The sequence below is a fragment of the Oncorhynchus tshawytscha genome, unplaced genomic scaffold (genome assembly GCF_018296145.1).
Source record: "Oncorhynchus tshawytscha isolate Ot180627B unplaced genomic scaffold, Otsh_v2.0 Un_contig_5567_pilon_pilon, whole genome shotgun sequence".
NCBI classification, from domain to species: Eukaryota; Metazoa; Chordata; class Actinopteri; order Salmoniformes; family Salmonidae; genus Oncorhynchus; species Oncorhynchus tshawytscha.
The window spans coordinates 43286-107418 of NW_024609095.1; the positions used below are offsets into that span (position 1 = coordinate 43286).

The window sequence follows — 64133 nt, forward strand, 5'->3', positions numbered from 1 at the left end:
TTCAGTTTTGCCCAAACTAGATCGAGGCACAGACACTGTCTCAATGGCGATAGTTGAGCTGAGTACACTGACTCTGCTAGTGGCAGACTCCACTAAGTTTGCAGGCTGGCCATCTCATTGTGAGCTAGGGGAGTTAGAGCCCTGTCTATGTTCGTAGGTAAGATGAGAGCACCCCTCCAGCTAAGATGGAGACTGTCACTCCTCAGCAGGCCAGGCTTGGTCCTGTTTGTGTGTGAGTCCCAGGAAGAGTGACAATTATGTACAAATGCTATCTTTTGGGAGGGGCAGAAAACAGTTTTCCAACAGCGATTGAGTTGTGAGACTCTGCTGTAGAGCTCATCACTCCCCCTAACTGGGAGGGGGCCCAGAGACAATTACTCGATGCCGACACATCTCTCTAGCTGATTTACATGCTGACGCTATGTTGCCCTCTGACTTTTTCATCCTAACATCGTTGGTGCCGACGTGGATAACAATATGCCTATGCTCTCTACACTCGCCAGTTTTAGCTTTAGCCAGCATCATCTTCAGATTAGCCTTAACGTCGCTAGCCCTGCCCCCTGGTAAACAGTGTATGATCGCTGGATGATTCGTTTTAAGTCTTATATTGTGGGTAATGGAGTCACCAATGACTAGTGTTTTCAATTTGTCAGAGCTAATGGTGGGAGGCTTCGGCGTCTCAGACAGGAGGAGGAGAGACCAGAGAAGGCTTGGCCTCTGACTCCAACTGTCATGAATTTTATGAATAATGACTAAATGATGTATACATTTAACGTAGAACTATAACTAACAGAATACTACCCTGTCACTGTATGATTGTATGAAACTTATTAGAATCGTAAAACTAAATCTGATGTGTGTAGTTTTAGTCAAGAATTAGAACAAGGACTTTCTGTTCCTTTTTAGTATGTAAGCAGGGTGTAAGTATGAAACAAATTGAGCTATCGTCAGACAAGCTGTACTACTGTGTTCTTTACAGGACATGCTGTCCCCACTCAGGGAGGTTAGAGACCTGGGCTTGTAGTAGATTGTCTGCCACCTGTTATGCAATGTATGCCCTTCCTCCAGTCCACTTACAGATGTCTGAACAAGAGAGCCTCATTGAAATTGCAACAAGCGGTACTGTGAAAATTTAATTTAATCAGAAGCCACTACCAGATTTCTGGATTGGGCTCCACTCAGAGTATCCTGCCTTTTCAAATTGAGCTGTTAAGACAGTGATGCCCTTTGCAACCACGTACCTATGTGAGAGTGGATTCTCGGCCCTCAATAATATGAAACCTAAATACATGCACAGACTGTGTGTGGAAAATGATTTAAGACTGAGACTCTCTCTAATACAACCAAACATTGCAGAGTTATGTGCATCCTTTCAAGCACACCCTTCTCATTAACCTGTGGAGATGAACAAATAAGGTTTTATATGTAAGATGGCTAAATAAAGAGCTAAATGTTTTATTATTGTATTATTATTGGTGCCCTGGTCCTATAAGAGCTCTTTGTCACTTACCATGAGCTAGATTGTGACAAAGACTCACACTCATTCGTATTAATAAATGTATCGTATACTGTGTGTTTGGCACGCTACAATGATGAGTGTGCTAACCCTGGTGATAGAGGGGGTATGCAGCAGGGGGTGGAATGTTTGAAGGGTTACGGACCTATAAAAGTTTGGGAACCACTGCTCGACACTATTTCTTGTCACATAAACTGAAATTAGGTGAACTATTACAGCTATTTCTGCATATTGCACTTTAAACATATTTACACATACCTTCACATACTGTTGTCAAAACAGAAATTAGTATGACATCCAGGCATGTAGAGTATACTCTAATTTCCTAAATGTTGTATACTATAAAAGAAAAAATATTGCATACTCGAATGGCAAACTATACTGAACAAAAATATAAATGCAACATGCAGCAATTTCTACGATTTTACTGAGTTACAGTTCATAGAAGGAAATCAGTCAATTGAAATATGAATTTGGCCCTAATCTATGGATTTCACATGACTGGGCAGGGGTACAGCCATGGGTGGGCCTGGGCCCACCCACTTGGGAGCCAGTCCCAGCCAATTGGAATGAGTTTTTCCCCACAAAGGGCTTTATTACAGACAGAAATAGTCCTCAGCACCCCCCCTCCACCTCATCAGACGATCCCGCAGGTGAATAAGCCGGATGTGGAGGTCCTGGGCTGCCGTGGTTACATGTGCTCTGCGGCTGTGAGGCTGGTAGGATGTACTGCCAAATTCTGTTGGAGGCAGCTTATGGTAGAGAAATCAACATTCAGTTCTCTGGCAACAGCTCTGTTGGACATTTCTGCAGTCAGCATGCCAATTGCATGCTCCCTCAAATCTTTAGACATCTGTGGCATTGTGTTGTGTGACAAAACTGCACATTTTAGAATGGTCATTTATTGTCCCCAGCAGAAGGTGCACCTGTGTAATTATTATGCAATTGAAACAGCTTCTTGATATGACATACCTGTCAGGTGGATGGATTATCTTGGCAAAGGAGAACTGCTCACCAACAGGGAGGTAAACACATTTGTGCTCAGAATTTGACCAGGGACTGTAGTGATGCCTCTTGCACTTAGATGCAGAGCCCTAGACAGATGCGCTACTCGGGAGCCCAGGGATGTAAACACATTTGTGCTCAGATTGAGAAAAATAAGCGTATGGAACATTTCCGGCAACTTTTACTTCAGCTCATGAAACATGGGACCAACACTTCACATGTTGCATTTATATTTTTGTTCAGTATATTTAGGATGCAAGTATGGGTATTCAGACATGTTCTATTATTTTTTATTTTGGGGAGGGGGGGCAAACTCCAACCTTGAGGGGGGGTGTCCACAGAAACTACTTGACATGTTCTATAGATACTGATATTGACAACCTGAAGTCAGTTTACTTTTAAGGTAGAAGAACACAAGTCATGTTTAGTGGATAAACTGTGTCAGAGGTCTTTTCTGTCAACAAACATTTATTTGTAAAACTGTAGCAAACGGAACACTATGTACTTGGAGCTTGAGTCATGACGTCCATTAGCCAACTAAAAGCAGGCATAATGTGCTGAAATCCATTCTATAATTTTACTTACTGAATGTTTGAAAACTGAAAACCATAGCCAGATAAAACAATCTTACAAATCACATCAACAACCTAGGACTGGGTGGTATGGCCAAAATATATATTATCATTTATTATTATAATAAAAGTTCTACATTTGCTGTATGAGTTGTGCATTACCCTAGGGTGGCCACATACATTCTAATTGATTTCAGTGGGGCTTTTCCATTTGGATTAATTGTATACTGTTTATAGTTCAACCAGAAGTTGAACTCATTTGAGATCATTTCCACACTGCCACATAGTGCTGCACGATACAGGCAAAAAATCTAGGCCTTATTTTTTCCAAAATATTGCAACTGTGATTTGACTTGCAATGTAGATCAAAACACTTGGTTGAACTGTTGGAATCATGGAAATATAATACATGTTCTAATTCTATAGTTAGAATGTGATAGTGGGCAAAAAGCCAAGAGGTGTTCAAAGAATTAGAATACTAACAGGATATCTATGGAGGAAGTACACTATATATTCAAAAGTATGTGGACACCACTTCCAATTAGTGGTCTCGTCTCTTTCAGCCACATCCACTGCTGACAGGTGTATAAAATCAAGCACACCACCATGCAATCTCCATAGACAAACATTGGCAGTAGAATGGCCTTACTGAAGAGCTCAGTAACTTACAATGTGGACCGTAATAGGATGCCACCTTTCTAAAAGTAAATTTGTCAAATTTCTGCTAGAGCTACCCTGGTCAACTGTAAGTGCTGTTATTGTGAAGTAGAAATGTCTAGGAACAACAACAGCTCAGCCTCGAAGTGGTAAACCACATGGGACTGCCGAGTGCTGAAGCGTAAAAATCGGTTGCAGCACTTACTACCGAGTTCCAAACTGCCTCTGGAAGCAACTTCAGCACATTAACTGTTTGTTGGGAGCTTCATGAAATGGGTTTCCATGGCCGAGCAGATGCACACAAGCCTAAGAGTACCATGGTGTAAAGCTTGCCGCCATTGGAGTCTGGAGCAGTGGAAACGTGTTCTCTGGAGTGATGAATCACGCTTCACCATCTGGCAGACCGACGGACGAATCTGGGTTTGGCGGATGCCAGTAGAACGCTACCTGCCCGAATCCATGGTGCCAACTGTGCATTTTGGTGGAGGAGGAATAACGGTCTGGGGCTGTTTTTCATGGTTTGGGCTAGGTCCCTTAGTTCCAGTGAAGGGAAATCTTAACGCTACAGCACACAATGACATTCGAGACGGTTTTGTGCTTCCAACTTTGTGGCAACCATTTGGGGAAGGCCCTTTCCTGTTTCATGACAATACCTCATTGCACAGATGCAGAAGAGTAGGGAGGTAAGGCAATAAATAGGCCATAGAGGCGAAATAATTACAATTTAGCGTTAACACTGGAGTGATAGATGTGCAGATGATGATGTGCAAGTAGAGATACTGGGGTGCCAAAGAGCAAATGGATGAGTAACAATATGGGGATGAGGTAGTGGGGTGTGCTGTTTACAGATTGGCTGTGTTCAGGTACAGTGATCGGTAAAGGAAGTGTTGGCTTTGGGGATGACCAGTGAAATATACCTGCTGGAGAGCTTGCTACCGGTGGGTGTTGCATACACACCCACACACAGGTCCAGAGGAAGAGAGACAGAGAGAGCCTGAGATTTCATTAAAGGTAAATTACATTTTAAAACCCTTCATTTCATCAAAAATGTTACTACCAGCATTTAAACATATTACCATTATTAAAAGTTACTATTCAATATTAAGCTACACCTCAAATGTTTTCTTACTAAACATTGATATAAATCCTACATATTACAACACAATACTACATTTTAATAGCCTTTAAATGTTTATGTATAATTGTTTTTGAACTGTATTCATATAAATAATGCCTTTGCTCCTTGATCAGGGCTTCTAAATCCACAGCTCGTAACTTGATGCAACCAGAGGGCAGAGGGCCGAGGAAGAGAGACAGAAGACCAGAGGAAGAGCTGTCAGTAGTTGAAGCTAAATACAGTACATGCTTCTTTTTAAAACCCTTTATTTTTTTCCTGCAAAATGTTACCATCCCCATTTAAACATATTACTACTATTATTATGTTGTAGGAAAGATTCTAAATGTGTTATGTTCATAGAAATAATGTTTTGAGTAAGTTTCTCTCTGCTTGTAACCTAGCACCCTGCCTATCTCACACGTGCACACACACACACACACACACACACACACACACACACACACACTTGTCATAGGACAAGTCTAACACTTAGTTATACTCGGGCAGACCTACCCGGAAAATACTTTTTCATTTTACAAGGGGTCACAAGCTCCCTCCATAAGTTAACTACAAAACTTTACCAACTGTTTCAAATGGTCAAACTCAGGCCTCCCCATTCTGTACATACATTCCCAACTGTTTCAATGTTTACACTCAGGCCTCCATTCTGTACATAAATTCCCAACTGTTTCAATGTTTACACTCAGGCCTCCCCCATTCTCTACATAAATACCCAACTGTTTCAATGTTTACACTCAGGCCTCCCCATTCTCTACATAAATACCCAACTGTTTAAATGTTTACACTCAGGCCTCCCCATTCTCTACATAAATACCCAACTGTTTCAATGTTTACACTCAGGCCTCCCCCATTCTCTACATAAATTCCCAACTGTTTCAATGCACTCAGGCCTCCATTCTCTACATAAATTCCCAACTGTTTCAATGTTTACACTCAAGCCTCCCCATTCTCTACATAAATTCCCAACTGTTTCAATGTTTACACTCAGGCCTCCATTCTCTACATAAATTCCCAACTGTTTCAATGTTTACACTTAGGCCTCCCCCATTCTCTACATAAATTCCCAACTGTTTCAATGATTACACTTAGGCATCCACATTCTCTACATAAATACCCAACTGTTTAAAATTGTCAAACTCAGGCCTCCATTCACTACATGAATTCCCAAATGTTTCAAATTTTCAAACACATTCAACAGTTCAACAAGGTCACTATACTCAATCAACAGGACATTTTTATTACAAACATATGCTTTACTTCAAAGGCACAGTTGCACGATCATGTTACATAAGCACTCACTCTATAGCATGAGAAAATCCGGACAGGATTTCCATAGCGTGAGAACATCCGGACAGGATGTCCATAAAAGGGCATAAACAAGTAACACTAAAAATAGATCATCAATCACTTTTTGACACATGCCGTCTACTATATTCTCTCTGACACCATATAACAATTAGGTCTACATATATTTCCTATAGTTGACATATCAATAGATGTCAAATTGTACACACATTTCTATAACATAAACTATACCATCAACTCTCTGGGTCAAAGCAATGGCCAAAAATGTTAGAGCACCATAGATGGATTCTGAATGAGTCGCTTTGTGTTATATGTATCTATATTTTTCACAGACCCGTCCATCCCCTCAACTCTCTCTGGGCCAAAGTAATGAGCACAATAGAATGTATGATTGAGTTAATTGCTGAATGATAGGGTAAATTAAGAAACAAACATTGGAATTGCCTGCAAAGTAGGGCATGAAGGCATCCCTCTTAACAAATCGACCTTTCTCATCCAAAAAGTGGGCGGGGTTGAAGGTGTGTGAGCTCTCCCATTCACTCCCGTCTTATAGAACAAACGTCAGTCGAGGAAACAAGCGTCCCCTTCTTGATGAAGTGGAAGATGATGCCCTGGAAGGTGAAATCTCACCTAGAGGTGTGAGGTTTTAACTGTAACCCTGTTCCTGTAGTAGAGCTACTCTCCTGTAGGTTTTAACTGTAACCCTGTTCCTGTAGTAGAGCTACTCTCCTGTAGGTTTTAACTCCAACCCTGTTCCTGTAATAGAGCTACTCTCCTGTAGGTTTTAACTGTAACACTGTCCCTGTAGTAGAGCTACTCTACTGTAGGTTTTAAATCAAATCAAATCAAATTTATTTATATAGCCCTTTGTACATCAGCTGATATCTCAAAGTGCTGTACAGAAACCCAGCCTAAAACCCCAAACAGCAAGCAATGCAGGTCTAGAAAGGCCAAAACCTAGGAAGAAACCTAGAGAGGAACCAGGCTATGTGGGGTGGCCAGTCCTCTTCTGGCTGTGCCGGGTGGAGATTATAACAGAACATGGCCAAGATGTTCAAATGTTCATAAATGACCAGCATGGTCGAAGGTTTTAACTGTATCCCTGTTCCTGTAGTAGAGCTACTCTCCTGTAGGTTTTAACTCCAACCCTGTTCCTGTAGTAGAGCTACTCTCCTGTAGGTTTTAACTCCAACCCTGTTCCTGTAGTTGAGCTACTCTCCTGTAGGTTTTAACTCCAACCCTGTTCCTGTAGTTGAGCTACTCTCCTGTAGGTTTTAACTTCAACACTGTTCCTGGAGACCTCCCTCATCTCCTTCTTGTTGTTTTCAATATTCTTTAACAAAAGCTTATTGGTTTTCAGCCAAGGTCCCAGCCATGGGAATATGTTGTACCACTATCTTCCCATAAACAAAAAGTAAAGCATAAATGTAGCCTACAACAAATTGAATATTTAGTTTATTTTAATGGTTCAGTCAAGTGTGAACAGTTTGGCATTATTCTCTAAGAGTGAGAAACAAAGTAAACATCATGTACCTGCATTGAAACAGAGCCACTAATTCTGAGGTTCTCATTGGCTTGGATCTTGGGGTCAGAGTATTCAAACCTGCTGCCATACACAATGTTGGAGATACATTGGAGACATCATAATTCATTGGCTGGGTTGTGTCAAATGCTTTACCTGTCACAAAGCCCAACAGAAAGAGAATTAGCAAAACTAAGAACATGTATATATTTGTTATCTTATTTGGGTTTTCAAAAATCGGAACTTCAAATTTTTACCCTCATGTTATTTCTAACAATTGAATTAGGTAGCGAATTTCCTCCTCACTTCCTTTCTTGCCCATGCCAAAGTCTAAGGTTCGCTACGGAAAAGCATATTGTCTCTTTCCATGAGTTTCCATTGGCAACCAGAATACCTGTAGAAAAGTCACATTGTGCGGGTGTCAGGAATTAATCATGTCAGGAGAGAATAATATCTTTGTCAAATATTTGGGTCTGGAGTTACAGCACCAACTATGCCACAGACCATTGTGTAGAATGCAACAGTTAACTGGATTACAGGTTTGGACATTACCATGTCCACTGGTGAAATCTTAGGACACAGGCGGCATTCCCCGGTCCCCAAACTCCTCTGCATGGTTGACCAGCGCCTGCTTGACCATCTTGTATCCTGCCATCTTGTACCATCTTGTATCCAACCACTTTCTTGGGTCCAAAGTGAACCGTAAAGATGGAGCCATATTTATTGGATAGCTGGAGGGATAAAGCATACAGATAAAGTCTACCTATAGATACTGGTGTACCGGACTGTAACAAATCTATTCTTTGTCTGAGGAAGAGTAGTCAAGATCAGACCAATATGCAGCGTGGTAAGTGTCCATGTTAATTTATTAGAACTGAACACACAAAACAACACCGTGAATGACAGAAACAAAACAGTCCTGTCAGGTGAAACAACACACTAAACAGAAAATAACTACCCACGAATCATAGTGGGAACACAGGCTACCTAAGTATGGTTCTCAATCAGAAACAACTATTGACAGCTGCCTCTGATTGGGAACCATACCAGGCCAAAAGCAGAAATACAAAACGTAGAACAAAAACATAGAATGCCCACCCCAACTCACGCCCTGACCAAACTAAAATAGAGACATAAAAAGGAACTAAGGTCAGGACGTGACACGGACAGCCGCACAATAAAAATCACAGTAAATTGAACTCTTACTGAAGAAAATGTAACTCTGCCACAGATAACATTTGGTCCCAGTCTAAAGAGAGTAAAACCTACTCTGGTCATTTTTTTCAGAGATGTGTATGTTCAATTTATTGTTGATATTTAACTCTGCGTCATTGCATTTCCCTCTGTACACTATTAATTGTAATATCTCTGTTACTTTTTTGTTCACTATTCTAAAGTGTATTATTTAGAGTAATGTTGACTCATATAATCACAACAGTTAATTCAACTTCTATTTTGTCAAACTCAAAACTATTTTGGGTTTATATGGTTCCATTTGAGTTGTAAAATCTAATTTATGTATTTCTTAATGTGTCGTATTATGGTGGCTTGGTTGTGAAATCCAATGTCTATTGGTATCCATTGAAGATAAATCATTTCCAGCAATTTTACATTTCCCACAATTTACATTCAGAATGCAAGTCAGCCTTCTCAGTAAAGGTTGCAATAAATCCAACCACTTACAGATTAGATTAGGAAAATGTACAGTATGTTACATATCATTGTGTAGCATAAAATTAATGTATAGTACCAGTCAAATGTTGACACACCTACTCATGCAAGTTTTAATTTAATTTGTACTATTTTCTACATTGTAGAATAACAGTGAAGACATCAATACTACCCACTATAAAATAGCACATATGGAATCATGTAGTAACCAAAAAGTTAAAAACAAAAATATATTTTATAATTTCGATTCCTCAAAGTAGCCACCCTTTGCCTTGATGACAACTTAGCACACTCTTGGCATTTTCTCAACCAGCTTCAACTGGAATGCTTTTCCAACAGTCTTGAAGGAGTTCCCACATATACTGAGCACTTGTTGGCTGTTTTTCCTTCACTCTGTGGTCGGACTCATCTCAAACCACCTCAACTGGGTTGAGGTTGGGTGACTGTGTAGGCCAGATCATCTGATGCAGCACTCCATCACTCCTTCTAGGTCAAATAGCCCGTACACAGCCTGGAGATGTGTTTTGGATCATTGTCCTGATGAAAAACAAATGATAGTGGGACTAAGCGCAAACCAGATGGGAAAGTGTATCACTGCAGAATGCTGTGGTAGCCATGCTGGTTAAGTGTGCTTTGAGTACCCCCACACCATCATACCTCTTCCTCCATGCTTCACTGTGGGAACTACACATGAGGCGATCATCCGTTCACCTACAGTACTCTCCGTCTCACAAAGACACAGCGGTTGGAACCAAAGATCTCACATTTGGACTCTTCAGACCAAAGGACAGATTTCCACCAGTCTAATTGTCCACTGCTCGTGTTTCTTGGCCCAAGCAAATCTCGTATTATTGGTTTCCTTTAGTACTGGTTTCTTTGCAGCAATTTGATCATGAAGGGCTGATTCATGCAGTCTCATCTGAACAGTTGATCTGGAGATGTATCTATTATTTGAACTCTGTGAAGCATTTATTTGGGCTGCAATTTCTGAGGCTAGTAACTCCAATGAACTTATCCTCTGCAGCAGAGGTAACTCTGGGTCTTCCTTTCCTGTGGCAGTCCTCATGAGAGCCAGTTTCATTTTAGTGCTTGATGTTTTTGCGACTGCACATGAGGAAATGTTAAAAGTTCTTGAAACATTCCAGATTGACTGATCTTCATGTCTTAAAGTAATGATGGACTGTCCATTCTCCTTGCTCAATTGAGCTGATCTTGCCATAATAAGGACTTGATCTTTTACCAAATAGGTCTTCTGTATGCCACCCCTACCTTGCCACAACACAACTGATTGGCTGAAACGCATTAATTAAGGAAAGAAATTCCACAAATGAACTTTTAACAAGGAACACCTGTTAATTGAAATGCATTCCAGGTGACAACCTCATGAAGCTGGTTGAGAGAATGCCAAGCGTGTGCAAAGCTGTCATCAAGGCAAAGGGTGGCTAATTTGAAGAATCTCAAATATAAAATATATTTTGATTTGTTTGACACGTTTATGGTTAATACATGATTCCAAGTGGTATTTCATAGTTTTGATGTCTTCACTATTATTCAACAATGTAGAAAAGTAAAGAAAAACCCTGGAATAAGTAGGTGTGTCCAAACTTTTCACTGGTACAATACATGCGAAGACACAGACATTGAAACAAACATTTCAAAGAATCTACCTGCAACAGAGCATGCTGGGAAATATGACAATAAGGCCCCTCCCACATATGTGGATACTCCATAGTTTTAACTCCCTGTCTCTGATTACTCTTAAAGACAGGAAGCAAACCAAAAAGGTGGAGCAAAATTAAATCAGACAAAATACTGTTTTTCTAGAAATCATCTTCTGAGAGCCCACTAAAGGTGTTGACCCTACACATCTCTCAAGACAACTGGAGCACTGTAACAGCCAGTCTTAAATTGCACCTTGTCCAGCACAGGTGAAATACCTTCCTTCTAAGAAGATAGCAACCAACACAGGTGTAACACATACTGACTAACGAGGTGACACCAATTGGTGCGCCCTACGTGCTGAAATCCATATATGGAAAAACCAAAACCTTTAATACCTATTTTGGGGTGGCGTGTAGGTGTGTAGGGGTTATAGTGAGTACTATATTACTGTAGTACTATATATATACTGTTTTTAAAACAAACATGTTTTAAGTGAGAAGACTGCATTGGTCTGAAACCAAAAAAGAAAGGAAATTCACAAGCACCAAAATGCCTACTCCACCCATTCTCTACCAACGTTTTCCAGCCCATAGTTTTGGTATATTGTACTATAAACCATGTGTATGCAGGTTTCTCAGGATTCAAATCTCCTCAAAAAATCAGGAAAATACACATTTTAAACTTCAGGAAAATACGTATTTTCACCTTTCATTCAAAACCTAAAATGAGCCCAACTTCAACATCTGGAATAGACGTATTTTGAACGCTTACTGCTTACTGGGTTCAGATTTCTGGGAACACACTGAAAACTAACATGACACTGTTAATCAGTCAGTGCAAATTGGGATTAAAATGGCATGAGGAAAATTGCATTGACTGAAGAGAAGAGGGTGTACTGAATTAATGCATCATAAAGATAGGGCTGGAATTGGTTCTGGATGCTCGAGCAGGAACGTGTCTGTCTCGTGTGTTTATCTAGATAATTAGGTAGCTAGCATGTGTACACTCACTGCAATGCACAGCCAATGCGCTACTTGCATGTACATTGGCTGGGTTTAGATTCAACTTTGCCAACTGTTTCTTATCAAGAAGATTTGTTTAATTATTTTCAGTTTGTGTTGTGAGAGGTTGAGGAAATGTAGACTAGCTATCAGTGTTTGTGCTGAAACTTACATCTGGCTGCACACGTAGCCATCTAGCCAATTTTGAGCTTAAATGATTTAAGCTATTAAAAACCTCTTCAGGATTGGTGGGTCCCCTGTGGGATGGTTGAGCTAAAGTAGGCTAATGCGATTAGCATGAGGTTGTAAGTAACAAGAAAATGTCCCAGGACATAGATATATCTGATATTGGCAGAAAGCTTAAATTCTTGTTAATCTAACTGTACTGTGCAATTTACAGTAGCTATTACATTGAAAGAATACCATGCTATTGTTTGAGGAGAGTGCACAGTTTTGAACATGCACAGTTATTAATGAACAAATTAGGCACATTTTGGGCAGTCTTGATACAACAAGAACAGAAATGCAATGGCTCATTGGATCAGTATAAAACGTTGCACATACACTGTTGCTATCTAGTGGCCAAAATCAAAATTGCACGTCGGCTGAAATAATACATTTTGGACTTTCTCTTGCATTTCAAAGATGGCACAAAAAAAATACAAAAAAAAGAGACTATCACAGTGCAGGTGCATTTATACGGAGACTTGATTACACACAGGTGGATTGTATTTATCATCATTAGTCATTTAGGTCAACATTGGATCATTCAGAGATCCTCACTGAACTTCTGGAGAGAGTTTGCTGCACTGAAAGTAAAGGGGCTGAATAATTTTGCACGCCCAATTTTTCAGTTTTTGATTTGTTAAAAAAGTTTGAAATATCCAATAAATGTCGTTCCACTTCATGATTGTGTCCCACTTGTTGTTGATTCTTCACAAAAAAATACAGTTTTATATCTTTATGTTTGAAGCCTGAAATGTGGCAAAAGGTCGCAAAGTTCAAGGGGGCCGAATACTTTCGCAAGGCACTGTATAGTGTATATACATTAAATCAAATAGCCTAGTACAAACACTAAAACTTTTCAAATCAAAAGGCTACTGCACAGAACAATGTGGACAGTCGGGTGCATCTCAAATTCAGTACCATTAGACAGCAAGATAATAAACTAAAGCACTGATCATCAGGAATGAGATCAGAATGAGTGCTAAGGCCTACATTTGAACACAACCGCGGAAGCTTCAGGCATTTGGTGCTCACCAACAGGGATGTAAACACATTTGTGGTGCTCACCACAGGGATGTTGTGGTGCTCACCAACAGGGATGTAAACACATTTGTGGTGCTCACCAACAGGGATGTAAACACATTTGTGGTGCTCACCAACAGGGATGTAAACACATTTGTGGTGCTCACCAACAGGGATGTAAACACATTTGTGGTGCTCACCAACAGGGATGTATTTGTGGTGCTCACATTTGTGGTGCTCACCAACAGGGATGTAAACACATTTGTGGTGCTCACCAACAGGGATGTAAACACATTTGTGGTGCTCACCAACAGGGATGTAAACACATTTGTGGTGCTCACCAACAGGGATGTAAACACATTTGTGGTGCTCACCAACAGGGATGTAAACACATTTGTGGTGCTCACCAACAGGGATGTAAACACATTTGTGGTGCTCACCAACAGGGATGTAAACACATTTGTGGTGCTCACCAACAGGGATGTAAACACATTTGTGGTGCTCACCAACAGGGATGTAAACACATTTGTGCTCAGATTTTGTGAAAAAAAGAAGCTTTTTCTGCGTATGGAACATTTCCGGGATCTTTTATTTCAGCTCATGAAACATGGGACCAACATTTTACATGTTGCGTTTATATTTTTGTTCAGTGTATTTAGGATGCAAGTATGGGTATTCAGACACGTTATATTATTTTTATTTTGGGGAGGGGGGGAAACTCCAACCTCGAGGGGGGTCCACAGAAACTACTTGACACGTTCTATAGATACTGATAAAGACAACCTGAAGTCAGTTTACTTTTGAGGTTAAAGAACACAAGTTATGTTTTGTGGATAAAATGTGTCAGAGGTCTCTTCTGTCAACAAACATTTATTTTTTAAACTGTAGCAAATGGAACACTATTAATTTGCCACTTCAACATTTATTTACAAATGCAATGCTTGAGTCATGAAGTCCTTTGGGAAGAAAACATTAGCCAGCTAAAAGCAGGGATAATGTGCTGAAGTCCATTCTAGAATTTTACTTACTGAATGTTTTCAAACCTGATGAAAATGAAAACATTTGAACAACATTAGCCAGATTGTTTAATCTTACAGATCACATCAACAACCTAGGACTGGGTGGTTTGGCCAAAATATATATTATCATTTATTATTATAATAAAAGTTCTACATTTACTGTATGAGTTGTGCATTACCCTAGGGTGGCCACATACATTCTAATTGATTTCAGTGGGGCTTTTCCATTTGGATTATTTTATACTCTTCAACTAAACTTCAACCAGAAGTTGATCTCATTTGAGATCATTCCCACTCTGCCACATAGTGCTGCACGATACAGGCGAAATATCTAGGCCTTATTTTTTACAAAATATTGCAATTGTGATTTGACTTGTGATGTAGATCAAAACACTTGGTTGAACTGTTGGAATCATGGAAATATAATACCTGTTCTAATTCTGTAGTTAGAATGTGATAGTGGGCAAAAAGCCAGGAGGTGTTCAAAGAATTAGAATACTAATAGGATCTCTATGGAGGAAGTACTGTAGATCCATTCTTGTGTTACTGTTCTATTATTCTTAAACTCTGCATCAATGAAAAGGGCTCGTAAGCAAACATTTCTCCGTAAAGTCTACACCAGCTGTATTCGGCACATATGACAAGTGCAATTTGATTTGATTTCATATTGAATGACAAACCAAGAAACTGACCCTGGGACTGTATTCTTGATTGACAAACCATAAATATGATCCTTTGTGTAGGGGGGATAACTTCATTGGATCTCTGTGGGGGTAAGGGCACATCCAATAAAGAATAAGATTCTAACATCCAAGTTTGGTCTCTCAAGTTTAGCTGGAATGTAGCCCGAAAGGATTTGAGAAATATTGGTTGATGAAAGCAACCTTTGTACATACAGTGGAGAGAACAAGTATTTGATAACCTGCAAAATCGGCAGTGTTTCCTACTTATAAAGCATGTAGAGGTCTGTCATTTTTATCATAGGTACACTTCAACTGTGAGAGACGGAATCTAAAACAAAAATCCAGAAAATCACATTGTATGATTTTTAAGTAATTCATTTGCATTTACGGGGTCAGTGTATTCAAACCTGCTGCCATAGACAATGGCCAAGATTATGTTGGAGATTGTGTAATTTAGAGGCTGGGTGGTGTCAAATGCTGTACCTGTGATAAAAAAACAAGGAAAATGAAAAAGTAAAATAATCATGAGGCCTGCTGCCTGGATTCCATAAGCCATATGATTCAAACTAGAAAAGTGGATTCTTGACCAGGCCCGGTTGAAAAATGCGCCATTTTAGCAATACAGCCCAATGATACCTGGTGATCTCATTTATAATGTTCTTATTCAAGATAGATTGGGTGACAACATACTTACTGTTTGCAGGCCTATGAAATCACATAAGTCTATGGTCAAAAGGGTTCAGTCATAGGAGCAGAACACCACCCTGCATCCCACTGCTGGCTTGCTTCTGAAGCTAAGCAGGATTGGTCCCTGGATGGGAAACCAGATGCTGCTGGAAGTGGAGTTAGAGGGCCAGTAGGGGGCACCCTTTCCTCTGGTCTAACAAAATATCCCAATGTCACAGGCCAGTGTGGACGTTGCCCTGTGTAGGGTGCAGTCTTTCAGATGGGACATTAAATGTGTGTCCTGACTCTCTGTGGTCACAAAATATCCCATGGGACCAGTGGAGGCTGGTGACTTGAAAAATTGAGGAGGATGGGAGTGAGAGGGCTACTTACATTGTTGGAATGGGATCACATCAGTGATTGAATGAGGGTATGTGGTATGTGTTCAGAGGCTTGACCAGTGCAGGACAGGATTTTACTGGGAAGAGAAAAAACAATAACACAAGACTCTACACAGTTAGACAAAAGAGCTAAGAATGAGGTAGTCCAAGGTTTGGACGAGTTTCCCTATGATGTTAAACTCAGACATCTCAAAATGCATAGAGTCAAACACAGCCTGCGCATCTCGCCCACTTGACACATCAAAGTAGCCCAAGAAACGTTCCTGAATAAAGCCCTGATCATCCACATACCTGACGGTGACAGACAACTGAAAGCAGACTGGTGGCCAGTGGTGTAGGTTTAGCCGGTGTGGTCGCACCAGGGCCTGCAATATACATGGGCCCCGTGATGGGCCCGGATCTGAATACCTCCCCACCACGCCCGAGTATTAATTGTTGACGCAGGTCCATCACGTCTAAAATTTGATGAGAAGATCTTTCTTTAATGTAGGCTATATGATAAATGATGGTTTCACCAACAATTTTCTTTTTTGCCACTACATAAGTCAGTATGATATTTTAGTGTATTGATGACAATAAATCTAATTAATTAGCTAAATAAATCATATTATTCAATAGCTTCAATACCATGTTAATTAACCTCTTGAAGCTTGGGGGCACTATTTTTATGTTTGGAAAAATAACGTTCCCAATTTAAACGGCCTATTTCTCAGGATCAGATGCTAGAATATGCATATAATTGATAGAATAGGATAGAAACACTCTAAAGTTTCCAAAACTGTCAAAATATTGTCTGTGAGTATAACAGAACTGATATTGCAGGAGAAACCCTGAGGAAAATCAGTTGTGTAACTGTAATTGTGTAACTGGGAGTCTCGTGAGTGAAAACATCCGAAGATCAAAGGTAAACGGTTAATTTGATTGCTTTTCTGATTTTTGTGACCAAGCTTCCTGATGCTAAGTGTACATAATGCTGGGCTATCGATAAACTTACACAAATGCTTGGATTGCTTTCGCTGTAAAGCATAATTTCAAAATCTGAGACGACTGGTGGATTAACAAAAGGCTAAGCTGTGTTTTGCAATATTGCACTTGTGATTTAATGAATATTAATATTTTTTAGTAATATTATTTGACTGTTGCGCTATGCTATTCAGCAGTTGTTGACAAAAATGATCCCGCGACAGTGATGGGTAGCGTCAAGATTAAGATAATGAAATGCATTCTGGGATTCATTGTGCAGATATTCTCCAAAGTGTTTCTGTCATCGTTTTAAGCAACAGTTGAGCTAGCTAACAAGAGTCCACAGCCCCAAAAAATTGAGAGAAAGTCAAGAATAGAAAATTATGGATTTAAAAATCAGCAATGCATCAACACAAAAGTGGAGCCCAAAAGAGGAAGGCCAAAAATGAGAAAGCAAAGGAGGTATCAAAATGAATTAAATTAGATATATTTTTCAAATGCAGTTCAAGTGCAGCCAATATTGGCTTTGGAGACGACCAGTGAAATATACCTATTGGAGTGCGTGCTACGGGTGGGTGTTGCTAAGGTGACCAGAGATAAGGCGGATCTTTACCTAGCAAAGACTTGTAGATGACCAGGAGCTAGTGGGTTTGTCTACAAATATGTATTGAGGACCAGCCAACGAGAGCATAAAGGTCGCAGTGGTGGGTAGTATATGGGGCTTTGGTGACAAAACGGATGGCACTGTGATAGCAAACTGGATGTAGCCTGAGTAGAATGTTGGAGGCTATTTTGTAAATGACATTGCCAATGTTAACGATCGGTAGGATAGTCAGTTTTACGAGGGTATGTTGAGCAGCATGAGTGAAGGAGGCTTTGTTGCGAAAAAGGAAGCTGATTCCAGATTTAACTTTGGATTGGAGATGCTTAAAGTGAGTCTGGAAGGAGAGTTTACAGTCTAGCCTGACACCTAGGTATTTATAGTTGTCCACATATTCTAAGTCAGAACCGTCCAGAGTGGTGATGCTGGTCGGTTGACGAGCATGCATTTCGTTTTACTAGCATGCTAGCATAAGAGCAGTTGGATGCCACGGAAGGAGTGTTGTATGGCATTGAAGCTCATTTGGAGGTTTGTTAAAAGTGTCCAAAGGGGAAACTGTATACAGAATGGTGTCGTCTGTGTAGAGGTGGATCAAAGAATCACCCGCAGCAAATAAATAGTATAATTGATGTTATAAACTGGGTGGTTCGAGCCCTGAATGCCTATTGGCTGACAGCCGTGATATATCAGACCGTATACCATGGGTATGACAAAACATTTATTTTTACTGCTCTAATTACGTTGGTAACCAGTTTATAATAGCAAGAAGGCACCTTGGGGATTTGTGGTATATGGCCAATATACCACGGTTAAGGACTGTGTCCATGCACTCCGTGATGCGTCGTGCTTAAGAACAGCCCTTAGCCATGGTATATTGGCCATATTCCACCCCCCCTCGTGCCTTATTGCTTAAATACTGTATATTACTTTAGTATGGTTACATTTAATTTGCTCTGTTTACGCAGTGTCTAGTCATTGTGCAAACACACGGCAGCTTTATATTGCTATAGAATTTTTACAAAATGCCTTACAATACGTCATTTCCAAACATTTTATGAATTTATGATCACTAAGATATGGTCATTTTCAGGTTCTCACTTGTCAGAAGATATAAACAAAAAAGGTGTCACTCTTCCTGGGGGTGTATATGAACAGATTTTAATACCGTTTCATGCTGCTAAAATACTGTAAGTTCCACTTTAAGACTTTATTAAAAGCTTTGGTGAAATCTACTAGTTGAACATTTTTCATTGCTGCACAGTGATTGGTTCCCACTGAGCACAGACAGTAATTCAAATTCTATTCTATTCCAAACCCCGACTCCAAGTTGACAAAATGGACCAAAAATTGACGAACTGGTGCCGATGTCAAGCACACTCATCAACTGTATTATTGATTAGCAATACATATGGAGCCCTCTGACACGCTACTAATTAAATAGTCAAAGGCTAATCAGAAGCCTACGTCTTAGCTTATTTATCTTTGGGGTGTAATCAAGCTTAGCAGAGTCAATCATCTACCTGTTATCAATAACAGACACTGTTAGCGTCATGTACCTTTGGTTGGCCCGTTTGAATAGGACAAGAAAGCTTAAAGGTGCAATAAGTTAGATTTTCGTGCCCAAATCTTCCAATATATTATATGTAAGTACTCACTAGTAGCTAATGTGGCTCAAGCTAACCACTAGCTAAGGTCAATGGAGAAAGAGTACCTTAAACTAGCCACCAGCTACCGAACAGTTTGTAAACACATGTGTGAGACCTTTTGGCTGCTTTTACACAGGCAGCCCAATTCTGGTCTTTTGTCCAATTGTAGGCAAAATAGCTGATCTGGTTGGTCAAAAGACTAAACAGTGGAAAACGATCCAAATTGGGTTTCCTGTGTAAATGCAGTCTTTCGTTGTTTCAAGTCTCCTTCCATTACTAGAACCGCTCATGGAGTGAAAGTAGGCAGCCGAACTTCCACTCCTGCTGGATTGTGGTTAGTCATTGTTCTAAGTATGTTTGCTAGTCACATAAAAACATGCCCACAAGGGTAGGTATAGATATGAACTACTTATAACATTAGCTAGAAAAATGATTGACTTTACTTAGCAACAGCTGTCCAGTCCCAGACAAGGCAGGACAGCAAGCAAAAACAATTGCATTCTGTACATACATAATAGCAGTGCTTTGTATCAATCAATTACATTGTTGGATTGTAGAGCAATCAAATTAAACCAAAACCATTGAGGGACTCGTCTCATCTCAGACCTGGTTCACAGCACAGCCGGTGAGGTAACCCATTTCAGCATGTTTGTCTAAAGTGGAGCATTTGTTCTAAGTCATGTATAATATACATTAGGCCCAGACTCATCTCAGACCCGGCTCACAGCACAGAGCAGGTGAGGTGAAGGGTCGAGGGTGAACCCCACGGCTGGTGTGAGGTCCAGATCATCCTCTGTTACTCCAGGAGGAGGAGAGAAATGAAAGCGCTGAAGGAGGGAGGTGAAGAAGAGGAAGAGCGCCATCCTGGCCAGACCCTCCCCCAGACACACCCTACGACCTGGAAGAAGATAAAAATGAGGTAGACAACATAACGATTAGGTTTACATAGATTCCTATAGTTCACATATAAATGTGTCAAATTGTACACACATTTTATACAATAAACTCTGTGTCAAAGCAATTCCCCAAACTCTTAATTTTAGAGTACCATAGAAGGATTCACTTACCCAGTCAGTATGGATACAGAAACAGTGGAACTCACCTGCAGAGAAGGGCATGAAGGCATCCCTCTTGGTGAATCGACCTTCCTCATCCAGAAAGTGGGCGGGGTTAAAGGTGTGTGGGCTCTCCCATTCGCTTCCGTCTTGTAGGACAGACGTCAGTAGAGGAAACACAAGCGTCCCCTTCTTGATGAAATATCCCTGGAAGGTGATGTCTCTGCTGGTGGTGTGAGGGATGGCAATGGGTAAAACGTTGGCCAGTCTCTGGGTCTCATGGATCACTGCATCAGTGTAGGGCAGGTTCTTCCTGTCCTCTGCTAAGGGCTGACGACTTCCTATGACGCTGCTGATCTCCTCCAGGACCCGGTCTGAGACAGATAGGAGGGAGGACCAAAGTTATGTCATCTTAATCTTTACCCTGGACATTTTATAATTTTTACAAGATGGCTTGATAACTGAATTAAGCTGGGAATGATACCTTAACCTACGTACCAAAACAGTTACCTTTTCTGCACAGTTCAATGTTCTCACTTAATGCAGAACACCTTTTTGTAGTCAACAGCTACACAATAAGTAAATTGTGTAAATCATGTCCAATAAAATTGTTAGTTTCTGGATTGTTTGAACACTTCCCTCAAAACAGGGATAATGCAAACAAAAAAGTGTTTGCCAAAACACCACATTTCCCAAAATGCACTAACCCGATCAAAACCTGTCACTAAATTAACTATCAAAACAGTATAATTTGTCATAGAACAAGATGGCAATCTCAACATTCATTGCATAATGTCTCAACAAATACTAACTGTAACACCAAGTCAGGTGCAGATGGTGAGTTTAATAATAACCAACATAGCGAATATAAAACAAGATCGGCATCAGGACATGAAAACAGAACCAGTACTGCCTGATGACTGGGGTGGGTGAGGACTATAAGGAGGGAGAGTAATCAGGGTGGTGATGAAGTCCAGGTGGGCTTAATGATGGGAGCAGCTATGCGCAATGTGAGTTGCCAGGACCGGTGAGAGTAGACCAGCGACGTTGATTGCAGGAAGGAGGGAGCAGGCGTGACACTATCACCATCAATAGACAATATTTTTCTATGAAAGAGTAAATGGTAGGATATGGTTATCAAACATTTACTAGAAATTAGCTGTATTCTTGTTTTCTCAATTAGCATTTAATACTAAAGCAGGAAGAATTTCACTAAACTAAATTTTATACTGTTTAGAATTGAAAAAGTGTTCGGTGGTGTATATTGTAACGCTTTACAATGCAGTAAAGATAAATCAAAGAGAAGAGATGTTGAAAGTGCAATTGTGACTGAAGTACTGTAAAACCAGTCACTGTACAAAGAGTTTACATGTTAATGGTAAAAGATATACCATTATGGGAGTACTGATTTAGTTTTGTTTTACATGCTGTACACAGATGTTTGGAAGCTGATGTCCCAGTTCTTCCATGGCCTACATACTCACCAGACATGTCACACATTGAGCATGTTTGGGTTGCTCTGGATCGACGTGTACAACAGCGTGTTCTAGTTCCTGCCAATACCTATCAACTTCGCACAGCCATTGAAGAGGATTGGGACAACATTTGACAGGCCACAATCAACAGCCTGATCAACTCTATGTGAAGTAGATGTGTCGCACTGCATGAGGGAAATGGTGGTCACACCAGATACTGCCCCTACCTTTAAGGTATCTCTGACCAACAGATGCATATCTGTATTCCCAGTCATGTGAAATCCATAGATTTTTCTCAATTGAATGATTTCCTTATATGAACTGTAGCTCAGTAAAATCGTAGAGTTCGAGTTTATTTTATTTTTACAGGAACAGTGCACATTAATAAACGTTTCAGTAAAAGTGCCAGTTCTAACCAGCCGGCTAATTTTCAACCGCAGTTGTACTATGGTGTCCCTGGGCAGGATATAACAGCCTGTAGAAATGGTTGCGTTCATATTTTTGTTCAGTGTACATTTAGAAAATGCATTTAGTGTTATGAAAAACTGCACTGTCATGTGTACACTTTTGAAAATCTAAAACATTGTTCCAAATAAAATGCTTATACATGAATGAGAAAAACTGCACATAAAATATACACCTGTCCAAGCTGGAAGGTTGGAACAAAATGGACAGTGGGGAAAGTCAAGCTAGACAGTGGGGAAAGTGCATTATCTGATCAACAGGGAAGGATGTTTTTGCAAGTGGATTTTTTTGAGAATATTTCAAATTACTTTTTGTAGACCAGTTTAAAAAATATTTTAGATTATAATTGAGTATTCTACTCCGATCACTGCTCCCTTCTGGGTTTTTGACCCACTGCTCTCCCTCAAGTTATGAACCTGTTGTCCTCTATGGCTACGGTATCCTTTATTACCATACCATAGTACAACTCCATATATATATATATATATATATATTTTTTTTTTTTTAATTTATTTTAACTTTATTTAACCAGGCAAGTCAGTTAAGAACAAATTCTTATTTTCAATGACTGCCTAGGAACGGTGGGTTAACTGCCTGTTCAGGGGAAGAACGACAGATTTGTACCTTGTCAGCTCGGGGGTTTGAACTTGCAACCTTCCAGTTACTAGTCCAACGCACTAACCACTAGGCTACCCACTAGTCTAACCTGTTGTCCTCTATGGCTACGGTTTCCTTTATTACCACACCATAGTACAACTCCAATGAATGGGGCCATGTATCGTGAGATTTTGAGTGAAAACCTCCTTCCATCAGCAAGGGCATTGAAGATGAAACGTGGCTTGGTCTTTCATCATGATAATGATCCCAAACACACCGCCCGGGCAATGAAGGAGTGGCTTCGTAAGAAGCATTTCAAGGTCCTGGAGTGGCCTAGCCAGTCTCCAGATCTCAACCCCATAGAAAATCTTTGGAGGGAGTTGAAAGTCTGTGTTGCCCAGCAACAGCCCCAAAACATCACTGCTCTAGAGGAGATCTGCATGGAGGAACGGGCCAAAATACCAGCAACAGTGTGTGAAAACCTTGTGAAGACTTACAGAAAACATTTGACCTCTGTCATTGCCAACAAAGGGTATATAACAAAGTATTGAGATACACTTTTGTTATTGACCAAATACTTATTTTCTACCATAATTTGCTAATAAATTCATTAAAAATCCTACAGTGTGATTTTCTGGATTTTTTTTCTCATTTTGTCTGTCATAGTTGAAGTGTACCTATGATGAAAATTACAGGCCTCTCTCATCTTTTTAAGTGGGAGAACTTGCACCATTGGTGGCTGACTAAATACTTTTTTGCCCCACTGTACAATAGTTATCTTTTGTTTGTATTTATTCCCATCCTTCAGCTACCTTCAACCCCACCCATCTATCTCTGAAGACCATTCAGCTTGATTTATATTTGCCATATATTTCTATCTGTGCTGTTTCACAAACGTTCTGAACCTATATATTTTATGGACACTGTATATTTTACAAGAGTTAACTTGTTTTTAATTGAGATGTTTTTAACTGTAGTGAGATTTCATACCTCCAGGGTCTGCTTTCGGACGAGGAACGAGTCCACAAAGCCTCTACACATCTGAGGGTTGAGAGTCTCCTTCAGCCCCCTCACCAGCTCCTCCATCTCCTTCTTGTTGTTCTCAATATTCTTCAACAAAAGCTTCCTGCTTTTCAGCCAAGGGCCCAGCCAGGGGAACATGTTGTACAACTATCTCCCCGTAAACATAAAGTTAACCATGAATTACCCTCTATTATTCCAGTACCCCAGTACAAATTTGAATAACTATTACATTTTCCTGGTTTAGTCAAGTGTGACCAGTTTGTTTTTCACTCTGAGAATAATGGCAAAGTAAACATCATGAGCACATAGTACAATACCTGAACTGAAACGGAGCCTGCAATTCATAGGTTCTCATTGGCTCGATCCACTGTGGCTCGGAACTTGGAGTCAGAGTATTCAAACCTGCTGCCGTACACAATGTTGGAGATTACGTTGGCGACAGCATAACTCAATGGCTGGGTTGTGTCAAATGCTTTACCTATTAAAAAGATCAAGATCAGAAATTCAATTCGAAAACCTAAGGATTTTTTAAATGTAATCCTTCTTTTGGTTTTCAAAATCAGACCTATGAATTCTTACCCTTATGTTTTTCCAACACTTCGATCAGGTAATGAATTTCCTCTAAGATTTTCTCCTCACTCCCTTTCTTGCCCATCCCAAAGTCTAAGGTTTGCCAGGGCAAAGCGCCTCATCTCTTTCCATGAGTCTCCATTGCCAAACAGAATACCTATTTAAAAGTAACATTGTGCAGGTGTCAGGAACTAATCATGTCAGGAGAGAATCATATATTTGTCACATATTTATAGCTCCAAATATGCTTGCTTGACAGAATATTGTTGAATGCAACAGTTAACCGGGATTACAAGTTTCACATACTACATTACCATGTCCATTGGTGAAATCATACAACACAGGAAGCATGCCCCTGTCCCCAAACTCCTCTGCATGGTTGACCAGCGCCTGCTTGACCGTCTTGTATCCCTGCCAGGATGACCACTTTTGTGGGTCCAAAATGAACCGTGAAAACAGACCCATATTTCTTGGACAGCTGTAGAACATAAAATAAGACTAAATGCATGGTTTATTAAAGGTCCCGGACAGTGACAATCATGTTTTTTATCAAATTCGATGATATTTGAATGTAACCAGTTCATAGCAGTTTGACCCAAGTAAGAAAAAGTACTGTTGCTGGTACATTGGAAAAGCTGATAAAGTTACTGGTCCCCCCCCTTTTTTGCGCATTTGATATTGCCTATAGGGCGCAAAATAGCTGGGACCATGGCTGGCTAATGAGCTGCTTCACATAAGCCTAAATAACATTGCGGGACTTCGGTTAGGTTTGGGACCCGTTCTTGCGGTAGCGGGTGGAAGAGCGGGAGCAGGATTTAGAAATCAGTCCTGCACAGACCTCTACTGTGCACCATGACAGTGAAGCCCGTAACTTTAGAGCCATTTATGACTGTCAGTGTGAAAAGTAGGGAACTAGCGAGGGAAACTGACAGATCAATACCGTTACATTGCCATACTGACTAATACAACTCACTGTGGTCAGAAGGTTATTTATTATTAGTATCTCATCTCGCAACTGCCAGAAAACTAGAGACTAGAGCTGACCTGGCGGTGGTAGCTACTCACTAGCGTAGCTTATTCATTCACCTCAATCGAGAGGGGATGAAACATTAGACAACGTTACATGTCAGTTACAATACTAGCCCAACACTGCGAATAAACATTAGTTCATTTTTTTCTGTAAAGTTAAACAGTTACCTTGCCAGCTATATCAGTCAACTAAAGTAGCCATTTTCTGTTCTGCTTCCTTTTACAACTCGATGAAAGAGCGGAACACATACACACTGACTGAATTGTGCTCAACTCTCCAGTGCTGGTCCAGCCAGCCTTCCAGAAGTTTTGCCTTCACACAGCCTGTTAGCACACTCTGTGGAATCCACAAGGTCCTAAATCCAGTCAGATGAACACTCCAAACAGCCTTCCCGACAACTATGAGGTGTCCGCATGGCCCTAAAGCACACAGTTGCCACAATTTGATCACATTCCAATGATAAAACTGGGGGGAACAAAAATGCAATTTCAGATACGTCCCCCCCACATTATGAAATTGCATGTTTGTCCCCCCCAGTTTTATCATTGAAATGTGATTTTAAAAAACGGGCCAACGTCCTTTAGGACCATGCAGATGCCTCAGTTGTCGGTAGGCTGTTTGGAGTGTTCATCAGACTGGATTTAGGACTGCACAAACACAACAGAGGTGCTGACAGGCTGTGTGAAGGCAAAGCTTCCCCCCCATCCTCAGTGAAAGTCCCTGTGTATAGTACTTGTAATTTACCACTGACAATCATATTCTTCTATTCCATTGTGTGGGTTGTCCTACAGTTGATGTAGCTTGTGTCATTGGGGCTAATCATAATGGTGGGGAGGTATTATTATTTCACTTTCCATCTCCTTTTGTCTTTCCACTATCATCAAGCTGTAATGAGACATTTTAGAAAATTAAACATCTACTCGGTCTGCATCGCTTCCCAGGCAACCACCGCATTAGGAATGCTGTGATACAAAAATCAGCTTTCCCAAGCAAAGGGGATATGCTGTGAAGCCTGCGAAGACAGACCCAACATACTGTAAGTCATAGTTAGGGCTGTGGTCATGAAAGAGCCGGTGATTGTCAAGCAAATAACTGCCGGTCTCACGGTAATTAACCGTTAATTAACATAAGCACATTTACCATCTCCTGGCTTCCACGCATAGACTACAAGCCACCAATACAGACCTTCGGAACATCCACATTTTAAAAAGTCTAATAAATCCATGTAATATAGCCTACACCATCACAATAAATCCATTATTTATTTTAGAAACATGATATGAAGAAAATGTAGTCTATTTCAGAAGAACAGAATAGCATACTCTGAGTTGTCCTTATGTTAGGCCCTGATCTGGCTATGCCATATGGTTGTGGGCTCACTAGTTCATTCAGCAGGCAAGATTTGCTTAGAATTCCGTGGAAATATTTTATAGTATGAAGAATGAAATTTAACATAGCTGAAAAAATAGAAAGGATATTTGCACACATGCGGCTATTCTGTGTTGAGCAGTTAAAGAAACAGGTCCTCCTACATGCTTCATTTAGAGTTATTTATGTAGCTTTGGTTGTGATACAAATGTTGGGCTAAGTGTTTTGATTTTCAATACATTCTAAGGCTGCATGATGCGACTAATGATAATTTGAAAAAAGCATGAAAGGCATGAGCTCGGCTTTGTTTTTTGCGCAGGCTGTCCACACTTCATCAGTCTGTCATTCACAATTTGACAAGCGCTTGATAATGCCTCGAAGTTCCTTGCGGCATTCCCTTTGTGTACAACCTAAAAAAAATTATCCATGCCTTTTGCAGCCAGTGGCCGTCTTGCCTTTGGGCTGAAGGGGCAGCAGGTAGGTTAGTGGTTAGAGTGTTGGGCCAGTGACCGAAAGGTTGCTGGATCAAATCCCTGAGCTGACAAGGTAAAAATCGGTCATTCTGCCACTGAATAAGGCAGTTAAACCACTGTTTCCCAGTAGGCTGTCACTGTAAATAAGAAATTGTTCTTAACTGACTTGTCTAATTAAATAAATGTTCAACTGAAAATTAAGTATAATGCCCTTCTCCTGGCTGCTTGCCAAAAGCCTCTCACTCACATGGCTCTCTGTCAGTGATTGGGTCTTTCTCACAGGCTACAAGTGAAGAGGGACATAACTGCTTGCATCCAAATTCAAGGTGCATATTGGAAGAACTGTAATTGACTTTTTGTCAGCCAACAAGATAAGTGGGCCTAACAAACAACAAAAGCACTACTCCATGTCAATCTACTATCCCACATAGTACAAAAGTTAACTAGAAATAAATATTCCAAACATAGTCTGGGATAGTTGTGGGATGCGATAGATCCCAAATGAATACAACCAATAGCATTCAAAAAAACTGTTAAGCAATGAGCCTGACACAACAGTTCAGAACGTTTAGCATAAATTGTTGATAAACGATTATGCTATTTCTTCACATAAGCGCAGCAATGTGCACATGGCAATAGGCTATACGCTTGAATGTTCCATTAGCAGGAAAACATTCTCAAAGTGACAGCAAATGTGATTCTGCATGTATTTATTTTATTATAAAAAGGTGCATTTTTATGGCAAAATGTTCTCTCCCAAACTTGAAACTCCCGCGCTTCATATGTATGCCAGTTAGGCTCTGCACCAGTTGTAACGCAAATTAATGTGCTTCATTTTAAGAGGTTATTTGGCCACTTTAGTTGTGATACAAACCTTAACATAGGCCTATGGGCTAGGCTACATGAGGTGTGCCATTATGATTATAAACCATCACTAAAAACAGGCATGGCTGCTTCTTGCTGGGCATCATTCACAAGTGATAATATATAATTCTTAAGTAATAGGCTAATTGTCACCCAGCAGACTATTCTTGATTTAATCTAGTCTTTACATATAGTAAATAAGATATATGTGTTACATTTGTTTTGATTTAGAATGGACCATTATTATGCATTTGTCTCAGACGGTGACAGGGGTAAAACATTTATGTAATTTATGTAAAGCACTTAAATAGCAAATGAAGGATGCCTTTCCCACGGTTCATTTTCATACCAGCCAGGTAGGCTATACTTCTGTTGTAAAGAGAAGCAATGTGCTTAATATTAGGAAAGCTGAACAATAAATATAGTAGGCCTAGCCTATAGAAAGCTGATGGGAACCTCCTCTATTTAATAGAGGCTTTTTCTCACGCAATTGCATAGCCTATAGAAATGTTGCGCAACATGAACTTATGAGCTCTCATGAAGTGTTTGAATAGATTTTTCGATTACATTTGCAGTGATGTCAGAGCATGTTTGGTAGGCTACTAATGACCATCAGCAGCATCAGAGCTTGGAGAAGCCAAATTACTGTGACGAAACGGTCAGGTGGAATTTGACTGTTGTCATGACTCGTGACTGCCGGTATGGCAGTAATACGGTCACCGTAACAGGCCTAGTCATAGTTATTCATTTAAAATCAATTTAACATTTCAGGTACACAAAAATAAAAAATACACACATTGAAAAGTTTCAGAAAAAGGTGCAACAATTAAATATTGCATATTTCAAATTGAGTACTTCAAAAACACATTGTCAAATGAGTAGATCACTACATCAGCTAATTGATAGTATCATAACTCAGAATAGTAAATAAAATAAAATACATTTCATGATCCATTTAAGAAAGATTTCCCTTTTCAAAAACATTACAGGTAACTCGTTTTTTCTATATTTACAACTTAGGTCAGCTATGTTGGCCTATGGAGTCCCGTGGGAAACGAAACTACCAAACCATCCAATGATGAGATTTGTAAACACATGATCTGGGCTCCCGAAAGGACTGATCTGTATAATATAAACAACTTTTGGAAAGCTCATATCTGAGCTAGCCATTAAAAAAGTATGGCCCACAGATCTAATTGAATCTGAACCACGCTTTAACTGGAACAGAAAATGGAAAAATATGACCTTGGCATCCCGTAATCCAAACCATCAAAGTATACATTTTAAGTTTGTTTTACACCAAGGAAAGATTTTACAATGAAATTGGCGCCAACGGTTCACTGTGTCCCCTGAAATAGGTAAGCACATTCATCTAATGTCGGAGTGCCCTGCAGTTAAATGCTTCAAGGGCAAAGTTAGAAAATAAATTTAGAAGTGCATGAATTTAAATATTAATTGCTTTCCATCTATTATGTTACTTAACAATGACAGCCCCTTGACAGCCTCTCTCAGAGAAAATTACTGCTGGCAGGCAGCACTGCTGTGAAATAAATGTTGACTCTGAAGATGGCAACCACCCCACTCTCACCATTTAACCAAAGGACACGGTTACTATTAGAAGTTCCATCATTAGAATTATCAACAGGGAGAATGAATGGTACTAGACAAGGAACAGTTGAGACCTGGACAAATATATTGGACTCTGTAAAGAACAATCTCAGCTAAGCCCCACGTATACAAACCAATGATACAGTATTTAAACTTTTGTTACTTTCCTTGCTTTCTGGCCCACAGTGAAGGGGGGTACGTGGACTAAGGGGGAAATGGGTCGTGGTTATCTTTATATGCATTTATTTTGGTTTTATACCTGTAACCCTCTGAAGAAAACAAATTAAACAAGTTGGTCACAACAACAAAAAATAAATGTCAAGCTACGTAGACAGGCTCCTGGATCTCCTCTTCAACGAGGTCACACTTGATCCAGCACCGTATGTGGGGAAGCTGTGTGAGCTGTCCATCCCAGGACCCCTGTCTGCCCAGTATGAGAGGCCTGACAAGTAGGAGGTCAAAGCTGGATTTGTCTCCCGCTTATATCTTGGGGTTGACTGTGGCCAAGTGGGTGACTGAAGCGGGGTACATGGTTCCCCCTCCTCTTCCGCTCCCCTCACCATCAAGCTCTGTAGTTTGTGGCATTTCCTAAAGCCTAAGTAATTCACTTTTACATGATATGATATCACATTGTTACTTTGTATAGTTTTATTTCAAGCATTCAGATGGAAGATGAGTGTTATACATTGTACGAATCAATGTGATCCTGCACACTGTAGTGAGGCCGGATGCCTACAGTATATTAGGATTATGGCTCTAAGAATCTATTTATGTCAAATGTCACCATTATTTATCATGATTGTTCATGTTGATCAATATTTCAGCTATACTGGCCTATTGTAAGTTATCAACTGAATGTCTGATCAATTAATACAATTCTGAACATATCATTTATAATGTTAATATATAAGCCAAAAATTGTTCAGTACACTTATGTATGGTGTTTTCATGTACGTTCCCTTATGTCTAAGCTTCTAAGGGGACTCAGGCTTTACTAAAGAAGAATTGTATCAGTGAACTGTATTCTGTAATTAGTCTAAAAAAAACAATAGAAATGCAATTGTGTATTGCTGTTTGTCTGAGAGCCACCAGTCCATGATCAGCTCTATTGACCATGAGAGCATTGAAGAGAAAATGGGTTGAGGCATACCCCGAGTCGATATTCACGTAATATGGAATTCCCCTGGACAACATCCACAAATTGGGGAAAATCAAACATTCTTTTCCAGTGACCCCCAGTGTAAAAGAGACAACTTTGTTGGATATATTTTTGTTATATATAAACAACAAACCATGCTGAAAACCTGCTGTGTGTTCAATGTACATGTAACCAGGTCAAAAATCACGACCTACGGTTGGCAATGCTCCCACGTAGGGAAATAGAGCCAGCAAGAAGAGCCTGTGGCTTCAGGCTATTCAGCATGGGAGAGTGGGAAATTGTGGGGAGCCGGTGTCCAAGTAGGCTAAATAAATGAATAAAAAGACATGTTGTACTCACATTGCCTGCTTGAGCATTGCAAAAAAAATGTAGAAATCTATGTTATTCAATTATTTGCTCACGAGGGTGCCTGAAATTAGCTAAATAGAACTCGCGCTGCAAGTCCTGCCTCTCCCATCTCCTCATTGGTTTATAGAAGCAGGTACCCAAGTGCCATCTCCTCATTGGTTATACCCACGCGGGTACCCAAGTGCCATCTCCTCATTGGTTATACCCACGTGGGTAAGACGAACGAGGTCAGTGGCGGTAATGCACCTAATTTATGAAAGTTGCCAATCGCAATATAAAGTCAAGAGGTGAAAAAGCCTGGAAGGAAGAGAGATGACTAGAATCGATTTGGTTGACCGTTTTATATGTGGAATAATTGTAGGAGTAGAACCTTGTGCATCTCAGTTAAAATATGTTAATAAGGTTTATATCCCAGGACAAATTACCTAGCAACAGCAAGCTAGCTAAATAGGACAAATTGGCTAGCAAGTGCAAGCGAACTAGCTAAATTGCCTTAAAAATGTTGAATGATTTCGATCTGTCCCCAAATTAATATAATTTGTTCAGAGTTTGTTTTGATATTTTAACTTGCGTGTCATGATGGCGTTTGGTGTGGGGGGACAAAATACATTTATGCACGATGGAGCACACGCGCAGCCGGTTTGGGTTCCTTGTAACACTGACTGGGAGTGTACTATTTAGGCTCATAATGACATGTGGCCCATTGTTTACCTTACCAGGCAATGACCACAAGGGTGTTTCCACGAGCTGTCTGTCAATGTTTTCCTGAGTTTTACACCAATCTTAAAGCTGCAGTCTATAATTCAAACATCAAAAATCTCCATCCCATCACTTAATTTGGTAAACAGCTGAGGAATGGGGCTGGAGAAATGCAACCACTCAAATTCACAGATGGCGCTATGGATGCAAGGACTGACCATCCATGAAAGGATCTTTTTAGGCCAGGATTCAATCCGATTGCTGATTTGGACGATGCAGAATGTAAAGGTAATATCCAATTGTGCCGACATATGCAGCTTTTACCGTGAACGTGATCTCCGTGAACGTGATCTCTGTGAACGTGGGAACATTGCCGTTAAAACGTGCATAGTGGACAAATGTGATCGGATTCAATCTAGCCCTTAACAATGTTGTGAAGCTATACAGTGTTTGTTTAGAATCACATTGTTTACAAACACTGAGTTCTAAAGAGTAAACCAGTTTAAAAGGGTCAATCTGCCATTGGTACATCCATTTTTTAAAGTTTAAATGACTAATTATAGCTATTGATTCTTGAAGAATATAACTAGAAATACCGTATGAGCTTAGCTCAACTGTCATACCCCATCAGAACCCAAAGTATGAGATTGTTAAACATAAAAATAAATACATGTAGCCTCTAAACATGATTAAAACTACAATTGTATTATTATGGATGGTCAGTCATTGCATCCATAGGTTTGTCTATCATTTCAGAGGGGTTATATTTCTCCAGCCCCATTCCTCAGCTGTTAACCTAAAACAGTAGTGGGGTGTAAGCTTTATTGTTTGAACTGCAGATTGTCCCTTAAACTAAGCTCTCAAAGCATCTAGAAGTTATTCCAAATAAATTAACCAAACAGACTGTGGAGATCAGTGTGTGACTTAAAACAATGCAGGTGTTACGAAACGCCCTGTGAAGTAAACAATGCATGAAATGTAAATATAAAAACCTGAGCTAAAGGTTGTTGGAAGCAGTTCTGTAACAAATAAAGTATAATTCTATGTGGACACATATCTTCAGGAGTGATATTGTTGCAATATAAGTTGGATTGAAGTATGTGTGAGCTATTTTGGTGAGTTGTTTGGTCTGTGGCAAGAAAACTATTAAGATAGGGGTAAAAACACACAAAACGATCCCTTTTAGCATTTATGACAGATACGATTTTCAAGCCAAATGCCTCTATTATGTGAGTGAATGCACAGTGGTCATCATTTCACAACACTTGGCATTTAAAAAACCTGAAATGGAACATTAACGGAGGAACATTCTCTGAAAACATTCAGAAACTCAGAGCGAGAGTGGAAAGTAGGGCCACATCAAAATAAAAACATTTTAGAGGGCTCCTGTGTTGACAAAAACTATTGCTAACTGGTTGAAACCCCATGTACTCAACATATTGCTTTGACAATACATGCCTATTGAAACTAACTGGAAGTTTTATACCTGCTAAAATACCAACATTTTGAAAATATTTAGCCAGATAAAACAATGTCACAGATCATATCAACAACCATAACATAGTTTAATATCAGGACTTTCTCTCACCTCACAGAGGCTGCGGTAGGGCCTCTTGAGATCCAGCTGGAGCATGTTACCAAGCAGGGGCAGAGGCCTGGGTCCTGGAGGCTGCTTCCCCTGTTCCTCAGAGTTGGAACCAGAGGAGAGGCGGTAAAGGGCCAGCAGAAACAGCAGAGTCCCCAGCAGTGTCACTGTGCTCGATGTCTGGAGAAGACATTCTAAAAGAGACATCTTCAAAGAGCTCTAACAGATCTAAAAATAGTGACTACTTTGCTCATTGATCTAACTGCCAATGGAGGCTCACCTTTTATAGAGCTTGGAACAGCCTCAGGGGAGGGGCTAAACATTCTGAAAAAAATGTGCTCTTATCTATGCGAAGGTCCTATGAGGATTTCCCATAGTTTATTAGACCTTGATCAACACTAGATACAATTGAAGGCAAGTGTGAAAATAAACATTTACAGACCTTTGAGGTTTGACTCTGTTAACCACCATCTTTTGAATGTAATTTAGCAACTATTAGATACATATTTCCAACCTTTTTTCACAAATGCACACATTTTGGGGAGTCTTTCACATTTGACACTTTAGTGGGGTGTAGAAATATAAATGACGTGGAAACAACGTTGATTCAACCAGTGTGTGCCCAGTGGATTGATAGATCACAGTGTTGTGCCGAGGTGTATTCTATACAAACATTCTGAGTGCTCTTTTGGTGAACGACTCCAGGATTTTTGGAGTCGACTCCAATTCCGACTCGTTGGAATTGAATATCCAGACTCCAACTGCAATTTGACAAAAAAAAGCTGCCGATGTCAAGTATACTGATTGATGAACAATTTATATGGAGCAGTCTGACTCACTGCTAACCAAGGCTAATCAGACGTCTACGTCTTGTCTTATTTATCTTAGGGGTGTATCCAAGCTTAGAGAAGTCAGTCATCTAACTGTTATAAGTAACTGACATTGTGAGTGTTATGTACCTTTGGTTGGCCTGTTTGAATAGGACAAGAAAGCTTAAAGTTGCAACAAGTTGGATTTTCTTGCCCAAATTTACCCAAATGGTTTATATGTAAAATGTAATTAGTAGCTAATGTGGCTAATGCTAACCACGAGCTAACGTCATTGGACTTGGATTAGGTTAGACTAGCCACCAGCTAGGTAGCGAACAGTTTGTAAACAACTTTACTTTAAGTGAGACTTTTTGGCTGCGTTTACACAGGCATCCCAATTCTGGTATTTTGCCCAAAGAGCTGATATGATTGGTAAAAATACCAATTAGTGGAAAAATATCAGAATCGGGCTGCCTATGTAAATGCAGTCTTTGTTTCAAGTCTCCTTTCCTAACTGGTACCTCTCATGGAGGGAAAGTAGCCAGCAGAACTTCCACTCCTGCTGGAGCTAGCTAGCTGATTAGTTAGAGGTTAGTGTTAACCATATTTGCTAGCTAGAACTAAGAAATAAGTATGCTTGCTAGTCATATATAAACATGCCCACAAGGGAGTGTGTGTGTGCGTGTGTACACATACAGTGGGGAGAACAAGTATTTGATACACTGCCTATTTTGCAGGTTTTCCTACTTACAAAGCATAATTTGTATCATAGGTACACTTCAACTGTGTGAGACGGAATCTAAAACAAAAACCACATTGTATGATTAAGTAACTAATTTGCATTTCTGTTAAAGGAATTTTATTCCTATATGTTTATTAACCAATTCAGTTAAAACACTCTGCCCATTCCTAAGAATTTGTTAGATACTTATTTGCATAAAATGGACAGAGGCCAGTCTCAAAAATCAATCAATAGCGTTTATTCTCGAGAGTACAGATCATGGTACAATTTACAACAGGTTATAAACTAAAAATGACATAGGTTTTAACTTGGCCTTCCTCCACTCCGACACAATGGCAGTATAGTTCACAAGCCTTCCCACATCGTCCACCACCTGTTAGATAATTTACTACTAGCCCAAGGTCTCTCCTCTCCCTGTGTGGAGATAAGATGTCCTGTAAAGAACACAGCATTCTAGCCAGTCTGACGATAACTTCATTCATTTCTACCAAGGAACAGACAGTCTTTGTTCTAATTCTTGGTTATAATTACACACATTATATTCAGTACTATGATTATAATAATATTCATACATCCACGCAGTAACATAGAAGTATTCTGTTTAGTCATAGTTCTGATTGAAATGTTGTAAGGGTCGTCCTCCTCTTCATCTGAAGAGGAGAGGCGAAAAGGATCAGAGGACCAATATGCGGCGTGGTAAGTGTCCATGGTTCTTTTAATACGGAAATGTACACATGAACAACTGAATACAAAAACAAGAAACGTGAAAACCCAAAACAGACCTATCTGGTGCAAACACAGAGACAGGAACAATCACCCACCAACACAGTGAAACCCAGGCTACCTAAGTATGATTCTCAATCAGAGACAACTAATGACACCTGCCTCTGATTGAGAACCATACTAGGCCGAAACATAGAAATACCCAAATCATAGAAAAACATAGACTGCCCACCCCAACTCACGCCCTGACCATACTAAATAATGACAAAACAAAGGAAATAAAGGTCAGAACGTGACAAATGTATACATAATTTAATCATTGTTCATAAAAAATACCATACATTTTTTATTGCATGACATAAGTATTTGATCACCTACCAACCAGTAAGAATTCCGGCTCTCACAGACCTGTTAGTTTTTCTTTAAGAAGCCTTCCTGTTCTCCACTCATTACCTGTATTAACTGCACCTGTGACCAGTTTGTCATTTTTCACTAAGAGTGAGAAACAAAGTAAACATCATGTACCTGCATTGAAACAGAGCCACTAATTCTGAGGTTCTCATTGGCTTGGATCTTGGGGTCAGAGTATTCAAACCTGCTGCCATACACAATGTTGGCGATACATTGGAGACATCATAATTCATTGGCTGGGTTGTGTCAAATGCTTTACCTGTCACAAAGCCCAACAGAAAGATAATTAGCAAAACTAAGAACATGGATATATTTGTTCTCTTATTTGGGGTTTCCACAAATCGGAACGTTTTCAAAAAATTGAATTAGGTAGCGAATTTCCTCTTCACGTCCTTTCTTGCCCATGCCAAAGTCTAAGGTTTGCCAAGGCAAAGTGTCTTATCTCTTTCAATGAGTCTCCATTGACAAACAATACCTGTAGAAAAGTCACATTGTGCAGGTGTCAGGAAGGAATCATGCTATGAGAGAATAATATCTTTGTCAAATATTTAGGTCTGGAGTTACAGCACCAACTATGCCTGCTTGCCAGACCATTGTGTAGAATGCAACAGTTAAGTGGATTTCAAGTTTGACTTATCAATGTCCATTGGGTAAATCTTAGAACACAGGAAGCATTCCCCTGTCCCCAAACTCCTCTGTGTGGTTTACCAGCGCCTGCTTGACTGTCTTCTATAAAACTGTGAAGGACCTCGGCGTTATTCTGGACCCTGATCTCTTTTGACGAACATATCAAGACTGTTTCAAGGACAGCTTTTTTTCATCTACGTAACATTGCAAAAATCAGAAACCTTCTGTCCAAAAATGATGCAGAAAAATGAATCCATGCTTTTGTTACTTCTAGGTTAGACTACTGCAATGCTCTACTTTCCAACTAACCGGATAAAGCACTAAATAAACATCAGTTAGTGCTAAATACGGCTGCTAGAATCCTGACTAGAACCCCTAAAAATGTATCATATTACTCCAGTGCTAGCCTCGCTACACTGGCTTCCTGTCAAGGCAAGGGCTGATTTCAAGGTTTACTGCTAACCTACAAAGCATTACATGGGCTTGCTCCTACCTATCTCTCTGATTTGGTCCTGCCGTACATATCTACATGTATGCTACGGTCACAAGACGCAGGCCTCCTAATTGTCCCTAGAATTTCTAAGCAAACAGCTGGAGGCAGGGCTTTCTCCAATAGAGCTCCATTTTTATGGAATGGTCTGCCTACCCATGTGAGAGACGCAGACTCGGTCTCAACCTTTAAGTCTTTACTGAAGACTAATTTCTTCAGTAGGTCATATGATTGAGTGTAGTCTGGCCCAGGAGTGTGAAGGTGAACGGAAAGGCTCTGGAGCAACGAACCGCCCTTGCTGTCTCTGCCTGGTCGGTTCCCTGCCTCTAACCCTATTACAGGGGCTGAGTCACTGGCTTACTGGTGCTCTTCCATGCAGTCCCTAGGAGGGGTGCGTCACTTGAGTGGGTTGAGTCACTGACGTGGTCTTCCTGTCTGGTTTGACGCCCCCACTTGGGTTGTGCCGTGGCGGAGATCTTTGTGGGCTATACTCGGCCTTGTCTCAGGATGGTAAGTTGGTGGTTGAAGATATCCCTCTAGTGGTGTGGGACTGTGCTTTGGCAAAGTGGGTGGGGTTATATCCTGCCTGTTTGGCCCTGTCCGGGGGTATCATCGGATGGGGCCACAGTTTCTCCTGACCCCTCCTGTCTCAACCTCCAGTATTTATGCTGCAGTAGTTTATGTGTCGGGGGCTAGGGTCAGTCTGTTATATCTGGAGTATTTCTCCTGTCTTATCCGGTGTCCTGTGTGAATTTAAGTACAGTGGGGAGAACAAGTATTTGATACACTGCTGATTTAGCAGGTTTTCCTACTTACCAAGCATGTAGAGGTCTGTCATTTTTATCATAGGTACACTTCAACTGTGAGAGACTGAATCTAAAAAAAAAATCCAGAAAATCACATTGTATGATTTTTAAGTAATTAATTTGCATGACATATGTATTTGATACATCAGAAAAGCAGAACTTAATATTTGGTACAGAAACCTTTGTTTGCAATTACAGAGATCATACGTTTCCTGTAGTTCTTGACCAGGTTTGCACACAATGCAGCAGGGATTTTGGCCCACTCCTCCATACAGACCTTCTCCAGATCCTACAGGTTTTGGGACTGTCGCTGGGCAAAATGGACTTTCAGCTCCCTTCAAAGATGTTCTATTGGGTTCAGGTCTGGAGACTGGCTAGGCCACTCCAGGACCTTGAGATGCTTCTTATGGAGCCACTCCTTAGTTGCACTGGCTGTGTGATTTGGGTCGTTGTCATGCTGGAAGACCCAGCCACGACCCATCTTCAATGCTCTTACTGAGGGAAGGAGGTTGTTGGCCAAGATCTCACGTACATGGCCCCATCCATCCTCCCCTCAATACGGTGCAGTCGTCCTGTCCCCTTTGCAGAAAAGCATCCCCAAAGAATAATGTTTCCACCTCCATGCTTCACGGTTGGGATGGTGTCCTTGGGGTTGTACTCATCCTTCTTCTTCCTCCAAACACGGTGAGTGGAGTTTAGACCAAAGAGCTCTATTTTTGTCTCATCAGACCACATGACCTTCTCCCATTCCTCCTCTGGATCATCCAGATGGTCATTGGCAAACTTCAGATGGGCCTGGACATGCGCTGGCTTGAGCAGGGGGACCTTGTGTGCGCTGCAGGATTTTAATCCATGACGGCGTAGTGTGTTACTAATGGTTTTCTTTGAGACTGTGGTCCCAGCTCTCTTCAGGTCATTGACCAGGTCCTGCCGTGTAGTTTTGGGTTGATCCCTCACCTTCCTCCATGATCATTGCATGGAGCCCCAGACCGAGGGTGATTGACCGTCATCTTGAACTTCTTCAATTTTCTAATAATTGCGCCAACAGTTGTCACCAAGCTGCTTGCCTATTGTCCTGTAGCCCATCCCAGCCTTGTGCAGGTCTTCAATTTTATCCCTGATGTCCTTACACAGCTCTCTGGTCTTGGCCAGTGTGGAGAGGTTGGAGTCTGTTTGATTGAGTGTGTGGACAGGTGTCTTTTATACAGGTAATGAGTTCAAACAGGTGGAGTTAATACAGGTAATGAGTGGAGAACAGGAAGGCTTCGTAAAGAAAAACTAACAGGTCTGTGAGAGCCGGAAGTCTTACTGGTTGGTAGGTGATCAAATACGTATGTCGTGCAATAAAATGCAAATGATTTACTTAAAAATCATACAATGTGATTTTCTGGAATTTTGTTTTAGATTCTGTCTCTCACAGTTGAAGTGTACCTATGATAAAAATGGCAGACCTCTACATGCTTTGTAAGTAGGAAAACCTGCAAAATCGGTAGTGTATCGATCAAATAGTTGTTCTCCCCACTGTATGCTCTCTCTAATTCTCTTTCTCTCTTTCTTTCTCTCTCTCGGAGGACCTGAGCCCTAGGACCATGCCTCAGGACTACCTGGCATGATGACTCCTTGTTGTCCCCAGTCCACCTGGCCGTGCTGCTGCTCCAGTTTCAACTGTTCTGCCTGCGGCTATGGAACCCTGACCTGTTCACCGAACGTGCTACCTGTCTCAGACCTGCTGTGTTCCACTCTCTAGAGACAGCATGAGTGGTAAAGATACTCTCAATGATTGGATATGAAAAGCCAACTGACATTTACTCCTGAGGTGCTGTCTTGTTGCACCCGCGATAACTGTGATTATTATTATTTGACACTGCTGGTCATTTATGAACATTTGAACATCTTGGCCATGTTCTGTTATAATTTCCACCCGGCACAGCGAGAAGAGGACTGGCCACCCCTCATAGCCTGGTTTCTCTCTAGGTTTCTTCCTAGGTTTTGGCCTTTCTAGGGAGTTTTTCCTAGCCACCGTGCTTCTACACCTGCATTGCTTGCTGTTTGGGGTTTTAGATTGAGTTTCTGTACAGCACTTTGAGATATCAGCTGATGTAAGAAGGGCTATATAAATACATTTGATTTGATTTGTATCCTGCCAGGATGACCACTTTTGTGGGTCCAAAGTGAACTGTAAAGATGGAGCGATATTTATTGGATAGCTGGAGGGATAAAGCATACAGATAAAGTCAACATATAGATACTGGTGTACCGGATAGCCCGCAGAATAAAAATGACAGTAAATTGAAATCTTATTGAAGAAAATGTAACTCTGGCACAGATAACATTTGGTACCAGTCTAAAGAGAGTAAAACCTACTCTGGCAACAGAGTCTTTAGTTTCAGAGTTGAATATGTTCAATTTATTGTTGATATTTAACTCTGCGTCATTGCATTTCACTCTACACTATTAATTGAAAATATCTCTGTTACTTTGTTGTTCAGTATTCTAAAGTTTATTATTTAGAGTAATGTTGACTCATATAATCACAACAGTTAATTCAACTTCTATTTTGGCAAACTTAACACTATTATGGGGTCTATATGGTCCCATTTGAGTTGTAAAATCTAATTGACGTATTTCTTAATGTGTCGTATTATGGTGGCTTGGTTGTGACATCCAATCTCTATTGGTGTCCATTTATTAAGATAAATAATTTCCAGCAATTTTACATTTCCCACAATTTACATTCAGAATGCAAGTCAGCCTTCTCAGTAAAAGTTGCAATAAATCCAATCATTGACAGATTAGATTATTTTAGGAAAATGTATGTTACATATCATTGTGTAGCAAAGATTTTTTTTAAACAATCAATGTATAGTACCAGTCAAAGGTTTGGGCACACCTACTCATTCAAGGTCTTTTTCTTATTTTTACTATGTTCTACATTGTAGAATAACAGTGTAGACATCAAAACTATAAAATAACACATATGGAATCATGTAGTAACCAAAAAAGTGTTAACTCTTTGGGCTAGGGGGCAGTATTTTCACATCCGGATGAAAAGCGTGCCCAAAGTAAACTGCCTGTTACAGGCCCGGAAGCTAGGATATGCATATAATTGGTAGATTTGGATAGAAAAGACTCTAAAGTTTCTAAAACTGTTAAAATAATATCTGTGAGTGTAACAGAACTGATATGGCAGGTGAAACCCAGAGGACAAACCATCCAAAAAAAATAGAATTTCAGCCTACCACTGTTTCCAATGGCTTTCATGTTTATTACGAGGCGAAGTCCTCCCAGATTGCAGTTCCTAGGGCTTCCACTAGAAAAATGAGCTCGAAGTTGTAGTTTTTCTAAGTGGCTCCCATTTTGGCTGTAGTGTTTCGTGGATGAAGCGCGTTCTTTGTTATTTATCTCCGGTAATGAACATACTATTCTCCGTCTTAAATGTTATCATTTATTTACGTATTAGGGTACCTAAGGTTTGATTATAAATGTTGTTTGATTTGTTTGGATAAGTTTATTGGTAACGTTTGCGATTAATTTTGTATGCATTTTGAAGGAGGGAAACCGGTGGATTATTGACTGAAGCGCGCCAGCTAAACTGATATAAAGAAGGACTTTATTGAACAAAATGACCATTTGTGATGTAACTGGGACCTTTTGGAGTGCCAACAGAAGAAGATCTTCAAAGGTAAGGCATTTATTATATCGTTATTTCTGACTTTCATGGCGCACCTGCCTGGTTGAAATATATTTTTTAAGGGGCCTCCCGGGTGGCGCACTGGTTGTAAGGGCGTTGTACTGCAGCGCCAGCTGTGCCACCAGAGACTCTGGGTTCACGCCCAGGCTCTGTCGTAACCGGCCGCGACCGAGAGGTCCGTGGGGCGACGCACAATTGGCCTAGCGTCGTCCAGGTTAGGGAGGGTTTGGCCGGTAGGGATATCCTTGTCTCATCGCGCACCAGCGACTCCTATGGCGGGCCAGGTGCAGTGTGCGCTAACCAAGGTTGCCAGGTGCACAGTGTTTCCTCCGAGATTATTTGTTTAGGAGAAATTGCTCCGTTTGGTGCGTCACGTTTGGCTACCAAAAAAAAAACGAAAATTCAGTCTTCAAAACGCCGAACTTTTTTCCAAATTAACTCCATAATATCGACTGAAACATGGTAAACGTTGTTTAGAATCAATCCTCAAGGTGTTTTTCACATATCTCTTCATGATATATCGTTCGTTGAAAGCCTCCTCTCTCCTCTCAATCACTGGATGACTGCGTGCAGCTTGTAGATTACGCACCAATTTAGACAAAGGACACCGGGCGGACCCCTGGTAAATGTAGTCTCTTATGGCCAATCTTCCAATGATATGCCTACAAATACGTCACAATGCTGCAGACACATTGGAGAAACGATAGAAAGGGCAGGCTCATTCCCAGCGCATTCACAGCCATATAAGGAGACAATGGAAACAGAGCTTCAAAAATTCTGCCCATTTCCTGGTTGAAGTTTCAACTTGGTTTCGCCTGTAGCATGAGTTCTGTGGCACTCACAGTTTTGGAAACCTTAGTGTTTTCTTTCCAAAGCTGCCAATTATATGCATAGTCGAGCATCTTTTCGTGACAAAATATTGCGCTTAAAACGGGCACGTTTTTTTATCCATAAATTAAAAGAGCGCCCCCTATATCCAAGAAGTTAAGAACAAGTGTATCTTTTAATTATATGTAAAACATGTATCTTTCGTCAAAGTTTATGATGAGTATTTCTGTTATTTGACGTAGCTCTCTGTAATTACTCCGGATATTTTGGAGGCATTTCTGAACATGGCGCCAATGTAAACTGAGATTTGTGGATATAAATATGCATATTATCGAACAAAACATAAATGTGTTGTGTAACATGATGTCCTATGAGTGTCACGTTCTGACCTTAGTTCTTTTGGTATGTCTTGGTTTTAGTATGGTCAGGGCGTGAGTTGGGTGGGTTGTCTATGTTCCTTTTTCTATGATTTGGGATTTCTGTGTTTGGCCTGGTATGGTTCTCAATCAGAGGCAGCTGTCTATCATTGTCCCTGATTGAGAACCATACTTAGGTAGCCCATATTCTGAGCTAGCCATTTAAACAGTATGGTCCACAGATCTAATTCAATTTGAACAATCATTTAACTGGAACAGAATATAGATGTCACGTATACTCCCTCTCCGGCGCACTAGGTCACCAGGCAGCTCATTATTATATACACACACCTGTCACCATCATTACGCGCACCAGCACCTCAGACTCAACTGGACACCATCACCTGCCTGATTACCTTCCATATATTACTCCCTTTGGTTCCTTCCCAGGCATTGTTTCTGTTTCATGTCTGTGTATTGTTTGTTCTCGTTTTGTATTATGTTTAGTTTATTGATTAACTCCCTGAACTTGCTTCACGACTCCCAGCTCACATGTTACAATAGAAAAATATGACCTTGGCATCCTGTAATCACAACCATCAATTTATACAGGCGGGTTGGGAGGCATGGTTTCCAGGTGGGGAAGGAGGATGCGGGGTTGGATAGGGACTGAAGGGGGGAATGGATTGGGCTTCTCTTTATATGCATTTCTTTTATTGTTTTTTGAACCTGTAACTTCCCTTCAGGAAAAAAGACAATTTGAAGTTGGTCACAAAATAAACAGAGATTTGGATATCCAGGTATCTGACCTTTTTGATGAAATATCCCTGGAAGGTGACATCTCTGCTGGTTGTGTGAGGGACGGCCATGGGTAAAATGTTGGCCAGTCTCTGGGTCTCATGGATCACTGCATCAGTGTAGGGAAGGTTCTTCCTGTCCTCTACCAAGGGCTGACGACTTCCTATAACCCTGTTGAGCTCCTCCTGGACCCGGTCATTGTTGGTTAAGGGCTTGTAAATATGCATTTCACTGTTGTATTCGGCACATGTGACAAATACAAAAGATTTTCAAATCAAATGAAATTGTATGATCTCATACACTATTTTAGTCCCATCTTTTAGAAGCTTCGCTTTCCTGGAAATAACCACTGGATATTGTGATCACCTCATCCAATGGTACGGATACAGCCTTAGAACAAAGATCTATATTATTAGGAAACATTTAATCAATACAGTGCATGTGGATGATCGTTCCTGTTCTGTTTGTAAACACACTAGTAGGTTGATTAATATCCTGAACCAGATTACAGTCACTGGTTACAGTGAGATGCTTCCTCTTCAGCGGAGAGATTGATGACAACCAAGATAGAAGACCTCTCTGTTTATATCACATGAACTATTTTTTAAATTTAACTAAGCAAGTCAGTTAAGAACAAATTCTTATTTACCATGACGGCGTATCCCGGCCAAACCCTAAAAATGCTGGCCCAATTGTATGTCGCCCTATGGGACTCCAATCATGGCCGGGTGTGAGCCAGCCTGGAATCGAACCAGGGTCTGTAGCGATGCCTCTAGCACTGAGATGCAGTGCCTTAGACCTCTACACCACTCATTAGCCCCCATCAAGCATTTCACACACATTATCTGGATACTGACAGTTAGAACTTGGTGGCCTATAGGAGCTACACTAAAATAGGCTTTAGAGGAGGCAGGTGAACCTGCAACCAGAACACTTTAATAACACGAGATCCTCTCTAAGCATTACAGGGATATGGCTCTGAATATGTACAGCAACAACTCCCCCATATGCATTCCTGTGTCTTCTGTAGATGTTATATATTGCTAATGATGTATCAAATGAAATTGACGTGAGTCTCATAAATGGCTAATATATGAATATATAAATCTGATGTTAGCAAGTTCATTGTATTAACCTTATTTCTAAGGCCACATGTATTATTAATATGGGCTATTTTTAGCCATTTCCTATGTAGCTTATCAGAGATAGAAATAATATGGAAAACAACAAAAAAGCAACAAAACAGATATTCAACACATTCTTTTAAATCAGCCTGAGGAACTGTTTCAGTGTTTGAGTCTGAGTTTACATGTGATTCTAATGATACAGAGAACTAGTTAGATCCTCCCTCAGCTGGCATTCAGTCATATACGTCATTTAAATTAAATTATGTTGAATCAACGTCGAATAGATGTTGAATTGACGTCTGTGCCCAGTGGGATGTTAGTGTTGGACAACTGAAGTTAGTTGTGTTTTTCAGCAGTAAAGTGAACCACAAGGTGGTGTAATAAGTATTCTAAACCCGGCAGTTTGGTTCCTGGATACTGAGTCCGAATGTCTTGGTAACTTAGACAATATACCACTGGTGTGATACAAAATAATTAATTTACTGTTCTAAATGTGTTGGTATCAAGTGTAACATCAGCAAGGCACCTCTGGGTTTTGTGGAATATGGCCAATATACACGGACTGTATACAGGCACTGAACTTCGCATCATGCAGTGCCTCTGCTGTGGTAAATTGACCAGATACCACACCCCCTCTGACCTTATTGATTTATTCTATTCTGTATAGTCATACTGAGCAATATTAATGCAACACTTTGTTATGAATGAGTGAGATGCAGATTCTGCATGAAGTCTTCATACCTCCAGGGTTTGCTTTCGGACGAGGAACGAGTCCACAAAGCCTCTACACATATGAGGGTTCAGAGTCTCCTTCAGGCCCCTCACCAGCTCTGTCACCTCCATCTTCACATCAGCAATATTCTTTTTCAGACGTGTCAGGTTGTTTATCCACGGACCCAACCAGGGAAACATGTTGTATATCTACACAGAGATTCAGTTAGAATACACATAAAACAATATTATATTAATTATAACTTAACACACCACAACTATGATTAGATTATTAAATGCATAAATTCAAATGTGATACACATATGCATAAATATGTAATTATTAGTTGTGAGCACCAATAGTGATATTCAATATTATTTGATATCGATATGAGCAAAGCATATTGTAATGTCAGTTTATTATTTTTACTATTGTTAAGGGTGTGTACTGGAGGCAAAGTCAGGTGCAGGAGAGCAGAGTGTAGTGAACAGGCGCACTTTTATTCCGGTCCAACGAAAGTACAAAAGTACATAAATGTGCCCAAACACGGAACATAGACAAAAAGTATGGCATGTAACAACACCCACATAACATAAAATCAATTTCACATGGAGAGGAACAGAGGACTAAATACATGCTGTGTGATTAGAGAATGAAAACCAGGTGTGTATGTATGGAACAAGACAAAACAAATGGAAATATGAAAAATGGAGCGGCAATGGCTAGAAAGCCGGTGACGTCGATCGCCGAACGCCCCCCGAACAAGGAGAGGAGCCGACATCGGTGGAAGTTGTGACAACTATTCTGTAAAAAGAACACTTTACTTTTCCTGCATACACAAAACCCTCAAACAGACCTCACAGGCTCTCAATTTAGCATATTTAATTAATTGCCTGTTGATGGTCCTATAATATAGGTCTCCCTAACTAACCAGTATGAATACAATATTATAATACCAGAATATTCACGCCTGGCCCAACAGACAATCTGCTAACAGTTGTCTGAACTTCAAAGAGCCATGGAAGTGAACAGATAAGTGAACATACACAGTTGCAAAATATTTTATGCAAACCGATACGATAAGGAATCACAAAAAAATGGATATAATTTTGTATATCGGTGCCCTTCACTAGTGATTATTTAACCATGTTATATATAATAATTACAATGATATAATTAATAAAATATTTTAGCCATTTAGTAGACGCTCTTATCCAGAGCGATTCACAGTTAGTGCATTCATCTTAAGTGTCACGACTTCCGCCGAAGTTGGTGCCTCTCCTTGTTCGGGCGGAGTTTGGTGGTCGTCGTCCCCGGCTTTCTAGCTGCCACCGATCTACGTTTCTTTTTCATTTATTTTGTCTTGATTGTACACACCTGGTTCCCATTACGTTAATATTTATTCTTTGCTTCCCACATGGTTTTGTGCGTGTTTGTTTGTTTAGTGTTCAAGACTTCTGTGAGCTGGTGTGTTTACCCTACGTGAAAATATTTTGTTGTTTCTTTTCGAGTACAGTACGTCTTTTACTCAGTTCTGTGTCCTGCGCATGACTCCTAACCGCTGCACATTGACACATGACAGAAACACACCCCCCTAATGGAGTCAGCAGGTGCACCCAGTCCTCTGTTACTAGTGGAGGAGCACGTCCAGCAGCACGCGACGACACTCCAAAATCTTGGCACAGCCATGGATCGCGTGCTGCACACCATGGAGCGATGGGAGAGAGCGGGTTTTCCCACAACCCCATCAACTTCACCACAACCCACACCGCTGTGCACCCCTCCGTCACCTGGACCCAGTGTGATTCGGCTCTCGCTTCCGAGGGCATATGATGGGACGGCTGCCTGGTGCCAGGGGTTCCTACTCCAGTTGAAGCTCTACCTGGCGACCGTCCACCCGGCTCCCTCGGGACACCAGAGCGTGTCCGCTTTCATCTACTGTTTGTCGGTGAAAGCGCTTGAGTGGGCCAACGCCAAATGGGGAGGAATAGATGCAGCGTTGGTCCGCTATGAGGATTTCACCCGCCGCATCCGGGCGGTCTTCGATCATCCACCTGAGGGGAGCGCGGCGGGAAACGCGTGTTCCAGCTCAGACAGGTGATGAGGAGCACACAGGACTTCGCACTGGACTTCAGGACCCTGGCTGCTGGTGCGGGATGGAATGAGAGGGCCCTGATCGACTATTACCGGTGTAGTCTACGTGAGGATGTTCGTCGGGAGCTGGCCTGCAGGGACACCACCCTTACCCTCGACCAGCTGGTGGATTTATCCATCCGGCTGGATAACCTGTTGGCCACCCGCGGACGTCCGGATCGGGATCCGTCCATTCCATCCCCCAGCACCTCCGATCCTATACATATGGAGCTCGGAGTTGCTGCTCTAAGGGTGCCGTTTCCTGCACCACCTGTGGCCGTAGAGTGCACACTGCTGGTGGGGTGATGGGGAGGTTCCCCAGGGAGTCGAGGCAGCAGGCAGGGCACTGCACCCGACTCACCCAGAGCTCCCTGTTGCGCACATGTGTGTATGAATAGAATTTCCTGAGTTTCCCCCGCATTCCCAGCATAAGGCGCTAGTAGATTCATGCGCAGCTGGGAACTTTATTGACCGTCAATTTGCACTTAGATTAGGGATCCCTATTGTTTCTGTGGATGTGCCCTTCCCTGTACATGCCTTAGATAGTCGTCCTTTATGGTCGGCCTGATTAGGGAGGTCACGGCTCTACTATGTATGATAACGCATGAGGGTCATGAGGAGAGAATTAGTCTCTTCGTGATCGATTATCTTACGTTTCCTGTGGTGTTGGGGCTTCCCTGGTTGGCCTATCATGACCCCACTATTTCGTGGCAACAGAGGGCTCTCAAGGGATGGTCACATCAGTGCTCAGGGAGGTGTATAGGTGTTTCCATAGGTGCAACTACGGTGGAGAGTCCAAACCAGGTCTCCACCATGCACATCCCCCCTGAATATGCCGATTTGGCTCTCACCTTCTGTAAAAAGAAGGCGACTCAACTACCACCCCCATCGACGGGGGGGATTCTGCGATAAATCTCCTGGTAGACGCAGCACTTCCCAGGAGTCACGGGTATCCTCTGTCACAGGAGGAGACGGTGGCTATGGAAACATATGTCTCTGAATCTCTGGGACATGGATACAGTCGGCCTTCCACTTCACCTGCCTCCTCAAGTTTATTTTTTGTGAAGAAGAATGATGGAGGTTTACACCCTTGCATTGACTGTAGAGGTATAAATCAGATCACGGTGAAGTATAGTTACCCGCTGTCTCTCATAGCCAGTGTAACAGAGTCATTGCATGGGGCACACTTCTTCACCAAATTGGATCTCAGGAGCGCTTACAACCTGGTGCGTATCTGGGAGGTAGTCTGCTTGGACTCAAGGCATCGGGCGAGGGGCCTTCAGTACCTCATGGAGTGGGAGGGGTACGGTCCGGAGGAGAGATGCTTGGTGCCGGTGGAGGACATCCTGGACCCTTCCTTACTGCAGGAATGTCACCGTCTCCACCCGGACCTCCCTGCACCTCGTCCTCTGGGTCGTCTAAGAGGCTGGTGTTGGTGCGCTGCTGGAGCCGCGCGTCAAGGGAGGGGTACTGTGACAACTTCCGTCGAAGTTGGTGCCTCTCCTTGTTCGGGCAGTGATCGGCGGTCGTCGTCACCGGCTTTCTAGCTGCCACCGATCTGTTTCTTTTTCCATTTGTTTTGTCTTGATTGTACACACCTGGTTCCCATTATGTTAATATTTATTCCCTATTTAACCCGCTGCTTCCCACATTGTTTTGTGAGTGTTTGTTCTTTGTTTAGTGTTCAAGACTTCTGTGAGCTGATGTGTTTTCCCTGCGTTGAAATATTTTGTTGTTTCTTTGAGTAAAGTATGTCTTTTACTCAGTTCCGTGTCCTGCACCTGACTCCGTCCTAACCGCTGCACATTGACACATGACATTTAGATAGCTTGGTAGGACAATCACGTGTCACACCATTGGTGTGCCAGGACAAGGAGCTTGGACTGGGCTATGAAGATTTTATTTGATATATTATTCGTATACATCATGAATATTGTATGTAGAGATTTATAAGCAGCTTAGTAATGGGTTATAAACTGTACAATAATGGTTTATAATCAGTTTACTGGCCCATCAAGTAAAGTATAACTGAGTATGTACATATTAATTTGCAAGAATTCATAACAGGCGTCTGTTTCCTAGTTTTATTGATTGCACTGAAACAGACATTTATTTAAAAAATACAGTAAAAACAAAATGGTCTGAATAAGCAGACTACCTGAATTGATGCAGAATCAAAAAGGTAAATATTCTCCTTGGCCCTGTCCACCATGCCTGTGAATAGGGGGTCAGTGTATTCAAACCTGCTGCCGTAGACAATGGCCGAGATTATGTTGGAGACGGCATAAAGCACAGGCTGGGTGGTGTCAAATGCCTTACCTGTAATAGACAAAACATCTAATTAATTACAAAATAAGCTTTCCAGAACCCACACAATCACTTAGCAAGCCAATTAGCTATTTACTAATAATGTGGTTAAAAATAGCCTGATTTTTAACCAGGCAATTAAGCCTAGGCATCCCTGAAAATACATCATACTACTTCTACTACTAGCGTAGAGATACTGATTCTCTTACCCTTATGTTTTTCCAACACTTCAATCAGGTAGGGGATTTCATCTAAGATTTTTTCCTCACTCCCTTTCTTGCCCATCCCAAAGTCTCTAAGGTTTGTCAGGGCAAAGCGCCTCATCTCTTTCCATGAGTCTCCATTGGCAAGCAGAATCCCTGTAGAGAATGTCATTTGTTTCCATGACAATTCAAAGTAATAATAATAAATAAATTACTATAAGCATTCACCAATATATATAAATATAATCTGCCAAATTCTAGATAATCTTTAACTATTTAGACATCTGCATTCACATTTATTTGCAGAAGATTAGCCTAAGAACATTTGATGAATTGTGGAAACAGAGGGATCTCTGCATTCACCATTCTAGCCTGATGTCTGCATTCACCATTCTAGCCTGATGTCTGCATTCACCATTCTAGCCTGATGTCTGCATTCACCATTCTAGCCTGATGTCTGCATTCACCATTCTAGCCTGATGTCTGCATTCACCATTCTAGCCTGATGTCTGCATTCACCATTCTAGTCTCAAATGTCAGAAAGGAGTGGTATTTTTTCAAATTAACTTGTCAGCTATTGGATCACTTTCAACCAACCAGAGGACAGCCTAATTCAAGCACAGTATTTGGCAACATTGTTTGTTGTCCTAAACCCAACCATTGTTTCTGAGAGGGCACTGATTGGACCAGACATTTTCTGGCTTATTCCAAAAGCCAATCTATTGGATAAAGGGCAGGCTGATATACACGCAGCAATCAGACTTGTTACACCAGGCTAGAATAAGACTTTCAGATTGTAATGAACTTAAATTTCCAACTCATCTCAAAGTGTCTGAAATTGATTGTGTAGCTCAAAGAAGTTTATTTAAAGTAACTGTTAGGTGGAAATCTCACTTTTAAAAGTTCATAATGTGTTAACTCATACCCACAATGTTGTTGACTCATCCTATGCTCATATTTGTGGCCAACACATAAATTGGAGACCAAACGCATGGATTTCTGTTTTAGCTTGTTCGTAGACTGCTTACAGATTAAGGAAATCAATAAGACAGGTTGTAATTTGGGTGAACTATCCCTTTAAGAATGGGACATAGCCAGCAGAAGAGTAAAATATCATTACCATGTCCTTGGTTGAAATCATAGAACACAGGTGTTATGTCCCTGTCCCCAAAGTCCTCTGCCTGGTTGACCAGCGCCTGCTTGACCATCTTGTATCCTGCCAGAACAACCACTTTCTTGGGTCCGAAGTGAACCGTGAAGATGGAACCATATTTTTTGGAGAGCTGGACAGAAAGTATACATAAAGTACACCATAGACTCAGTTATGTCTCGTAATGATCTATGAATAAGCACATAACTGGACATCTCATACAGCTTGTTTAACATGTATCAGTCAAGAAATAGCATGAAGACAGTGGTTTACAGTTGATGTCAGACCTTGGTTCAAATACCAGTCAATGTAATTGAATTACTTACAAACAATTAGTATTTAGACAAAGTTAATTGGAAATACATTTGGAAAGTACTGGTGTCAAGCTCCCGCTCCCATCGTCACCGTACTACTAACCACTGGTCCTGGCAACCCATCTTTATGCACACCTGGCAACCATCATTACCCACACCTGGCAACCATCTTTATGCACACCTGCGACTCATCATCAGTCACACCTGGACTTCATTACTCCCTTCATTACTTACCCTTTATATAGCACTCTTCTGTTGTCCGTCATCAGATAGTATTGTTTGTCTGGTCATGTCATTAACTGCACCTATGTTACAAGTGGCATGTATTTACAACTACTTGTTGTTTTTATTTGATGTAGTTGTTTTTAGCTGTGTATTACAAAATACTCAAACACAAAAATGTCAAATACTTAAGTACACTATGTATTTGAACCCAGGTCTGTTATAACAAGATCCCTGAAGGGATATTCCTAGGGTGCATCTCGGGCGCCGAAGACGTGGATGTCGATTATGGCAGCCCCCCGCACCTCTCTGATTCAGAGGGGTTGTGTTAAATGCGGAAGACACATTTCAGTTGAATGAGTTCAGTTGTACAAATGACCAGGTGTCCCCTTTACTTTCAATATTCTAAAGTGACCTCATCTCTTTCCTTGCAACACATTGGTCACTGTCACAAAGTATTTTGTCCATAGCCTGGTTCCCAACAAAAAACATCTGGAACCAGGCTACTTGGGTAGGACATATCTATTGAAATACACTACAGAATAGAACACTAAACAACATTAACCAGGTAAAAGCATGTACAATGTGCCAGAGTTCATTCATCAGTTTGCTTACTGAACTTTTCAAACCTGATGAAATAGCAAAAAAACTATATAAGTGAGATAAAACAGATCAAATCTCACAGATCAAATCAACATCAACATGTTTTGTTCTGAAAGCAACGGATGACTTCATCTTACCTCGCAGAGAGTGCAGTAGGGCTTCTTGAGGTCCAGCTGGAGCATGTTACCAAGCAGGGGCAGCGGCCTCGGTCCTGGAGGCTCCTTCCCCTGTTCCTCAAAGCTGGAACCAGAGGAGCGGAGGTAGAGGACCAGTAGAAACAGCACAGTACCCAGCAGTGTCACCGTGCTTGATGTCTGTAGAAGACCTTCTATAAGAGACATCTTCAGACTGAGCTCATACACCTTATACTGGGCTAAAAATACAACACACCAATGCTCCGTTATGGAACAAGTGTGTGTGCTCAGAGAACTTCCACAACAACAGAACTCCAATGAATGCTATTTGTATAACCTCCCCACACCACCCTATTGGAGCAAGATGAGAAGAGGGATGTTACAACCTCAGAGGAGGAGCTAAACAATACAACTCCAGCAGGTCTGTCTACATATCATATAATTGTGAAACTCACATGATCTCACCTGCAGGTCATTGACAAACTCTCCATATGATTTGTGTCCTGGTCTTTCCAAAAAAGGTAATACATCGAAAGGCATTTATACACCCGGCGAAATGGAATTAGGCTGATAGACCAGATTAACACAAGTAAACTTTATTCCATCACTCAATGGATGGTGAGGGTTACATAGATAGAATGAGGTTAAATCTAATCATATTTGGGATTTGATTGTGTTACTAAAGATCTTCAGAAATCCCCTCTGTTGTCTATATACTTTGAAAACTCCATAAATATCATATAAAAAATATAATACATTTTTGGTTGAAATATATTTACATCTCCAATCATATATAATAACTTTTTAGACACTTGAAGGTGTTCCACATTTGATGTTTTATTTGTTTAGTGTGAGTCAATGATGATCAGGTAAATGGTCTGGTAAAACTATCTTCAGTGCAGACAGTGGGAGAAAGAACAGGTCAGGCTGGATCCCAATAATCCCTCTGCCACGAGGTTACAAAGGTCAGTTTACACATTCCAAAGACAGAATACATTTCCAATCTCTGTAAAAGTCTGAAAACCTCTTCTTGAATAGAGGGAAGCATAACTAACAGAAGTCACCTTAGCCCTGCATATACAGATACATATATGTGTATATCATGTGTAGTAGAAGTCAGAAGTCGACCCACGATTTAATTTGCTCTCCAAAAGATGTGTCATTTCATTTCAGATTTTCAAGGATTTGAGTGGAGATCTGCTTCCCCATCCTCCCACTCTCGATGGGTTAGTATGTCTCATCTCTCCTTTAAATTGATCAAATGAGGTTCACTACCCATGGTGCTACTGACAAATCTACAAAGGTATGGCAGCTTTTCATTTAATTTGTAATCAGATCCACATCTCTGGCTTTTGAGTGACTAGAGATTATTCTTCCCGAGAACTTCATGACTCAAGCATTGCATTTGTTAATAAATGTTGAAGTTGCAAATTAATAGTGTTCCATTTGCTACAGTTTAAAAAATAAATGTTTGTTGACAGAAGAGACCTCTGACACATTTTATCCACAAAACATAACTTGTGTTCTTTAACCTCAAAAGTAAACTGACTTCAGGTTGTCTTTATCAGTATCTATAGAACGTGTCAAGTAGTTTCTGTGGACCCCCCTCGAGGTTGGAGTTTGCCCCCCCTCACCACCTCCCTTAATAAATAAAAATAATATAAGGTATCTGAATACCCACACTTGCATCCTAAATACACTGAACAAAAATATAAACGCAACATGTAAAATGTTGGTCCCATGTTTCATGAGCTGAAATAAAAGATCCCGGAAATGTTCCATACGCAGAAAAAGCTTATTTTTTCACAAAATCTGAGCACAAATGTGTTTACATCCCTGTTGGTGAGCACCACAAATGTGTTTACATCCCTGTTGGTGAGCACCACAAATGTGTTTACATCCCTGTTGGTGAGCACCACAAATGTGTTTACATCCCTGTTGGTGAGCACCACAAATGTGTTTACATCCCTGTTGGTGAGCACCACAAATGTCTTTTACATCCCTGCTGGTGAGCACCACAAATGTGTTTACATCCCTGTTGGTGAGCACCACAAATGTGTTTACATCCCTGTTGGTGAGCACCACAAATGTGTTTACATCCCTGTTGGTGAGCACCACAAATGTGTTTACATCCCTGTTGGTGAGCACCACAAATGTGTTTACATCCCTGTTGGTGAGCACCACAAATGTGTTTACATCCCTGTTGGTGAGCACCACAAATGTGTTTACATCCCTGTTGGTGAGCACCACAAATGTGTTTACATCCCTGTTGGTGAGCACCACAAATGTGTTTACATCCCTGTTGGTGAGCACCACAAATGCCTGAAGCTTCCACGGTTGTGTTCAAATGTAGGCCTTAGCACTCATTCTGATCTCATTCCTGATGATCAGTGCTTTAGTTTATTATCTTGCTGTCTAATGGTACTGAATTTGAGATGCACCCGACTGTCCACATTGTTCTGTGCATTAGCCTTTTGATTTGAAAAGTTTTAGTGTTTGTACTAGGCTATTTCATTTAATGTATATACACTATATATACTAAAATATGTGGACACGCCTTCAAATTTGTGGATTTGGCTATTTGAGCCACACCCGTTGCTTACAGGGAAATAAAATCGAGAACACAGCCATGCAATCTCCATAAACAAACATTGACAGTTGAATGGTTCTTACTGAAGAGCTCAGTGACTGTAAATGTGGCACCATCATAGAATGCCACCTTTCCAACAAGTCAGTTTGTGAAATGTATGCCCTGCCAGAGCTGCCCCGGTCAACTGTAAGTGCTGTTATTGTGAAGTGGAAAGGCCTAGGAGCAACAACGTCTCAGCTGCGAAGTGGTAGATCACACAAGCTCACAGAGCGGGACCGCTGAGTGTTGAAGCGCATAGCGTGTAAAAATCCGCTGTCCTCGGTTGCAACACTCACTACCAAGTTCCACACTGCCTCTGGAAGCAACATCAGCACAATAACTGTTCACCATGAGCTTCATGAAATGGGTTTCCATGGCCGAGTACCCGCACACAAGCCTAAGATCACCATGCGTAATGCCAAGGCTAGAGTGGTGTAAAGCTCACCGCCATTGGACCGGAGCAGTGGAAACGCATTATCTGTATTGATGAATCACGTTTCACCCCCTGGCAGTCCGACTGATGAATCTGGGTTTGGCGGATGCCAGGTAAATGCTACCTGTCCAATGCATAGTGCCAACCGTAAAGTTTGGTGGAAATGGAATAATGGTCTGGGGCTGTTTTTGATGGTTCAGCATTCTGCATTCAGATAATTCTGTGCTTCCAACTTTGTGGCACAAGTTTGGGGAAGGCTCTGTCCTGTTTCAGCATGACAATGCCCCCATGCACAAAGTGAGGTCCATACAGAAATGGTTTGTCGAGATCGGTGTGGAAGAACTTGACTGGCCTGCACAGAGCCCTGACATCAACCCCATCGAACACCTTTGGGATGAATTGGAATGCCGACTGTGAGCTAGGCCTAATCGCCCAACATCAGTGCCCGACCTCACTAATGCTCTTCTGGCTGAATGGAAGCAAGTCCCTGCAGCAATGTTCCAACATCTAGTGGAAAGCCTTACCAGAAGAGTGGAGGCTGTTATAGCAGGAAAGGAGGAACCAACTCGATAATAATAACTATAATTTTGGAATGAGATGTTCAATGACATTGTCCACATACTTTTGGTCATATAGTGTATGTTTCACTAACAAATATGTTGAAATGGAACCAAATCTGTTCCTGTCTTCAGTCCTTTTTAAATAGGCTAGATGGGCTATATTTATTGTCTACTACGGTATAGGTCGAATGTGATAGTCTGTCTATAACCAGCCTGAGTAGGCCTATAACTCCATTCCTATTCTATTCTGAGTTTAAAGAAATCAATCAACTTGGAAATTAGTTATTATCAGGCTGGTTAATGCGATTCATGTCTGTTGAATATGGAAGAATCCTTCCTCATTCGGCCCCGCCCCAGCTACTCAGCCAATTAGGAGCCACTACTACGTTGCGGCGATGCGAAATAGTATGCTGTTTAAGTATGTGGTATGCTAGTATGGGTATTCGGATGACGCCTGCCACAAGTATAGTATACATATCACTGTCCATGGTTCTGAAATTGTGATATGTCTATCAAAAATATTTTCTCAAGCAATCCGAGTTGGGGCAGTTGGACATTTGAAAGTTGGTTATAAGGATCGGACCCGTTTATTTCAATTTTCACCTAAAATGACATCCCCAAATCTAACTGCCTGTAGCTCAGGACCTTAATAAGCAAGGATATGCATATTCTTGGTACCATATGAAAGAAAACACTTTGAAGTTTGGTTTGTGGAAATGTGAAAGGAATGTAGGAGAATATAACATATTAGATCTGGTAAATGATAATACAAAGAAAAAAACAAGTTTATTTGTATTTTTTTGTACCATCTTTGAAATGGTACAAAATGAAATTCCAAAATGTATTATTTCAGCCGACGTGCAATTTTGATTTTGGCCACTAGTTGGCAACAGTGTATGTACAACGTTTTAGACTGATTCAATGAGCCATTGCATTTCTGTTCTTGTTGTATCAAGACTGCCCAAATGTGCCTAATTTGTTCATTAATAACTGTGCACTCTCCTCAAACAATAGCATGGTATTCTTTCAATGTAATAGCTACTGTAAATTGCACAGTACAGTTAGATTAACAAGAATTTAAGCTTTCTGCCAATATCAGATATATCTGTGTCCTGGGACATTTTCTTGTTACTTACAACCTCATGCTAATCGCATTAGCCTACTTTAGCTCAACCATCCCGCAGGGGACCCACCAATCCTGAAGAGGTTTTTAATAGCTTAAATCGTTGAAGCTCAAAATTGGCTAGATGGCTACGTGTGCAGCCAGATGTAAGTTTCAGCACAAACACTGATAGCTATTCTACATTTCCTCAACCAAGATCAATCCCTCACAACACAAACTGAAAATAATGAAACAAATCTTCTTGATAAGAAACAGTTGGCAAAGTTGAATCTAAACCCAGCCAATGTACATGCAAGTAGCGCATTGGCTGTGCATTGCAGTGAGTGTACACATGCTAGCTACCTAATTATCTAGATAAACACACGAGACAGACACGTTCCTGCTCGAGCATCCAGAACAAATTCCAGCCCTATCTTTATGATGCATTAATTTAGTACACCCTCTTCTCTTCAGTCAATGCAATTTTCCTCATGCTATTTTAATCCCAATTTGCGCTGACTGATCAACAGTGTCATGTTAGTTTTCAGTGTGTTCCCAGAAATCTGAACCCAGTAAGCAGTAAGCGTTCAAAATACGTCTATTCCAGATGTTGAAGTTGGGCTCATTTTAAGTTTTGAATGAAAGGTGAAAATACATATTTTCCTGAAGTTTAAAATATGTATTTTCCTGATTTTTTGAGGAGGTTTGAATCCTGAGAAACCTGCATACACATGGTTTATAGTACAATATACCAAAACTATGGGCTGGAAAACATTGGTAGAGAATGGGTGGAGTAGGCATTTTGGTGCTTGTGAATTTCCTTTCTTTTTTGGTTTCAGACCAATGCAGTCTTCTCACTTAAAACATGTTTGTTTTAAAAACAGTATATATATAGTACTACAGTAATATAGTACTCACTATAACCCCTACACACCTACACGCCACCCCAAAATAGGTATTAAAGGTTTTGGTTTTTCCATATATGGATTTCAGCACGTAGGGCGCACCAATTGGTGTCACCTCGTTAGTCAGTATGTGTTACACCTGTGTTGGTTGCTATCTTCTTAGAAGGAAGGTATTTCACCTGTGCTGGACAAGGTGCAATTTAAGACTGGCTGTTACAGTGCTCCAGTTGTCTTGAGAGATGTGGAGGGTCAACACCTTTAGTGGGCTCTCAGAAGATGATTTCTAGAAAAACATTATTTTGTCTGATTTCTCTGATTTAATTTTTCTTCCTGTCTTTAAGAGTAATCAGAGACAGGGAGTTAAAACTATGGAGTATCCACATATGTGGGAGGGGCCTTATTGTTATAATTCCCAGCATGCTCTGTTGCAGGTAGATTCTTTGAATTGTTTGTTTCAATGTCTGTGTCTTCGCATGTATTGTACCAGTGAAAAGTTTGGACACACCTACTTATTCCAGGGTTTTTCTTTACTTTTCTACATTGTTGAATAATAGTGAAGACATCAAAACTATGAAATACCACTTGGAATCATGTATTAACCATAAACGTGTCAAACAAATCAAAATATATTTTATATTTGAGATTCTTCAAATTAGCCACCCTTTGCCTCAATGACAGCTTTGCACACGCTTGGCATTCTCTCAACCAGCTTCATGAGGTTGTCACCTGGAATGCATTTCAATTAACAGGTGTTCCTTGTTAAAAGTTCATTTGTGGAATTTCTTTCCTTAATGCGTTTCAGCCAATCAGTTGTGTTGTGGCAAGGTAGGGGTGGCATACAGAAGACCTATTTGGTAAAAGATCAAGTCCTTACTATGGCAAGATCAGCTCAACTGAGCAAGGAGAATGGACAGTCCATCATTACTTTAAGACATGAAGGTCAGTCAATCTGGAACGTTTCAAGAACTTTGAACATTTCCTCATGTGCAGTCGCAAAAACATCTAGCACTAAGATGAAACTGGCTCTCATGAGGACTGCCACAGGAAAGGAAGACCCAGAGTTACCTCTGCTGCAGAGGATAAGTTCATTGGAGTTACTAGCCTCAGAAATTGCAGCCCAAATAAATGCTTCACAGAGTTCAAATAATAGATACATCTCCAGATCAACTGTTCAGATGAGACTGCATGAATCAGCCCTTCATGATCAAATTGCTGCAAAGAAACCACTACTAAAGGAAACCAATAATACGAGATTTGCTTGGGCCAAGAAACACGAGCAGTGGACATTAGACCGGTGGAAATCTGTCCTTTCGTCTGAAGAGTCCAAATGTGAGATTTTTGGTTCCAACCGCTGTGTCTTTGTGAGACGGAGAGTAGGTGAACGGATGATCACCTCATGTGTAGTTCCCACAGTGAAGCATGGAGTAGGATGTATGATGGTGTGGGGGTGCTCAAAGCACACTTAACCAGCATGGCTACCACAGCATTCTGCAGTGATACACTTTCCCATCTGGTTTGCGCTTAGTCCCACTATCATTTGTTTTTAATCAGGACAATGATCCAAAACACATCTCCAGGCTGTGTACAGGCTATTTGACCTAGGAGTAGTGATGGAGTGCTGCATCAGATGAGCTGGCCTACACAGTCACCCAACCTCAACCCAGTTGAGGTGGTTTGAGATGAGTCCGACCGCAGAGTGAAGGAAAAACAGCCAACAAGTGCTCAGTATATGTGGGAACTCCTTCAAGACTGTTGGAAAAGCATTCCAGTTGAAGCTGGTTGAGAGAATGCCAAGAGTGTGCTAAGTTGTCAAGGCAAAGGGTGGCTACTTTGAGGAATCGAAATAAAATATATTTTTGATTTGTTTAACTTTTTGGTTACTACATGATTCCATATGTGCTATTTTATAGTGGGTAGTATTGATGTCTTCACTGTTATTCTACAATGTAGAAAATAGTACAAATTAAATTAAAACTTGCATGAGTAGGTGTGTCAACTTTTGACTGGTACTATACATTGTTTTTTATTTTATGCTACACAATGATATGTAACATACTGTACATTTTCCTAATCTAATCTGTAAGTGGTTGGATTTATTGCAACCTTTACTGAGAAGGCTGACTTGCATTCTGAATCTAAATTGTGGGAAATGTAAAATTGCTGGAAATTATTTATCTTCAATAGATACCATTAGACATTGGATTTCACAACCAAGCCACCATAATACGACACATTAAGAAATACATAAATTAGATTTTACAACTCAAATGGAACCATAAACCCCAAATAGTTTTGAGTTTGACAAAATAGAAGTTGAATTAACTGTTGTGATTATATGAGTCAACATTACTCTAAATAATAAACTTTAGAATAGTGAACAAAAAAGTAACAGAGATATTGTAACGGTTCTCTTGGGGTGAAGGAGAGTCGGACCAAAATGCAGCGTGATGATGATTCATGATATTTTAATGAAGGAAAAAACTATACATAAAAAAACTACAAAACAATGAAATGTGAAAACCGAAACAGCCCTATCTGGTGCAAACACAAATACAGGAACAATCACCCACAAAACACTCAAAGAATATGGCTGCCTAAATATGGTTCCCAATCAGAGACAACGATAAACACCTGCCTCTGATTGAGAACCACTCCAGACAGCCATAGACTTTGCTAGATACCTCCACTAAGCCACACACCCAATAACTAACAAAACCCCAAGACAAAACACACCACAATAAACCCATCACACCCCGGCCTGACCAAATAAATAAAGACAAACACAATAATACTTCGACCTGGGGCCTGTTGCACAAAACTAGGATAAGGGATTAAGCCAGGATATCTTGGTGATCCTGGCTCAATTGATCCGTAATCCGGTTGCACTAAAGATGGATAGGGGGCAGGAGGATATGTTATGGTATAAATTACCATGGAGATTTATTCTGTGGAGCTAGCCTGCTCCAGACCAGGCTAAATTCCAGGATCTATTTAATCTCATCCCTAATGTCAGTCAGCAGTCACCACAAATGGAAACCAATAGTTATTTCACTGCTCACTATACATTGTTATCACATATAACTAGACCCACTGTTATTATTTAAACGTTTGTGATCATTAATTTCAATGATTTTGGATAAAAAATGATTTTTAGATGATGTTGCTATCATTAGATAATTTACAGTTTCCCATAGACTATAAGGCTATATATAAAATGATTGAATATTAGGGCCACAGAGGGAAAAAAAAAACACAAGTCATAATATTGTAACCAGTTGTTTTAAAGAAGGACAGTTGTTAAAATGACAGATGTGGGGCATTTCGTGAAATTGTACTTCAGTATGGTTTCATAAACAAAGACATGCTGATGTGCCAGAATATTAAGTATCACATTGTCATAAGTATCAAAACTGTAAAAACAATATGTAGCTTTTCTGCAGAAAGAACCAGCCTCATAAATTTATGACTTTATCCTTTTTCTTCAGTGTGGCCCTAGTACTCTGTCATATAAACAAATACACATTCCATATGAATATAAAAACACAATGTGTAACATTATGTTCCTTTATTGAATAAGGACAAAACAAAGCAGGTAAACCATCAGCTCCTTTCGAAACTGAAGTCACAGTGACTCTACAAGATGGAAAGCACAGAATCCAAGCATATTATACAAAATGATACATACACATTCAAAGGTCTGTATATAACACACCCTGCATGTCTGCACACTAAAATAAATGCAGGACAAATCCATACACATCAACTGAACAGACAAATGAATGGATGCAGTAGCCTCCCTGCAGCCTTGTATTACACACAGTATACCGCACAAACATCATAAGAGGCCAAATTCGTCAAAAAACGAACCCAAAAAAAACCCAAATTCCTCTGCCACCGCAGGACATATTTAACCAAAATTGAAAGCACACATACTAACTAAAATAATTCAACACATATTGGTCCCTCAGCAGCCGACCACTGTCGTCATCAGGGAAGATTGCCGGATTGTCCCAGTCCATGGCTGGTCTCAAGTTTTTTTATTTCAAGGTCCAGTTTCCTAATTGTCCTCTTTTTTATTTCGAACTCCAGTGCAAGATTTTCCATCTTTTTCTTCTTGTACTGAATGTCTATGTCTGCCAGTTCTATTTGGCGCCGGAGGTGGTTGCCATACAACTTTCTGATAGCTTGTGAGCTCTGTGAACACAATACAATTAGCGCAGCTGGAATTTGGCAGGATGTGGTGTCCTTTTATTAATACGCACTATGTTGCCAGGCTGGTTTTCCCACTGTATAGCATCTGGGTCCTGTAAAAGAAATTAGATTTTTTGATTTTGATGAGGACTCCTCACCATTGTAGAGTAAATAGTACTTTCACAGTCTTAACATGATACCTCATGCCTTCTGGAATCCAGAGAGATGGTCTCCTCCTCATCATCGTCTCCATCATGTGCTGTTGCTGCTGCACTGGGGCCTTCACCCTATCACATTTAATCGGATTCATATTGAAGCTAGTAGACAAGACATGCCAGGCCTACAGTATGCCTTTGATGGAGTACTCACTGGATCAGCATCATCTGGTGCTTGTGCTGGTGGCTCTAACAGGAACACAGTGCTGCCAGACACTGCAAGGCAATAAGTAAACCAAAGTCAGACAGTACAAATTGATTCAATATGAATGTGGTTGTATCCCATGTAGAGATGGAAGGACATACCTTGAATGAAGCGGGTGGCATCTTGGGAGGAACCTATGCTCGTCTCTTTCCCCCCAGGGATCCCCTCTAAGACGGGCCTGCCTTTATTTAGCTCCAAGGCCATGTCCTCTGCTGGGGTAAGGTCAGCCTTTGGTGACCCACCACCCGTGCCTTGTCTGTGGGTATTCTTTTTCACTGCTAAAACAGTACAGACAATGTGTGAGCAGGCACCTTCTGGGTACAATATATGCTTGTGCTTTGTTAAATATTAGTCAGGGACCATACCATTCTGCAGAATGTTCTTGTATTTGATTTTGACCTGCTGCCATGTCCGTTTTGGCCCGTTCATGTTTAATCTACACACACACACACACACACACACACACACACACACACACACACACACACATTTAATGGAGTCACACTGCAAAAAATTACTTGGTATTTTTGTCTTGTTTTCAGTAAAAATATCAAAAAATGTATCATAGCTTTATACAGTGTGATGGAGTTACTTTACACAATTTCACTCATATCTGCAGTGCATTTCAATAAAAAATTTAACCGTTTCATAATTACAGTACAACTGCATTTTTGGAGATGTGAATTAAATATTTGAATTGTAATTGTGATGTTTCAGCGGAGCGGTGAGTGTGTAATTGTGCACTACTTATGCATTCAGGCGGTCTGCAATACTTTGCCACGCTTTTTCTCTTTGCTTTATCACTGTGGCGGTGTTGCCTTTCTTCTTAATTATATCTTTTACCTCCTCGTATGCCTCCATGAGGATTTGTGCTTCCGACGGGGAAAAGTACGCGGCTCTAGTTGCCATGGTAAATCAGTTAATCTGTGATCTGTGGCGGGGTCTATTTGAGTGAGCCGTGAGCGCGCACCTATCCAGGATTGGTTTCACCTGGCTTAATGAATCCGTGTCTGCTCATCCTGGCTTGGTCTTTGTGCAACCAATTAAGCCTGGACGCACATGTTTTGGCTTCATTGAGCTCAGCTGAGTCATTTATCCCGGATGTCTTAATTC

The 64133-nt window shown here is 40.7% G+C and overlaps 1 protein-coding gene and 2 pseudogenes across 1 annotated transcript; all 3 read right to left on the bottom strand.

Annotated features, from left to right (window-relative positions):
• Positions 1 to 7385: 7385 nt before the first annotated feature.
• Positions 7386 to 16516, bottom strand: LOC112237450 (annotated as a pseudogene).
• Positions 16517 to 19698: 3182 nt separating this feature from the next.
• On the bottom strand, positions 19699 to 33827 carry LOC121844270 (annotated as a pseudogene).
• An 11681-nt stretch (positions 33828 to 45508) lies between these two features.
• On the bottom strand, positions 45509 to 53109 carry LOC121844269 (cytochrome P450 2K3-like). Its single transcript, XM_042314193.1, has 5 exons — positions 52784 to 53109; positions 51478 to 51640; positions 50364 to 50513; positions 50006 to 50166; positions 45509 to 45924 (listed from the first exon to the last, which is right to left on the bottom strand). The coding sequence occupies exons 1-5, from the start codon at positions 52985 to 52987 to the stop codon at positions 45739 to 45741; spliced, it is 864 nt and encodes a 287-aa protein (XP_042170127.1). The 5' UTR covers positions 52988 to 53109; the 3' UTR covers positions 45509 to 45738.
• Positions 53110 to 64133: the final 11024 nt, after the last annotated feature.

Excerpts from the sequence above, each read along its gene's own strand:
- LOC121844269 (XM_042314193.1), bottom strand. The coding sequence starts at position 52,987 with ATGTCTCTTATAGAAGGTCTTCTACAGACATCAAGCACGGTGACACTG. Across the intron at positions 50,514-51,477 it reads TGATTTCAACCAAGGACATG|GGATTCTGCTTGCCAATGGA; the intron begins GTAATGATATTT and ends CATTCTCTACAG. Across the intron at positions 50,167-50,363 it reads AGTGTTGGAAAAACATAAGG|GTAAGGCATTTGACACCACC; the intron begins GTAAGAGAATCA and ends TGTCTATTACAG.